Source organism: Ambystoma mexicanum, chromosome 6q, assembly GCF_040938575.1.
Source record: "Ambystoma mexicanum isolate Mex_15411 chromosome 6q, UKY_AmexF1_1, whole genome shotgun sequence".
Lineage (NCBI taxonomy): Eukaryota > Metazoa > Chordata > Amphibia > Caudata > Ambystomatidae > Ambystoma > Ambystoma mexicanum.
In genome coordinates, this window is record NC_090937.1 from 450,974,396 (window position 1) to 451,046,484 (window position 72,089).

The following is a 72,089-nucleotide window of genomic DNA, read 5'->3' on the forward strand; positions in this document are numbered from 1 at the left end:
TAAAAAGCGATTTAAAGCCAGAATGGCGCACAAATTCCTACTTTTGGACACACAAATTACCCAACTCAACCGCTAGAATTTTCATATTATAGAACAAACAACTGTTTTTATTGTATACATTAGATTTACTATTTGTACTTCTCCACTCACTAGCTTATTTTTTTCTGTCATCTGAACCTGAGTTTAGTAACATATTAATTGAAGAATACACATCCCTACTAGTTGTAGTTCCCAATGCACAATCAGACACGATTACATACATCATCTTACTCAAACACTCATGCACACAGCACACATACATTGCAGAAGACCCAACCCATACCTTCTTTATTTTTTCAACAGACCCTAAAGAATTCCTACCAAAAGTCAAGTCCGTAGAAAGCAACGCATAAGTAGAGCAAATGAAAATAAAAGTGTCCAACATAAGCATTCATCTCTAGCAGAATTTGTAAAAAAAAGTTGAAACAAAACAGCTAATACAGTCATTTAGTGAAACACAAGAAGTTTCAAGTACAAAAACTTTGCCTCCTCTATCAAAATGTAAAACAAACCAAAAAACAATTAACAGAAAATCAGCTGTCACTACAGATAAAACTACTTCTTTAAATTTTAATATAGTGCAAAGTAAGCATACCAAGAAAAGTATTTTAGCCAAAATGTTCCATCACAAAGTCTTTCAAAATCTTATAAAAACAGGAGAGAAATCAGGTTCAATACTTAAAACCTATCGTAGGAAATTCAAGCGTTGATAGATAGTGCGTTTCTTCTCAAAAGAAAGTTATTTATTTTAGTGTTAAACAAACTGAAACCACTAACAAAACTAATAACTAAATTACAAAAAAGACTTCTCAATAAACGAAATGTCAACAGAAAGAACTTCTTAAGTATCTGCGGAGGTGAATGGAGTCACACTACGAGCACAGAACCATATTTAATGAAGAAGCGTACAAACAAAAGCAAACAAATACAATTGCATACATAGCAGTGGTCGAGGTTATGAAAAAGTTAATAATACCATGATTGGAACAAGAAGTACTCCTTACAAAAATATGTCCTGAAAACTTAGAATTACCCCTCCATTCAACTGAATCAGAACGTCTAGTGTACAAATGGCCATGCACGTCAATATGTAACATTCCTAAACAATTTTTCAAGTCTTTACGCCAATTCCTCAATCAATATGTAAAAAGCAAAGACAAATCAAAATTAAACTACTGCAAAATATGGATACCTGTCCAGTGCGCAAATACACAGGACTACAAGGACATTCATTGGCCTGCATTACAGGACTTACTTCAAAAAACACCTTCCATGATATTAAAAGAATATTAACACATCATTCAACTATAAGAAATCTAGTGTATAAATGTACTATGCAAAAAGTCCTGCTTTAGCACTAGCAAATTTAAATAACATTCTTCTACATGGTACAGCGAAAGACCCACTTCAAGAAATTGACTATATCTAGAAAAAATATTTTGGAAGTGAAAGCCATTTACAGAATGAAATAGCTTTAAACCAAATTAGCAACAATTCTACACATGGCAACCTTTTGCTAAACACATACAAAAAAGAAATACTCAAATTTAAACGTACATCAGCTGAAGTACCAAACCATGTATGTGTATGTTGCCGCAGAACTTTTTATAAATGTAACACGAAAACTGTAGACCTATCATATAAAATAGAAGACAATGAAGATTCTAAATGGTTTGAATTAGCTCTCTACCTTGTAGCAGAAAACAAATACGAAATAAGTGACCCCTTAATACTTTGCAGTTACTGCACTATAAAACTTGACAACAACCAAATTCCTTCACGTGCTATCACACATAATTTGGAATTATAACCACTACCAAAACCCCTACAACAACTTAATTTATATGAGAGCATCATAATTCAAACAGTACACCCATTTCAAGCAATAATACGCCTTCAACCAAAAACAGTAAAATTACCTCCCTCTGAATTGGTAAAAGGCATTTGTGGAAAAGTAGTTTATTTATCATTAGATCTAAAAGAAAATGTGCATACTCTAGGAGTGCAACGTCCAATGCAGCAACCTTTAATTATCTTAGTAAATGGAGTACCTACAAAAGACAAAAAAATATGGCAACAGCTGGTAGATTTACATAAAGTTAGACAAGCCTTACAATATCTTAAAGAGAATAATGAATATTACAAAGAAATTAATATTGAAGAAAACTTGAAAGATACAACTGAAATAATTCAAGAAACACAAGAAGATGGTCAATTTGAGCTACTAGATCCTGCTACAATATCAAATACTTTAGACCATTATACAATTCATCCTTTGCACTCTAATGACACCATAGAAGATGCACTGGAAACATACCAAATGCGTCAAACAAAAGGATCACCAATCAGCATATGGGAAAAAAGTATAGAGGCACGTGCTTTTCCTCTACTCTTTCCTACTGGCAAAGGAGGAAGGTATGATGATAGACCTATTCAAATATCAGCGTCAGAATACCGCTCATTACGGATGTATTCTGAAGATCCCAGATTTAGACAAAATGTGGAATACATATTCACCTACTCTTTGAAAGTGAACTAGCAACTATATGTTACGGAGTTGCACACATATTAAAATCAGGATCCCACTTTCAAAATATGACAGCTACACAATTATTACAAAAAGTGCAACAAAAGGATGAGGTTTTACAATCAAATATTACAAATCTATTAGCAAATATGCGTGGTACTAAAGAGTACTCTTTTGGACGTCATGGAGATGTACGTTGTATGATCAGAAACCTTAGCCCACCCACTTGGTTTGTTATATTAAGTTGTGCAGAATATGCATGGCACGATTTACATGATTTCCTACGCATATCAAATAAAAACAAACCAAACATAGATAAACTAACACCAGGAGAACTTTGTTCTTTGGATCCTGTTAATGTTTCAAGATATTTTCACCATCGCTTCATTGCTATGCTACATTTTATTTGTAATAAAACTGTTCCTCCCCTTGGAGAAGTGCAACACTTCTTTTGGAGAAAAGAATACCAAGCCAGAGGAGCACCACATATCCACATGCTTTTATGGATTAAAGATGCTCCTAAATTTGATCAAGACAGTGATGCCACTGTTTTACAGTTTATTGAAAAATATGTCACTTGTGAAATTCCATCAGAATCCACAAATAGTGATCTTCATGCACAAATTGTACAATTTCAAAGACATAAATGTGGCAAATATTGTCGTCGCAAATACAAAACCAAAGGGAAATACGACACCCAATGCCGATTTGGTTTCCCTAGACCAGTTACAAATACAGGTCAAGTGAACAACCTCATGTCTTCAGTTAGACATAGTGTTAAAGGTAAGTCACCTAAAAATACATATTACATAAAAAGAAAAGAAGAAGAAAAATATATCAATGATTATAATGCAATCATTGCCCACTTATGGAATGCAAACATAGATGTGTAGTACATTGCAGACAATTCTACTGCAGTTGCACGATATGTCACAGCATACTTAACCAAAGCAGAAAAGACAGAGTTCCAAGTCCTCTCGAATGACCTGTCATCAGATAAAACAGTGTCTCAGAAATTATACAGCTTGGGCATAAAAATGCTCTCCCATAGAGAATGTGGATCATATGAAGCAGCTGATACTGCATTGTATGGTAAATCTGAAAATATAGTATGGCTAAGTCTTGGTCCAGCTAAATCTAGAAAAAGAGTTCTAAAAACATACAAAGATATAGAAACAATAGCCAAACATGATCCCAACAGCCAAGACATTTTAAAAAAGGATTTATTGGACACATACTACCCAAACAGAAGTAATACTTTGGAAACCATGTGTCTATACCACATAGCCCAAAACTACACATACAAAAATAATATAAAACCTGATGAAAAAAGGTAAATACAGAGTGACAAACTGTTAAGGCAGCTTAGTTAAGCTCACTAAACCAAATTTAATTAATCATATCAAATTGTCATTGAAGACTCCACAACATAAAGAAATATATTACATGTCCCTGCTACAACTCTTTAAACCATGGAGAAAAGAAGAAGAAATACTAGAAAACTATGACTCATATGAAGATGCTTTCAAAGCAAACGAAAGCACTATAACTGATGTAAACTTTACACAATACAAAACAATGTTGCACAATGAACAGCAACACGAAGAAGAACTCCAGGCCCAACTAGATAAAGACACTCCTGACAGTAGTCAACCTTCTGTAACAAGAAGCCAAGGACCACTGGGAGAACCACTAATAATAAATGAGGCAGAATTAGCTATGATAGAAGTAGAAAACACCATATGTCACTATGAAGATAAAGAACACTTAACTATGCTACAATCAAAACTAAACAACGAACAACGTAGCTTTTTTGGAGAAGTAACAAAACAAATTGCACATGGTGTACAACATGAAAATAAAGAATGTTCCTGCCATAATTATAAACCTATACTACTGTACGTCAGTGGTGAAGCTGGTTCTGGCAAAACATTCCTAATCAAAATCATCAGTAAATTCCTTCAACAATTGACAAACAACAAACTGTCACCTGTTGTCACTGCCCCCACAGGTTTAGCTGCCTACAACATAGGTGGTGTCACTTTACACCGATTACTACTATTGCCAGTAGAACACCAGCACAAATTAGACTATTACAAACTTTCTGCAGAAGCTGCAATGGAACTACGCAGAGTATTGAAACAAATGAAAATGCTACAAATAGATGAAGTGAGCATGGTCTCCAACCTAATGTTGGCTTTGATTCACCTCAGATTACAAGAAGTACTGAAAACAAACTATGAAGAGCTCTTTGCAGGAAAACACATTATTGTTTTCGGAGATCTTCTTCAATTGACACCAGTAAAAGGTGAGCCTATTTTTAAAACATTAGGACACAAACTCTGCCATAAAACTGTTGGCAGCATTGGAAATGTCAACCTTTGGCAACATTTCCAATACAGAGAATTAACAGAAAACCTGCAGCAATCTGCAGATCTCACTTATGCCAACATCTTAAAAAGTATCAGAGTTGGTATACTCTCTAAAGAAGCAGAAACAATATTGAAAACCCAGCAAATTAATGCACTTTATGGTGATAATGCATGTGCTACAGATGTTATGGAACAATTCGCCCACAAAAATGTCAATTGTATGGCCTTAATGCCAACTCTTGCAAGCTGTTTCAAATTCAATGAAATAATGTTAAGTAAAGAAATGCAACCAATAATGGAAATTAGCGCCACAGACAAACTAGATGTACATGGTATGACACTACCTATGTGTGACCAAGCCACAACAAGACTTAATAGTTTAGAAAAATCAATCTCAAACACAGCAGGCTTAGAAAAGATATTAAAATTATCCTTAAATTGCAGAGTAATGCTTAAACGTAACCTTGACGTGGACCAAGGACTAGTTAATGGAGCACTGGGTACAATTGTTGGCTTTCACACATACCCACATGACAACAAAATTCAGTTTGTCAATACACTCTTTGACAAACTTTCAGAAGTTAAAAGGATAGGACGCTCAACAGCTCGATTCCTTCTCTTCAAAGACATGTATGTACGCAGAGAACAATTTTCTCTAACTCTTGCATACGCAGTAACGATTCATAAATCACAAGGTCTTACCCTAGACAAAGCAATGATAGATATTGGTAACACAGTCTTTAAAGAAGGCATGAGCTACGTAGCACTATCACGCTTACGTACACTTGACGGTCTATTTCTAATCAACTTTGATGCAAGTAAAATAAACGCTGATATTCCTTGCATTTTAGAATACAATAGACTTCGCTCACTATACACTCCCCATCTAAACACCTATTCTGTTCCACAAAAAGTAAAACATTATAAAAGCAAAATAAATCAAACAGAAAAGCAACAGGATGTCACTGCAAATTCTCCAAAGAGAGTGCAAGAAAGTAATACTTCATCAAGTACCACAAGCAAAAAATAATCAATTAGGGAAAGTAAACCAGGTACTTCTTCAAAGAAGGAAGACAAACTCCAAAAAAGCAGTCAGATACAGAACTACCTGGTCCATTTAAACTCTCAAATATAGTTGGTCTAAGTTGCTACACAAATGTAGCAATGAATATTCTATTTCAATTACCACCAATTGTTGACAACATTTACTTACACAGTACAGACCCATTGTGTTTGCAAATGTTAGTACTTCACATAAATGCAGCAAACAATCCTGACAACACTTATAGTGTTTATGGAATAAGACAACAATTGGACTACTGTGCTGGAATGGTGAAATTCACTATAAACTCACAGGAAGATCCACAAGAATTTCTAACGACTTACGACAAGTACTGGAAAACAAAAACATACCTATAAATGAAATCTTCCAGATTTCCTACATGTGGAAACATACATGCACTCTCTGCAACAATGTGACACAAGAAGAAATCCCCAATGAACGCTTCATATATATATATCAATACCTAATTGTGAATCCATTCCATTTCAGCAACTTGTACAAAATGCAAACCATGGTAGATTATGTTCTACCTGCAATTCAGATAATCGCTCCACGTTAGTAATACAAACACATAGTAAATACGTAATACTAATGCTTCTACGTTACAATGCAGATGGTACCAAAAACAACTGCAAGCTGACTGGATTCACACATGGTCAAATATCACTTGGTAAGAAAACCTTCACAACAATAGGTATAATCTACCACGCAGGAGCCACAACCAATTCAGGGCACTACACTGCATATATAAAAAAGAAATGTGGATGGTTTCAATGTAATGATAGTACCATTACTCTAAAGCAGAGATTACCAGCAAATCTTACAAACGCTTATTTAATGTTCTTAAAACCAAAATTTGATAACTAAACTGTACTTAAACCTCAAGTAAACTTGTAGTAAAACATATAAACTGTTAGAATATTCCAAAAGCTATTTAACTGCCCAAAGATTCTACAACAATTAATCACATAAATGAATACCACTAAATTAGAGCAAAAAATAGACAGTTAGAATACGCCAATTGGTATCTAACTGTCCCAAAATGTGACAATATCCAAACAGATAAATCAATACCACTAAAATATATAAAACAAAATAGACAGAATACGCCAATTGGTATCTAACTGTCCCAAAATTTAACAATATCCAAACAGATAAATTAATACCACTAAAATATATAAAAAATAGACAGTTAGAATATGCCTACTGGTATCTAACTGCTCCAAAATTTCATAATATCCAAACAAATAAATAATATGTTATTGTTTCAACAAAGAAAATGCAACAACCCAATGTATAAAGCATTAGCCAGAAACAACAAATGAACACTGAAAACAAACAAACAAATAAACTGTAGCATAACAGAAAAAGGTTTTTTTTTAATCCAACATGGATTTTTTTTTCTCCCACAGACCCAATGATTTTAGCAACGGACACAGAAACTGAGCAAATTGCACAGTACTCTGGTTTGTAATCTACTAAATATGAGGGTCCAAAAAAAAATGTTGATTATACAATGTAAAAAGTCATTACAAAATACTAATACTAACATGCTATTTTCTTTCATCACAGAAATTAACAAGAAATACATGTACTCCAGTTACTAAACCAAACAGTAAGTATATTATACACTCTATGCCCTGGCCATAACCATCACAGCATATCACACCCATAGTATCTTATAACTTTGTTCCTTATAAATTTGTTTTTGACCCAAAGTTTTAAGCAACTATAAATGTGATATGCTGCGGTGGTTGTTTCCAGGGCATAGAGTGTTGGGTGCATGGCCAAATGGCTATGCACCCAAAACTCTATGCCCTGGCCACAACCACCGCAGCAAATCACACCCATAGAGTAAAACATTTCAACTATGGCCTATGGAAACTTTTAATGTCTGCGGACATTACCAGTGTTCTTAGAACACTTTCAATTTGCCAGCGAACAATACGGACAGCTTCTTCAGGACACCCCCTATGAACATTTCAGGACACCGCAAGAGTTCTTAGAACACTTTCAACTCGACAACGAACAATACGGACATCGTCCTGAGGACACCCCCTACAAACATTTCAGGACAACGCATGTGTTTTTAGAACACACCCCCATTTTGTTTATGTGCATGGCCAAATGGCTATGCACCCAAAACTCTATGCCCTGGCCACAACCACCGCAACAAATCACACCCATAGATAAAACATTTCAACTATGGCCTATGGAAATTTTTAATGTCCGCGGACATTACCAGTGTTCTTAGAACACTTTCAATTTGCCAGCGAACAATACGGACAGCTTCTTCAGGACACCCCCTACGAACATTTCAGGACAACGCGAGAGTTCTTAGAACACTTTCAACTTGACAACGAACAATACGGACAGTGTCCTCAGAACACCCCCATTTTGTTTATTTGCGAACATTTCAGAACACCACAAGTGTTCTTAGAACACTCTCAACTTGCCATCGAACAATACGGACAGCGTCTTCAGGACACCCCCTGCGAACATTTCAGGACACCGCGAGAGTTCTTAGAACACTTTCAACTCGACAACGAACAATACGGACAGCGTCCTCAGGACGCCCCCTACAAACATTTCAGGACAACGCGTGTGTTCTTAGAACACACCCCCATTTTGTTTATTTGCGAACATTTCAGGACACTGAGACAGTTCTTAGAACACTTTCAACTTGCCATCGAACAATACGGACAGTGTCTTCAGGGCAACCCTTACGAACATTTCAGAACACCGCGAGAGTTCTTAGAACACACCCCCATTTTGTTTATGTGCAAACATTTCAGGACAACGCGAGGGTTCTTAGAACACACTCAACTTGACAACGAACAATACGGACAGCGTCCTCAGAACACCCCCATTTTGTTTATTTGCGAACATTTCAGGACACCCCGAGTGTTCTTAGAACACTTTCAACTTGCCATCGAACAATACGGACAGCGTCTTCAGGACACCCCCTACGAACATTTCAGGACAGCGCGAGAGTTCTTAGAACACTTTCAACTTGACAACGAACAATATGGACAGCGTCATCAGAACACCCCCATTTTGTTTATTTGCGAACATTTCAGGAAACCCTGAGTGTTCTTAGAACACATTCAACTTGCCACCGAACAATACAGACAGCGTCCCTAGAACACCCCCATTTTGTTTATTTGCGAACATTTCAGGACACCGCAAGTGTTCTTAGAGCGTCTTCAGGACACCCCCTACGAACATTTCAGGACACCGCGAGAGTTCTTAGAACACTTCAGGACAACGCGTGTGTTCTTAGAACACACCCCCATTTTGTTTATGTACGAACATTTCAGGACAACGCGAGAGTTCCTAGAGCACTTTCAACTTGACAACGAACAATACGCACAGCATCATCAGAACAACCCCTGCGAACATTTCAGGACACCGAGACAGTTCTTAGAACACTTTCAACTTGCCATCGAACAATACGGACAGCGTCTTCAGGACACCCCCTACGAACATTTCAGGTCAACGTGAGAGTTCTTAGAACACTTTCAACTTGACAACGAACAATACGGACATCGTCATCAGAACACCCCCATTTTGTTTATTTGTGAACATTTCAGGACACCCCGAGTGTTCTTAGAACACATTCAACTTGCCACAGAACAATACGGATAGCGTCCCCAGAACACCCCCATTTTGTTTATTTGCAAACATTTCAGGACACCCCGAGTGTTCTTAGGACACATTCAACTTGCCACAGAACAATACGGACAGCGTCCCCAGAACACCCCCATTTTGTTTATTTGCGAACATTTCAGGACACCGCGAATGTTCTTAGAACACTTTAAGCTTTGCTTTTGAACAAAACGGACACATAGTGAGTCCTCAGAACACCCCCCATTCAGTTTATTTAGAACATTTCAGAACACCAGTGTTGTCTGCAGACAAATCGAACACAAAAAGAACGTCTACCTCATAAAAAAGCACAACATTTAATCTCATACCCTTCCATCCTCCTCAAACACTCCTACACACCAACACACTCTACTAAATACACATTTTTTACAAACTTTCACCATGCTGTCCGCGAATCCAAGATGGCGGGCGCTACCGAAAATCTTACGCGTTTCACGCTTAACACCGTCCAATCAGCAAACACGTTGCATGTCTGTGACATCACGCAAGCCGATTGGCCAATCAGGACACTGTCCGCAGAGCGAACAGGGAAGTGTGTCTGCGGACCGAACACAGATATCACTAATTTATTTTGATCTACTTTTTGGTCATTTTGAAAAAAACTACTGGATGGATTTTCACCAAATTTGCAAAAGCACGCTTTCGGGACCAAGCCACTGCTCCTGGTCCAAATTTGGTGAAAATCCGTCCAGCGGTTTGGGCTGTAGGCGCAAGCAAAATTTGTTTCCCATTCAGTCTATGGGAATAAGAAAAGTTTTGGGACCCCCCCTATAACTTTGCCCCCCCCTGGACGAATCCTCACCAAACTTTGGAAATAAATTCAGAGTGGGGCATATAGTTTGCAAAGTTTGGTGAGGATTCGTCCAGGGGGAGCGAAGTTATAAGCCGCCCAAAAAGTGCTCTTCCTATAGAAACAGCAACTTAAGCATAACTACATGGCCACTACCGTGGCCATGTAATATATATATATATATATATATATATATATATATATATATATATATATATATATATATATATATATATATATTGTGAAAAAGTTAAAGACATTTATTTTTAAATATAAGCACACCTGTACTTTGTTTTGTTAGATGCAGATCTTGTTGAATCTAGAAATAAAAATCTTGGACAGTTGCACAGTAGTTTTTGATGCAGATGTCTTTCATTAACATGAGATATGTACTCTTAGAGTTCAAGTGTACATCTGAAGAGTTGAAGAGAGATGACAGGGTTAGGTGTAAAGGTTTTGGATGTGATTGGTGGATGGATGTGTGACTCTTTGAAAGCAGCCAATGAGGGAGTGTTGAGAACATGAAAGTGGAAAAGGTAGAAGGGCTGCCCCCTTGCTACCATTCCGCATATACTGAGGTTGTCCGCAGATGGCATGTGCCACATCCAGTCTCTTTTAGGGATGCCTGGCATGGAAAGGGGACTGTGGGGATTAGCCACTTAGGTTTGCTGGGTGTGGTGTACAGGAAGAGAGGGTAGTAGGAGTTTTGTTTGCAGGAGATGTGAGAGCAGTGACAATGGCCATGGCTATGTGTTTGAGAAGGCCGACTGTGTGGATTCTGGGGACTTTTCAATTCAGTCATTGAAGGTGTATGCTGAAAATCATGTCATCCTTGGAAATATTGGATTGGTAGAAGTGGACGTTTTCTGGCATGCAGTTTGTAGCTTAAAGTGGGCAAACTTGCTTTCATTCTGTGAGAGTATGGCTCACTTTAAATGTCCAGACATTGTGATTGTACATTGTGGAGGGGACATTTTGGGGTTTGTTTTTTGGAAATAATTCTGAGGTGAACATGGAGATGTCCAACACATGTTTTCAGTCCACAAATTGAAGAATCAAGAAAGATGCATCTCCGTTTTTATATGCTGCAGGAATGTCATTTTTTAAAATGATAATATAAGTTCTTTTGGAGTGATTTTTTTGTCAAGATGGAGTTCACTTCACAGATGTCGAAAATGCAATTTTCCTTTACAATCTTAGTAATGCATTGAAGAAGTTCCTGTAAGTAAATTGTAAAGGAAGACAAAGAGTGTGCAGTGTTACTGTACATAAAAGAAAAACAAAGGGAACAAAAGGTGGCTGCGACATCTGCAGACTACCGCTGTGTCAGCAGACAGCAGGTGCCATATCCGGGACTTTCAAGGATGCCTAGCATGGAAAGAGGACTATGAGGATTAGCCAATGAGGTGTTCTGTTTGTGTTTTGATTGTTGTGTGTAGGGAAGATGGATGTGGCTAGTGCTCAAGAAAGATCCTTGTGTGGATGGTGGGAGATTGTTGGGTGAATAATTTGAAAAGGTACACTGAGTTGTGTCGCATCTCTGGTATTACTGGTTTGGAGGGAGTAGAGGTTTGCTGGTATACAGTGTCTGGGCTAATCTGGGTGAGTGCAATGTCATTTTGTAAGACTATGGCTCACTTTCAATTCCCACATATTGTTGTTGTTCATTGTGGAGGAAATAATTTGTGGTACGTTATTCCACTATATTTGTGGGTTGCATTAAAAGATATGTTCCGAGGCGTATTGGAACTATTTGCATGTGCGTAGGTTATTTTTTCCGAAAATCCACACAACTAGAATAAGGTTGGCACCTTGTAAATAAAGGTGTATGTGTTTTTTAGAATGGTGTGGGGGTGGCATCTTTTGAAAATGTAAACAACAAGGTGGATGGTGCAAACAATTTTAGGAGTGATGGAGTGAATTTTACTATTATGGGAATCAGATGTTTCTTGTAAATATTCAAAATGCACTGAAATAGTTTATGTGAGAAAGATGTACAGTGCATATGAAAACAAGTAGTTTTAGGAAATAAAAAACAGAAAAGCAAAAACAAATGAGAAAATGAAAAAAATAGAAAAGGCACTTTTGAGAGCCATCAATGTTTAATAAATTGTTTAAATTAAGTGTGAACCTCCCCAACCCATTCAATTGAACCATCTGTCCACGGACACTGTCGTAGTCTGTGGATGGCACGTGCCACATCTGGGTTTTTTAAGGTTGCCTGGCCTGCAATGGGGACTGCGGAGACTGCGGACAGTCTTGGGTGTCTTCGGACATCGGAGGATCAGCCAATCAGGTTTCCTAGGTGTGGTGCGCAGGAGGGAAGGGAGGGTAACAGGAGTTTTGTTAGCAGGAGTTGTGAGAGGATTGAAAACGGCCATGGCAATGTCTTTCAGAAGGTAGAGTGTTTGGATTTTGGGGGACTCTTGAGTCTACTGGTTGTATGTTGAGCATTGTGGAATATCCAACAATCTTCGATTCCCTTAATCGGAACTGTTCTGGTATGCAGTACAAGGGATGAAGTTGGTGGACTTGCTCCCATTTTATGCAAATATGGTTCAATTGAAACATCTGGACATTATTATCATTCGTTGTGGTGGGAATAGTTTGGGGAACGTGACTGGAATTTCATTCCAGTTTGCAATGAAGGACACATTGGGAAAGTTGAAGGAAATGGTCCCTGATTTAAACATATTTTTTTCACACATTGCGCAGAGACAGATATGGATGCTTTTCAGTTCATTTGGTCCGCAAATAGAAAAATCTAGGCACACCGTCAATAAAGCTTTGTGAGCTTTTGTGTGCGATGTTGGCATGACATTGTTTCATAATGAGAAGATTACATTTGATAGGGCCAGTATTCTTCAGTGAGATGGAGTTCATCTAACTGATGTGGGATTTCTGTGGAAAAAATTCAAAATTCTTTGAAGCAGTTTTTGTGAAAGTGAGAAGAAATAAAGACATTCAGAGAAATGTTTTCTTTGTTCAGTTTGTAAATCATACATTTTAAAAAAATATATAAAAGCCAAATAAACACAAAAAAACTTTCTCTTAAAAGTCACCCTTTTTGAAAGCAAAACAATTAAAACTATTTCAATTGTCTGACCCCTTGAAAAGTTTAGATGTCTGCAAACTACCCCGCTGTCCGCGGACTTTGCAGGCCACACAGGGGCCTGTGACTTTTGTTCGCACTTCTATTTATTAACTGTGAAAGGTGGCTCCTAAAGGAACATTTATTTTGTATTTTTTCAATTTTGTATTTTATTTGGCATTTTTTCTCAGGAGATGCAAGGTAGGGGAGGGAATGTAGGGAAGGCGCACCAACCACAGGGACAGAGGGGCAGGTGGAGAGATGAAGACGTTAGGTGGGCCTTAATTAGGTAGGTGGCAGTGTTTCTCATGCTCCTCGAAAGCACTCTGACACTGCTCCCCCCACAGATCGGTGCTTCACAGTACATACATAGCACTGTGACCCTCGAAAGGTGAGGTTCAACAACATTCTGTATGGCTTGTGAAGCTGTGGCTGTGATCCTCAGAATTTGCTGTGGGTGATTGCTGGGGACAAGAGGGAAGGGACAAGAAGGACAGTGCTAGGGAACATTTTTTATTACATGATTTTTCACATCCTCTGCAAGTTCTTTCAAATCATTACTAAGCCCATCTAATTTTTTTAACAAGTTCTTGATTTGATTATTTATAGTTGGGGATAGGGCTTCTGTTTGTGATTCTGGGGATTGGGTAGAATTCAACTGAAGTGTGGTTTCTTCATGAAAAATGTGAACTGTAAGAGAAATAGAAGTTATTATTTTAGTAAGGTGTGTACAAAACACATTTTTTGTTTACATTAAAATATCTATTGTATTCCATTGGCAATGTTATTGTCACTCATTTCTTATTTTGGGAAGTTCTCCTCTAACCATTCAAGTGTGCTTGCCATTTCTGTGAGAGAAAAAGGGGGCTACTGTTTTATAACCCATGTTTATGTAATGAAAGCTAATAAAAGAGAAATAAATACAATGCACTTACTATTTATGTGAGAATATGTTGTCCAATAAGTACCTGGTATTTCTTAATCTGTATCCAGAGTTGCAGTGAGGAGATTATATGAAGTGTACAGTTATGGTTTGTGATTGGTGCATTCAATTGTAATGTGTGTTACATAAAAACATTATTCATATTTTTTATCATGAGAGTTTGCAACTTAACCATAATGTCCCTTTAAAATGTGTTGTCAGTGAATATATATATATATATATTTCTTGTTAATTTCTGTGATAAAAGAAAATAGCATGTTAGTATTAGTATTTTGTAATGACTTTTTACATTGTATAATCAACATTTTATTCTTTTTTGGACCCTCATATTTAGTAGATTACAAACCAGAGTACTGTACAATTTGGTCAGTTTTTGTGTTCATTGCTAAAATCATTGGGTCTGTGGGAGAAGAAAAAATCCATGTTGGATTAAAAAAAAAACCTTTTTCTGTTATGCTACAGTTTATTTGTTTGTTTGTTTTCAGTGTTCATTTGTTGTTTCTGTCTAATGCTTTATACATTCGGTTGTTGCATTTTATTTGGAGCAGTAACATATTATTTATTTGTTTGGATATTATGAAATTTTGGAGCAGTTAGATACCAGTAGGCGTATTCTAACTGTCTATTTTTTGATATATTTTAGTGGTATTGATTTATCTGTTTGGATATTGTTAAATTTTGGGAAAGTTAGATACCAATTGGCGTATTCTAACTGTCTATTTTTTGATATATTTTAGTGGTATTGATTTATCTGTTTGGATATTGTTAAATTTTGGGACAGTTATATACCAATTGGCGTATTCTAATTGTCTTTTTTTTGCTCTAATTTAGTGGTATTCATTTATGTGATTAATTGTTGTAGAATCTTTGGGCAGTTAAATAGCTTTTGGAATATTCTAACTGTTTATATTTTTTACTCCAAGTTTACTTGAGGTTTAAGTACAGTTTACTTATCAAATTCTGGTTTTAAGAACATTAAATAAGCGTTTGTAAGATTTGCTGGTAATCTCTGCTTTAGAGTAATGGTACTATCATTACATTGAAACCATCCACATTTCTTTTTTATATATGCAGTGTAGTGCCCTGAATTGGTTGTGGCTCCTGCGTGGTAGATTATACCTATTGTTGTGAAGGTTTTCTTACCAAGTGATATTTGACCATGTGTGAATCCAGTCAGCTTGCAGTTGTTTTTGGTACCATCTGCATTGTAACGTAGAAGCATTAGTATTACGTATTTACTATGTGTTGGTATTACTAACGTGGAGCGATTATCTGAATTGCAGGTAGAACATAATCTACCATGGTTTGCATTTTCTACAAGTTGCTAAAATGGAATGGATTCACAATTAGGTATTGATATATATATGAAGCGTTCATTGGGGATATCTTCTTGTGTCACATTGTTGCAGAGAGTGCATGTATGTTTCCACACATATGAAATCTGGAAGATTTCATTTATAGGTATGTTTTTGTTTTCCAGTACTTGTAGTAAGTACATTAGAAATTATTGTGGATCTTCCTGTGAGTTTATAGTGAATTTCACCATTCCAGCACAGTAGTCCAATTGTTGTCTTATTCCATAAACACTATATGTGTTGTCAGGATTGTTTGCTGCATTTATGTGAAGTACTAACATTTGCAAACACAATGGGTCTGTACTGTGTAAGTAAATGTTGTCAACAATTGGTGGTAATTGAAATAGAATATTCATTGCTACATTTGTGTAGCAACTTAGACCAACTATATTTGAGAGTTTAAATGGACCAGGTAGTTCTGTATCTGACTGCTTTTTTGGAGTTTGTCTTCCTTCTTTGAAGAAGTACCTGGTTTACTTTCCCTAATTGATTCTTATTTGCTTGTGGTATGATATGATATGATATGATATGGCATTTGTAACGCGCCTATACACAAGTGTTTCAAGGCGCGATGAGGCAGGGAGGGGGGAAACAAGGGGAGGACAGACAACGATCCTACTAGGTCAGGTGTCATTCAGATCGCGCAAGTGCAGGGGTAGGGGGAAGGGAGAAGTGCAAGGGGAAGGGGAGGGGGGAAGTGCAGTACAAGAAAAGGGCCAGCTGGTGGCAAGTGCAGGGTAAGTGCAGAGAAGTGCTGGGAAGGGGGGGCTGTAGGGATACAGCGACAGTCCCGCAGTGCAGGGGTTGCCATGGAGGCAGTGCAAGTGGAGAGTGGCTGGGCCCAGGACCGAGGTCGGTGAGAGTGGCCGAGTTGCAGATTCAGTGCAGTTTCAGTGAAGAATTAGCAGGGGAGAGGGAGGGAGAAAGCAGAAGCAAAGAGGAAGGTTTTGAGGTGCTTCCGGAACCGGAGATGGTTCTCCTCAAATTTCAGGGAGGCAGGAAGGCTGTTCCAGAGAGAGGCCCCTGCTGCGGAGAGAGATCTACCACCAGCTCGTTGCTTCGAGAAGCGGCTGACCCTGAGGGAGTTGGAGACGGATGAGCGAAGGGCTCGGGAAGGAAGATATTTAGGAAGAGAGAGTTGAAGGTATTTAGGCCCCAGGCCCCAGAAGGCCTTGTGGACAATGCAGAGGGTTTTGAACTTTATCCTCGCAGCCACTAGGAGCCAGTGTAGAGATTTCAGTCCTGGAGATATACGGTCCCTGGGCTTGAGGCCAAGGACAAGTCCCGCAGTTCTGTTCTTCATGAAGTATTACTTTCTTTTAATCTCTTTGGAGGATTTGCAGTGACATCCTGTTGCTTTTCTGTTTGATTTATTTTTCTTTTATAACGTTTTACATTTGGTGGAACAGAATATGTGTTTAGATGGTGAGAGTATAGTGAACGAAGTCTATTGTATTCTAAAATGCAAAGAATATCATCATTTATTTTACTTGCATCAAAGTTGATTAGAAATAGACCGTCAAGTGTACGTAAGTGTGATAGTGCTACGTAGCTCATGCCTTCTTTAAAGACTGTGTTACTAATATCTATCATTGCTTTGTCTAGGGTAAGACCTTGTGATTTATGAATCGTGAATGCGTATGCAAGAGTTAGAGAAAATTGTTCTCTGCGTACATACATGTCTTTGAAGAGAAGGAATCGAGCTGTTGAGCGTCCTATCCTTTTAACTTCTGAAAGTTTGTCAAAGAGTATATTGACAAACTGAATTTTGTTGTCAGGTGGGTATGTTTCAAAGCATACAACTGTACCCAGTGCTCCATTAACTAGTCCTTGGTCCACGTCAAGGTTACGTTTAAGCATTATTCTGCAATTTAAGGATAATTTTAATATCTTTTTGTCATGAGCCCCGCTCCCGGGGAGCCTGTTCAAGCCCTGCGTCCCCGAAAGCGGACATCCAGTCCCCACGGAAGGACCCAGCAACCCCATATAGGGGCCCTTTGGACAGTGTCCTGCCGCTTACGGCGCCAGGCTCATAAAAGGCATCAGTCCTGGCGCCATAGGTGCCAGGCTCATTATGGGAGTGCTTGGGTGCACTTACCTGATGCAGACCATGCTGCAGGATCCCGGCCTCCTTGAGGCCTGAAAGGAACTACTTTACCTGTGGGACTAATTTACCATCCGGGCATGGTCGGGGAAGGATACATACCTGATTGGAGGAAGGATACATACCTGGAACTTCTTCAAAGGCTATTTAAACCCCACCCGAACAGCCACACGTGCTTCGCGTTGTTCTGCATCTAGCAGCTGGACGCTCACCGTGTCTGCTCCTGCATCCTGACTTCTGCCACGCCTGCCAGCATCCTGGATCACCTGCAAAGGAAGAGAAGAAGAGAACAGAAGAAGGAAAAGTCCTTACCTGCTAAACCCGCATCCCGGAGACATCTCGCCGACAATCTGAAAAGGAAGACTTTAATTTAAAAGCTCATCGCGTCGATCGCTGCAGCGCCACATTCCACTCACCTTTACAGGGCGCCTCCATGTTCAGCAGCGATCATCTGGATTCGCAGTCACGCCCCAGCGCCTAGGGAGAAAAAGACCAGAACAAAAGGTGAGAGAGAGAAGGGAATAAGGAAAGCTAAATCTCCATGTTAAGACTTACCTGTTGATTCATTCACTCTTCATTTCGGGTCCGCGCTGCATCCTGGCATTTCCGGACGCCGGCCCCTAAGGGGAAAAAAGACATCAGCGTTAATGAGCGAATGAAAAGACATTACCAAAAATGCTCATCAAAGACTTACCTGATTTCTACAATGATTTCACCTCTCATCTCGGGTCGGTGCCTGTTCCCCGGCATTCCGTACCCCGGCCCCTATGGGGAAAAAGACACTAGCATTAGTACATTAATGCATGGACACAAGGGGAACCTCTTATCAAAAAACTTACCTGGAAGCCAAGCAAGTTTGGTTCTCACCAATCCGAAAATCCAGTGAAGTAACTGGATACCAACGCGCCCCTGCATCAGAAGCAGGATGGAGAGCTCGTCCTTCCAGACCCTAAGGTGAGACGCTACGAGAAATCACAGAAGGGTTTCGAGGAGGGTGAGAGGGGAAAGTGGGAGGCCGATTGCATTACCCCGCAGACAGTTAATCCCCTATTTTCGCCCATAGAAGGATACTTCTGCGAGCCAGACAAGCCAGATTTGGGGTCCCGGTCCAGTCCGTCTTCCGAACACTGCGCATCACCTTAGAAGAGGTCACAGCAGCGCGAACCAGGCCAGCGCCTCCGTGGGAGTCAGGTGAGCGTAACACTTTTCTAAGCCTGCTGTGTTTGAGATTGATTTTTCTAAACTATTTAGTCTTGTTGTGGCTTGGTCACACATAGGTAGTGTTATACCATGTACATCTAGTTTGTCTGTGGCGCTAATTTCCATTATTGGTTGCATTTATTTACTTAACATTATTTCATTGAATTTGAAACAGCTTGCAAGAGTTGGCATTAAGGCCATACAATTGACATTTTTGTGGGCTAATTGTTCCATAACATCTGTAGCACATGCATTATCGCCATAAAGTGCATTCATTTGCCGGGTTTTCAATATTGTTTCTGCTTCTTTAGAGAGTATACCAACTCTGATACTTTTTAAGATGTTGGCAAAAGTGAGATCTGCAGATTGCCGCATGTTTTCTGTTAATTCTCTGTTTTGGAAATGTTGCCAAAGGTTGACATTTCCAATGCTGCCAACAGTTTTAGGGCAGAGTTTGTGTCCTAATGTTTTAAAAATAGACGCACCTTTTACTGGTGTCAATTGAAGAAGATCTCAAAAAACAATAATGTGCTTTCCTGCAAAGAGCTCTTCATAGTTTGTTTTGAGTGCTTCTTGTAATCTGAGGTGAATCAAAGCCAACATCAGGTTAGAGACCATGCTCACTTCATCTATTAGTAGCATTTTCATTTGTTTCATTAATAGTAATGGTCTAATTTGTTCTGGTGTTCTACTGGCAATAGTAGTAATCGGTGTAAAGTGACACCACCTATGTTGTAGGTAGCTAAACCTGTGGGGGCAGTGACAACAGCTGACAGTTTGTTGCTTGTCAATTGTTGAAGGAATTTACTGATGATTTTGATTAGGAATGTTTTGCCAGAACCAGCTTCACCACTGACGTACAGTAGTATAGGTTTATAATTATGGCAGGAACATTCTTTATTTTCATGTTGTACACCAGGTGCAATTTGTTTTGTTACTTCTTCAAAAATGCTACGTTGTTTGTTGTTTAGTTTTGATTGTAGTATATTTAAGTCTTCTTCATCTTCATACTGACACATGGTGTTTTCTACTTCTATCATAGCTAATTCTGCCTCATTTATTATTAGTTGTTCTCCAAGTGGTTCTTGGCTTCCTGTTACAGAAGGTTGACTACTGTCAGGAGTGTCTTTATCTATTTGGGCCTGGAGTTCTTCTTCATGTTGCTGTTCATTGTGCAACATTGTTTTGTATTGTGTAAAGTTTATATCAGTTATAGTGCTTTCATTTGCCTTGAAAGCATCTTCATATGAGTGATAGTTTTCTAGTATGTCTTCTTCTTTTCTCCATGGTTTAAAGAGTTGTAGCAGGGACATGTAATATATTTCTTTATGTTGAGGAGTCTTCAATGAAAATTTGATATGATTAATTAAATTTGGTTTAGTGAGTTTAACTAAGCTGCCTTCACAGTTTGTCACTCTGTATTTACCTTTTTTTTCACCAGGTTTTATATTATTTTTGTATGTGTAGTTTTGGGCTATGTGGTATAGACACATGGTTTCCAAAGTATTACTTCTGTTTGGGTAGTATGTGTCCAATCAATTGTTTTTCAAAATGTCTTGGCTGTTGGGATCATGTTTGGCTATTGTTTCTATATCTTCCTATGTTTTTAGAACTATTTTTCTAGATTTAGCTGGACCAAGACTTAGCCATACTATATTTTCAGATTTACCATACAATGCAGTACCAGGTAAACGATCAGCTGCTTCATATAATCCACATTCTCTATTGGAGAGCATTTTTATGCCCAAGCTGTATAATTTCTGAGACACTGTTTTATCTGATGACAGGTCATTCGAGAGGTCTTGGAGCTCTGTCTTTTCTGCTTTGGTTAAGTATGCTGTGACATATCGTGCAACTGCAGTAGAATTGTCTGCAATGTACTGCACATCTATGCTTGCATTCCATAAGTGGGCAATGATTGCATTATAATCATTAATATATTTTTCATCTTCTTTTCTTTTTATGTAATATGTATTTTTAGGTGACTTACCTTTAACACTATGTCTAACTGAAGACATGAGGTTGTTCACTTGAACTGTATTTGTAACTGGTCTAGGGAAACCAAATCGGCATTTGGTGTAGTATTTCCCTTTGTTTTTGTATTTGTGACGACAATATTTGTCACATTTATGTCTTTGAAATTGTGAAATTTGTGCATGAAGATCACTATTTGTGGATTCTGATGGAATTTCACAAGTGACATCTTTTTCAATAAACTGTAAAACAGTGGCATCACTGTCTTGACCAAATGTAGGAGCATCTTTAATCCATAAAAGCATGTGGATATGTGGTGCTCCTCTGGCTTGGTATTCTTTTCTCCAAAAGAAGTGTTCCACTTCTCCAAGGGGAGGAACAGTTTTATTACAAATAAAATGTAGCATAGCAATGAAGCAATGGTGAAAATATCTTGAAACATTAACAGGATCTAGAGAGCAAAGTTCTCCAGGTGTTAGTATATCTATGTTTGTTTTGTTTTTGTTTGATATGCCTAGGAAATCATGTAAATCTTCCCATGCATATTCTGCACAACTTAATGTAACAAACCAAGTGGGTGGGCCAAGGTTTCTTATCATACAACTTACATCTCCGTGATGTCGGAACCAGTACACTTTCGTACCACGCATGTTTGCTAAAATATTTGTAATGCTTGATTGTAAACCTCATCTTTTTCTTGCACTTTTTGTATTAATTGCATATCTGACATATTTTGAAAGTGGGTTCCTGATTTCAATATGTGTGCAACTCCGTAACATAGAGTTGCTAGTTCACTTTCAAAGAGTAGGTGGAATATGTATTACACATTTTGTCTAAATCTGGGATCTTCAGAATACATTCATAAAGAGCGGTATTCTGATGCTGTTATCTGAGTAGGTCTATCATCGTACCTTCCTCCTTTGCCAGTAGGAAAGAGTAGAGGAAAAGCATGTGCTTCTATACTTTTTTCCCATATGCTGATTGGTGATCCTTTGGTTTGCGCATTTGGTACGTTTCTAGTGCATCATCTATGGTGTCATTAGAGTGTAATGGATGAATTCTATAATGGTTTAAAATATTGGATACTGTAGCAGGATCTAGAAGTTCAAATTGACCAGTTTCTGGTGACTCTTGAATTATTTCAGTTGTTTCTCTTATGTTTTCTTCAATATTTATTTCTTTGTAGTATTCTTTATTGTCTTTTAGATATTGCAAGGCTTGTCTAACTTTATGTAAGTCTACGAGTTGTTGCCACATTATTTTGTCTATTGTTGGTACACCATTTACTAAGACAATTAAAGATTGCTCTATTGGACGGTGTACTCCCAGAGTGTGCCCATTTTCTTTCAGATCTAATGGTAAATAAACTACTTTACCACGAATGCCTTTCACCAATTCGGAGGGAAGTAATTTTGCTGTTTTTGCTTGAAGGCGTATTATTGCTTTAAATGGGTGCACTGTTTGAATTATGATACTCTCATATAAATTGAGTTGTTGCAGGGGTTTTGGTAATGGGAATAATTCCAAGTTATTTGTGATAGCACGTGAAGGAGTTTGGTTGTTGTCAAATTTTGTAGTGCAGTAACTGCAAAGTAATAAGGGGTCAGTTATTTTGTATTTGTATTCTGATATAAGGTAGAGAGCTAATTCAAACCATTTGGAATCTTCATTGTCTTCTATTTTGTATGTTACGTCTACAGATTTTGTGTTACTTTTATAAAATGTTCTGCTGCAACAAACACACACATCGTTTGGTACTTCAGCGGATGTACTTTTAAATGTTAGTATTTCTTTTTTGTATGTGTGTAGTAGAAGGTTGCCATGTGCAGAATTGTTGCTAGTCTTTTGTAAAGCTATTGAAGTTTGTAAGTGGCTTTCACTTCCAAAATATTTTCTCTGGATATGGTCGATTTCTTTGAGTAGGTCTTTGGGTGTACCATGTAGAAGAGTGTTATTTAAATTGGCTAGTGCTAAAGCAGGACTTTTAGCATAGTACAGTTTATAGACTAGATTTCTTATAGTTGAATGATGTGTTGATATCATTTTGATATGATGGAAGGTGATTTTGCAAATAGGTCTTGAAATGCAGGCAAATGAATGTCCTTGTAGTCCAGTGTATTTGCACACTGGAAAGGTGTTCATATTTTGTAGGACTTTCATTTTGATTTTGTCTTTGCCTTTCACATACTGAATGAGGAACTGGCATAAAGATTTGAAAGATTTTTTGGGAATGTTACACATTGACGTGTATGGCCATTTGAATACTGGACCTTCTGGTTCAGTCGAATGGAGAGGTAATTCTGAGTTTTCTAGGGATATTTTTGTAAGTAGTATTTCTTGTTCCATTATAGTATCATTAATTTTTTCATAACCTCGTCCACTGCTATGTGTGGCAATTGTGTTTGTTTGGTTTTGTTTGTATGCTTCTTCATTAAAATATGGTTATGTGCTCATGGTGTGACTCCATTCACCTCCACAGATATTTAAGAAGTTATTTTTGTTGACATTCCATTTATTGAGAAGTTTTTTGTGTAATTTAGTAGTTCGTTTTGTTAGTGCTTTCATTCTGTTTAACACTAAAATGAATAACTTTCTTTTGAGAAGGATTGCACTGTCTATGAAAGCTTCTAAGATTAATTTTCTATGGTAGGTTTGAAGGGTTGTGCATGATTTGTCTCCTGTTTTTATAAGATTCTGAAGGACTATGTGGCGGAACTTTTTTGCTAAAATACTTTTTTTGGTATGGTTACTTGCCAGTATATCAAGATTTATAGGAGCAGTTTTAGCAGTAGTGGTAGCCGAATTCTTGGTAATCATTTTCTGTTTCGTTGTACATTTTGATAGAGGAGCAAAGTTTCTGTACTGGAAGCTTGTTTTGCTTCGCTAAATGACTATATTAGCTGTTTTGTTTGAACTTTTTGTACAAACTCTGGTAGAGATGGATGCTTATTTTGGACACTTTTATTTTGATTTTCTCTATTTGTGCGTTGCTTTCTACGGACTTGCTTTTTGGTAGGCATTCTTTGGGGTCTGTTGAAAAAAAAAGAAGGTATGGGTTGGGTCGTTCTGCAATGTATGTGTGTTGTGTGCATGAGTTTCTGAGTATGATTTGAAAGATGTATGTGGTGGTGTGTGATTGTGCATTGGGCAGCTACAATTAGTTGGGAAGGCTATTCTTCTATTTGTGTGTTACTAAACTGCGGTTCAGATGAGAGTAGAAAGTGAGCTAGTGGTGAGGAGAAGCATTAATAGTAAACCTAATGGTATAAAATTAAAACAGTTCTTTGTTTTGTTATACTAACATTCATCGGGTTGAGTATGTTATTTGTGTTCCAAAAAAAGTGGAATTGTGTGCCATTCAGCCTGCTAATCCCTGTAAGAAATGGGGATTTGTGGGCAGAATGGTTCAGAAATCTCCATTTCTTTTTGGCTTGCAAATTACATGAATGAACCACACAGTGTGTTTGAGGAACAGTAAGAATATTAAGGTAGTATTGTACTTAATCTTTTTTTGTGGAATGAGCAGGTTTCTTCTGACATGTTGTTTGTAGTTCAGATGCTGCTGATTTTCATGAGAGTGGTCTTCACTGCAATTGTAAAAGAAAGAAGTTAGTCATTGTGTGTGTTTATAGCACTGATGTTAATGTAGACATTGATTTTTATGTTTTTGTAGTAGTGTTCTTGTTTGATATCTGAAGAAAGTGTATGCATGCATTTCATTTGACTATGTGCAGCCTTTATATTTTATTTACAATATGTTAGTTCAACATGCTTTGCAAATGAGTAGAATTTTAAGTGTACGAAATTCACTTGTTTTTTTAAAGCTGTGTTGTAGATGGCAGACAGGTTTGGAAGTGACAGTTGATTATAGAGATCGGAAAAATTTCAATAAGTTCATTTTATAGGCAGACATGCCAACAATCGGGAGCCCCTGAGAGGTAGATTTCTCCACAGCAATCGGGAACATTTATTTTTCCCATAGGATTGCATTGGGATTAGCATTAATTTAGGCACGATACAGTAAAAAAGAGTGTGATTTTTCAATGAAAAATCGTGAATCTCGCGCCTAAATCGGGAGGGTTGGCATGTATTTATAGGTTATGTGCGAGACAGTAAAAAATAGTGCGATTTTTCAATGAAAAATCGTGAGTCTGGTGCTTAAATCGGGAGGGTTGGCATGTATGTATAGGCCATGTAGGTTTAGTGACATTACTCTGTTTATATGGATTCATAAGAGTTGTACATGTACTGTGAATAAAATACGCATACCTGTAGTTTGTATTCATGCATGTGGATACGAATGCAGGTGTAAGTAGAAATCTTGGAGACTTGTAGAGTAGTTTTTGTAGTAGGTGCTTTCCAATGATATGAGAGTTGTACTCAGAGTGATCAACAGTACATTTGAAGTGCGGAAATCTGATGATGGAGTTAGATGTAGAGGTCTTGGATCTGATTGGTGGATGGTTGTGTGACTGCTTAGCTGTATCCAATGAGGGAACGGCACCGAAAGTGATGTCGAATGGGTAGAAGGGCTCGCTAAGAGTTACGCGCCCCGCGGACACCGCGGCAGTCTGCGGATAGGGCATGTCACATCCAGGTTTTTCCAGGAAATCCTGTATGGAAAGGGGACTGTAGGGATCAGACAATCATATGTTGACTTTGTGGATTTGTGTAGAAGGAGAATGTGTTTAGTGAATATGGCAGAGGTGGAGAAAGTCAGGGTGTTGGTGCTCGGAGATATGTTTGTGCATGCTTTACAGCAGTATGCTCAATGCAGGCATGTGGCAAACAATTTCGATGTTAAAGGGGTGGCGGTGGTGTGGAGCGCTGTGCCTGATTGCAATGCAGAGCAAATTCTACACGTTTGTGAAGATATGGGCAGGATGAACAGTCCCCATCTGGTAGTTTTGCACTATGGTGCTTTCCATTTGGGCTATGTTAGTGCCCCTACTTTGTTGGCAGATTTGGAACAGTTGGTTCAAGCAGTAATGAACATCCTTCCAAATGTGAAAGTCATTTTTTCTGGATTACTACCTAGGGCAATATGGGACAATAGTTCTGTTTTTTGTCCTCAGCAAAACATTGCTAGGTGTGCAATCAACCGAGGCATGTGTGCTTTCATGCTTAGAGCTGGTATGTTTTTCTGTAATAATGAGAATATTGATTCGAGTAATGCTGTTTATTTTGAAGAAGATGGCATTTCCTTATCTTTTTTTGGAAATGCCATGCTGTTTGGAATGTAAGGGTTGCTTTGGAGAAGGTTATGTGAAGATTATAGTAGTAAAGTAAGAAGAAAAAAAAAATACAAAATAACAGGTGTCTGTCAGGCATGTGCAAAAAAGCCAAATAAAACCTGCTCTTTTCAGAGCCAACCTCAAAGGGGAAATGGGGCACAATATTTAAATTTACATTCACCACGCTCATATTTTCGATATGTCCACGGTCATGGCGGTAGTCCGCCGGAAGAGCGTATTACATACAGGGATTCTGGGGTGAAGAGGCATGCAAATGAGAATGAGCAGAGCTAGGGATTGGTCAGTAAAGATTACTGGGTGTGTTGTGTAAGGAGAAATTTTGTCAGAACGTCTTTTTCCTGAGAGAAGAACAGATAGCTGTGGCTGTGCGTTTACGAAAACAGATTACTGGATTTTGGGAGACTCATGGATACATTGGTTGGAGGTGCTTGAAGAACGTTGTGGAGTAGCTGCAGATCTTGGATTCCCTCATGTGGAAGTGCACTGGCATGGAGTGCGTGGAATGAAGTGGCTGGACTTGGTACCTCTCTGTGCTACTTTAGAGAGAGAGCATCATCCAGACATAATTATAATTCATTGTGGAGGGAACAGGTTAGTACGCGTGTCTGGAATTTCTTTGAAATTTGCAATGAAAGAAGGACTGGGAAGGTCATGGACATGTTTCCAAATTCCCAAGTAATTTTTTCTCGTATTGCGCAAATACAAATGTGGCTGAGTTCTTCTTCATTTGGTCCACAAATGGAGAAAGCGAGGCACAATTTCAATAAGGCTGTTTGTGCTTTTCTAAGAGATGTTGGCATGTCCTCTTTTCACAATGAAAATATTATGTTTCGTAGCACATACATTTTTCACAGAGTCCATCTTACTTATGCTGGCAATCAGATTTTTCTGAGAAATGTACAAAATGCAATGCAACCTTTTTTGGAATTACAGTCATCTATTTTGCAGTAGATGTTGACGATTTCAAGTTTTTCAAACACACAAAAACACCACCAAAAGGCTCTTTTCAGAGCCGCCACTTCCTCCCAGAGAAAAGTGCATTGGTTTTGCTAGGGCAGCACCCTCAAACTTTATATGTCCTAGGACTGTCCGCGGACTTCCAAAAAATGCACAGGGACCTGCACTGTTTATTTGCCACTTCTATTTTTAAACTGTGAAAGGCGGCTCTGAAAAGAGCCTTTTTTGGAGGATTTTTGTTGTTTTCTATTTTTTTGGGTTTTTTACACACAACACACTAGGAGAGGAGGGGAAAGGAGGGTAAGGAAGGGATAGCAACCACGGGGATGAGAAAGGGCAGGTGGAGAGAGGAAGATGTAGGGTGGGCCTTACTTAGGCAGTCTTTTCCAATGTGTCTTTTGGTGTATTATTTTCAAAGTTTGTATGTTCTGTTAAAAATATATATATATATGTTAAGTACATATAAAGTAATGATTATTAATTTGCTTATATAGAGAAGTGTCTACCATTAGTATCACTGTATTCAGACATTTCCTCACGTGGAAAATGTTCCTCAAGCCATTCCAAAATACTGCACATTTCTGTGTGAAAAACAAAAATATATTAATTTTAGTGTACCTAATACAAAAAGTTTAGAAATATGTAAGAAAAATGAAGTTTACTTACTAGTTTCTGGTAAATTGTATTCGTACTGTTGTGTAGGTCTACTGTTGCTTCTAGCTCTGCAGTTTCTGTGAGGTAATTATGTTGGAGGCATATCTTTTTTGTTTTGGTATAATCCATTTTACTACATATGGTATTTAAATGGATGGTTGATGTGCTAGATATATAGGTTCCAATTCTTATTTATTATTACATATAATGTGTTTATGTGCTGCTTTTTGAACTTGTGCAGTGTTTATATGGCATGATAGAACAATTTAAGATACTCCCTGAGTGTTTGTGTAGTGTTGTTGTTATCCGCGTCCATTAGCGGACATACGCACAGTCCGCAGACATCAAAATCATTAGCAGGGGGTACAGTATGTTCTATGTTACATGTATATGAAGAAAGGGAATCCTAGTAAACATCTATCAAATTCACACTATGAAAATGTATATTCAGTAAAAAAAACTTTGATAAAGGGAGGTTATGGTTAAGCAGTGCTACTAAAAACCTATGAAATTCAGTAAAAAGACTTTGTTAAAGGGACGTTATGGTTAAGTTGTGCTACTAAAAACCTATGAAATTCAGTAAAAAAACATTGTTAAAGGGACGTTATGGTTCCAATTAAATCCGATAAAACCCCTGAAATTCGCCAGTTATGGTAAGCTAAGCAACCATAACTCGCGCCATCACTGTGCACTGCTAAGACTAACACCCAGGACATCAAAGATGACATCACAAATGTCATTGATGACATCACTGATAAAATCACATGTGCATTTACTTTTCATGAAAATTCTGTACAAGGGATTCTTATTATAATGTTGACAGAAAAAGTGTCAAGGATAATTGGAATAGATATCTTGAGCTATGTAGTGCATTAGGCAATGCATTGAAATAAATAGCATTCTATTATGAAGTTATTTACAGTATACTAAGCTACTCAAGTATAAATATAAGCATTGTGTGCAGCATACATGATGAAGGTGCAATATTCATAATATTACCATGTTGAATAGTGAAATGATAAATGCTTTCTTATTAGAGTTTTGTGTACTGTGCAACATGTAATAAGTAGCTAATAAAACCACTTACTACATAATTTCATTATTACATACAAAACACAAAGACACAACAAAACATACAAATATGAGTATATATAGAGAAAGTGAAGTATGCAAAAAGCAGCAGTAGATGCAGAAAGTGTTCACAACCTAACTGATTATCTGTATGCACAGAAAGGGTTGCTCTACTTCAAACCTACAACTTCCCTATGTACAAATATCACATGATGTGACTGTACCCTGAAGAAACTAATGCAAATACAAATATAAGCACATTTAGTGAAAGTACAGTGATAGAAGAACAGCAAAACAATAAGAAAGTGTTGATAACCTTACTGATTGTGTATTTTTCCTATGTATATGTTTCATATGCTGTGAGTGTACCCTAAACAAATTATTGTAAGAACATATTTAAAGTATAAGTCTACAAATATAGTACTTTTTGATTTTTTGTGTTCCTAACTATTACTGTCTAAGATATATCACTAAAGGAAAAAACAGCGAATCAGACATGTGATGTTATCAGTGATGTCATCAATGACATTTGTGATGTCATCTTTGATGTCCTGGGTGTTAGTCTTAGCAGTGCACGGTGGTGGCGCGAGTCATGGTTGCTTAGCTTACCATAACTGGTGAATTTCAGGGGTTTTTCGGTTTTGCTTGGAACCATAACGTTTCTTTAACAAAGTTTTTTTACTGAATATATATATATATATATTCACTAGAAAAAAAACTTTGTTGAGGGGACGTTATGGTTAAGTTGCCCTAACAAAAACCTGTTCACTTCACAAAAAAAAAAAAAACTTTCCACCTCCTCTTTATGGTTCAAATTAAAACCGAAAAACCCCTGAAATTCGACAGTTATGGTCAACTAAGCCCCCAACCCTGCCACCACCCCTGTGCACTGCTACCACTGACACCCACACCATGAAAGATGTCATCTCACATGTCAATGATGCCATTAATGACAACATCACTTGTTTAGCCCCTTTCGTTCCCTTCCCTGCCATACATATATATGTACATTCAGTAAAAAGATTTCACTAAAGGAATGTTACACTTCACAGTGCAACCAAACACCACTGCACATTTCCCCTTTATAGTAAGCTAAGCAACCATAACTCACACCATCTACGTGCATTGCTAAAACTAACACCCAGGACATCAAAGATGACATCACAAATAACATTGATGACATCACTGATGACATCACATGTTTGCCTGACTTATTTTGGTGCATTGAACAATGTAGGCTAGGTGGTTTTAATCACTGACCAGCACAATATGAAAATAGAAAAGGTGCTGTATAGCAAAACAATACCCTTGCCGTGTGTTTTTAAAGTACTTTCCTTAGGGTCTGGTGTCAGCTCATGATGCACATGCATTGGGCAATAGTAGTGAACAGGTTTTTGTTAGGGCAACTTAACCATAACGTCCCCTCAACAAAGTTTTTTTGTAGCGAATTTCACTGGTTTTTGGGAGGGCAATTTAACCATAACGTCCCCTTAGCAAAAGTTTTTTTTGTAGGGAATTGTACAGGTTTTTGGAAGGTGGAACCTAAGCATGAAATTGTGGCAATGAAGTTGTTGAGCAGAATATACACTGTAACCATGTGATTTTGAGAGATATCTAGTATAGTCTATGTACTTGACATACATTTAACACAGAACATACGGAACCCCCTTCCTATTGATTTTAGAAAGGGACGGACTGAGCGCCTGTTTGCGGACGGGGGCGGACAGGATCAACATTACCCAAAGAGGCGGATGGTATCTGAAAATGTACTATTGTCTTGCACAAAAAGTGTGAAACGTTGAAGAAGGGCATAAAGATATTTTAAGTAGTAATAAGTAAATATGGAAACCTGAAGGTGGGAAAAGAAAATGACACATTTAATAACCATGTAGAATGAAGTGGATGGTACCAAAAAAAAAAGAAAGGATGCCTCCAGTGTAATCACTTCACAGAAACTCGGCAGCCTGGAACGACAGTGGACGGACGCAGTAGGACGAAGGGAGATTACATCAAAAGAGTGAGTGCATGCCATTTTTTTATGTGGGTGTGTTTTTTATTTTTGGTATTTGGTGCAGAAATAATAATCTCTTTCTGTTGTTTTGACTCAGAAATGGCTAGTACTTTGGAGTGGCTGCAGGAGTATTTCCCGCATGGGGAAATGTCTGAAGATAGCGACAACAATGTTACACATTGGTCTGCATATGGAGAATAGTGACCAGTATTTTATAGGCATTTAACTTATGGTGTTTGTTTTTTTTTCAACAGACCAAGAAAAAAAAGAGGAAAGGGCAACAAACGAGATAGAAGAAGACAGGATAAAAAGGATACAGCAGAAAATTGACATTTTGAACAACAATATTCAAAGTTTATGGGAATTTGTAGAGGATGTTGTGAGAGGAAAAGTTTGGTACCATTGCCCCACCTGCGCCTGCTCTGCTTCTCCATTCCCTAGTGATCCATCCCCAAACCTGCAAGATGAAAATAGACGTTTCGATGAAGTATTCATCCCTTCTCCGCCTCACAAATCTTCCCCTCATAACCACCTCGTTTTAAATCCAAATTCCCCCATATTTGTTTCAGTGTCCGCTTCACCCACTGTTTCTTTAGATTTATGTGTGTGTGTGTGTAGTAAGTGGTTTTGTACAGTAGTTGTAGAGAAAGAGTTTGTGTGTACATTTTTTTTTTTTAAAAGACGTAAAATGTTTGCGAACAGCGTGCCTGTTCGACCTATCCGCAAGCAATGGAATGTGGGTGCTGTCTAATGCCAAGTAAGACGGATGTGATGTATGACTGCACCATCTTTTCAAAATGTGCGTACATAAACAGAAAGGGGTGTCCAAAGGATATACTACCTTGGCGTACCGCTTGGAAACGAGATAATACATGGTCGTAGAACACACAAGATGTCCGGAATGGGTGTAAATAAGTAAAAAGGGAGTGTGTGAAGGACAGTATAGCGGTCCATATTGGGCGCAGTCAAAATGGTGCCATCCGTAGAACAGGCACAGTGGCCGGCAAGTTCATAGGCAAACAAAATTGAGTTGTCCTAAGGACACTGGAACTGTCCGTACAGTGAACATAGCATGCGTGCACATGCGCAGTACAAACAAAAGGATTGCCAACATTGCACCAGTTCCTAACTGTCCGTCTCACTTGTGTCGCACTTTGAAGTAGTTTGAGAACCCGAACACTGTCCGTAGGACACTTGTGCGCATGCGCCTGTTTGATTCTTTGTATTTGCTATCCAGAGGACTTTCATTATTGGGGCGGATGTGTTGAGGACGTCATCTTGTGACCGCACCTACGCTGCACGTGAGGACTAGTTTCCACGGTTTGTGTGCTTCCGCAACACTAAAAATGAAAGTGTAGACACAAGGCAAAGTATTGAGGAGTGTAAAAATGTAATTTCACACATCCCAAACAATAGGCCACCTCAGGAGTTGCTGTGTAAAATGTGTGTACCGCTTTGTAGGGATGAAGACGGTCACGAGGCACACCCCTGCACCCCTTCAAAAGGCCACACCCCCGAGCGCATCTTCATTGTCCTTCTAGCTGTAGTAGATAGAGGTGCGTTGCCTTTACTGCTGTAGTGATGAAAAGGAAACTAATCGGTATGGCTTCCATGGCTGCTGTTGGGTTATTAGCCTCTGCACCAGCCCGAAACCCGCCACCATCACCACCTCACCAAGGGCCTGCAGAGAGATATATGTGTGAGGATGTAGAGATTGAGGAAGAAGAGGAAGAAGAGGAGGAAGAGAATGAAGTGGAGGAACTCTGCACTAGGAGCACTCGGCGGGAGTCGTGGGTGTGGCAGTTGTTTTCCGTTTATGGGAACGTACCAAAAGCATGTGCGAACCTGGTGAAGTATAACCAGTGCAATGTGGTGTTGAGTCGTGGGAGATATGGAGCGTACAGTTTTGGTACGACAACCATGAAGCGACACCCCACTTCATTCCACACTGCGTAGATTCGCAAGGTGGTGCCATGTGAAGAGCGTAGTCGTTTGAGTTCCTCCACAGCATCCTCGGAATCTGCTCCTCCCACCACAAGAGACACTCCTGTGGGGGAGTGCCTCCCTCCCGCTGCTTCACAAGCCATTTGCAATGCTGTGGATCCTTACCTTACAAAGGTGACAGTAGTGTGCACGTATTGTGACGAAGTACTCTGCAGAGGGGAGAGTTTTCAAAGTGCTTTTGAGGCTGCAGTCACCGAGCACCAGAAGATTTGCTCCTTACCTAAATAAACATCACCCGTAATAGTTGTCTGTTGAGTTGCCCTTTCTTATCCCCGAGGCTGGTGTCCCTTCCTTACCCTCCTTTCGCCTCTTATTCTAGTGTGTCGAGTGCTGTTCATTAATGAACGTAAAAACAACAAAAATGACAGAAAAGGCTCTTTTCAGAGCCGCCTTTCTCAGTGTAACAACAGAAATATGAAGTGAAGGCCGTAGACCCCTGCGGAGTTCAGCAAAAGTTTGCGGACAGTTGTAGAGGGGAAAAAGGGAGGGTGCAAGCAGTGCAAACGCAATAAAGTGTACGTTGGGAGTAAGTGGCGGCTCTGAAAAGAGCCTTTTGGTGGTGTGTTGTGTGGGTCAAAAACAGTGGATTGGGGAAAACGGATTGTCAGATAGGTTAGTGTGATTGCAAAAGAGGGCACAATGCATTTTGTAAATTGGTAAGAAACATCTGATTACCAACATATGTGAGGTGGACTCCATCTCTGCGGAAAATTAAACTCCTACGAAACAAAATGTTTTCATTGTGGAAAGTGGACATGCCAACATCTCTTAAAAAGGCACACACAGCCTTATTCACATTGCGTCTCGCTTTCTCCATTTGTGGACCAAATGCAGAAGAACGCAACCATTTTAGTCTTTGGGCAATACGGGAAAAAAGTATTTGACAATTTGGAAACATGTCCATGAGCTTCGCGAGTCCTTCCTTCATGGCAAATTGTAAAGAAATGCCAGATACATGGCCTAAACTGTTTCCTCCACAATGAATGATGAGTATATCTGGAGGATGCTCTGTCTGTAAAGTAGCACAAAGAGGTACCAAGTTCACCAATCTCATGCCACCCAAGCCATGTCAGTGCACTTCCGCATATGTAAATCCAAGATTTGTAGATAAACTGCAGCTTTCTGCATGCACCTTCAACCAATGTATCCATGAGTCTCCCACAATCCAGATAATCTGTTTTTGAGTATGGAAAGCCATGGCTGTGTGGTGTCCTGTGAGGGAGAAGACGGTCTTAATAAAGTACGTCGGTTAGAACACACCTACTGAACTTTATGGACCAATCCCTAGCTCCACTCATTCTCATTTACATGCGGCTCCACCCTTCAATCCCCGGTGGTGATATGTGCTGGCTGCTAACTACCGCCATGTTTGCGGACATGTACAGGATCAGAGCGTGACAACGGTACATTCAAGTACTATTCCCCTTTTTCCCCTTTAAGGTAGGCTCTGAAAAGAGCCGCTTATTTTTATTTTTGGCCACATATCGTACAGACGTGGTATTTTATGTATTTTTTTGTATTTTTTGTCCTTTCTTTACCCGTGCAAACATTACAGAACCTTCTCTAAAGCAAGTCTTATGTTCCAAATAAACATTGCATTTACCAAAGAGGATAGCTCAACACCATCTCCTTCAAAGTAATGTGCATTGCTTGGAGCAATGTTATCGTTGCTACAAAAAAACATACCAACTCGTAGCATGAATGCACGCATGCCGCGATTGATGATGCACCTCCCGATGCTTTGATCTGGAGAGAAAACAGAAGTGTTGTTCCATTGCACTCTCGGGAGTAAAGCAGAAAAAATAAATTTTGACGTAGGGAAGATGGTCATGAGTGCTTCAACCAACTGTGCCAAATCTGCCAACAAAGTACGTGAAGTCAGGTATCCCAAGTGGCAAGCACTGTAGTGCAAAATTACCACATGAGGAGTGGTCATTCGACACATGTCTCTGCAAACGTACAGAATTGCTGCAGCATTGGCATCAGTGTCAGCGCTCCACACCACCTCCACTCCCCGCACATCGAAATGGTGTCCCATATGCCTACTCTCGGCATAGTGTTGTAAGCCTTGCACAAAAATGTCTCCAAGCAGCAAAAACCTGACCCTCTGCACCTCTGCCATTTTCAGTGTGTGCACCGTCTTTCGACACAAAAGACTAATGGGAACATCTGATTGGCTGATGCCTACAGTCGTCTTTCCATGCAGGATTTGCTGTAGAAACCCGTATGTGACACGCCCTACCAGCAGACAAGCGTTGCCTACGTAAGGCACGTAACTCTTACCCAGTCCTTCCACCCTTTCTACAGCAGTACCAAAGCGAGTCCCTCATTGGACACAACTAAGCGGGCGCACAATCATCCACCAATCACATAGAACGTCGCTAATTTTAACTCCGTCATCAACATTGCGCACTTCAAAATTACTGTTGATGATTCTTCATGAAAATCGCATACCAGAGCAAAGCACCTACATCACAAGTGACTGTGCAAGGATTGCAAATTTCCACATACAGCTCCATGCATGTGCACATGCATCAGTATAGAGTACAGGTATGTACATTTTAACCAGAGTACATGTGGAACCCTTATGATTTAAAATAGACAAAATAATGGCGGTACATTTCCATAGGGAACACATAACAATGCTCCCACGCTCCCCTTTTAAAGTGCAACAATGCTGATTTGTCATTAACAAATTGCACGACCGCTTACTGTCCTCTGCATAACCTGTACATACATTGCAAGCATGCCTATTTAGGCATAGCTCTCAACCTTTTTTGTCTTAAAGGCGGGTGAAATCAGCCGATTTTGTTTTTGCCGGGTGAGACGCCCATTGGATTGAATGGCCATGCAGGAGGCTTGGCGGGTGAGTCTGCCCTTTACAATGCGGGTAACACCCGCCAAAAGCGTGTGAGTTGAGAAGTAGAATTTAGGGCAGACCTCAATTTTGTATGTGAAAATGTCGGAGTTCTGTACTAGTAATAGTTCTGTATTACTGAATAGTAATCGCTCCCGATTGTGGTGCTCACATGTCCTTCGGAGGGTCTCCCTATTTTTGGACATTGTGCTTTTCATTAACAAGTACAAAATATTTGCCATCTAGTACTTTGCCCTATCGCTTACAAACCTCTCTCCTAGGCATACTACACTTTGTAAAGAACAAGGCATTTCCAAACCCTTAAAAAATGTAGTTATTTTGAAGGACTTTCAAGTACCATATTGAAAGTTGTATGGAAAGACTGCACAGAGAGAAGTGAAATGTGCACGTGGACTGGGTTGAAATATGAAAGTTAAATCCTCTGACGAAAAAGTACAAGTAATGTCTGCAGTATCATGACCGCTGCAAACACACAAAGTAATTGATATTATTTTTTTAATTCACAGTGAAGACTACTGTCCTGAGAATCAACAGCATTTACACTGCAGACGACATATTTGAAGAAACCTGGTCATCTTGTACAAAAAAGTAAGTACAGTACAACCTTCATATTGTAACTACTCCTCAAAGAGGCTGCGTGGGTTATTTGTTTATTTTGGGCACCAAAGCAAGTATTCATTTGTAAACCATTCTACCTACAAATATCCATTTATTGAACAAAGAATAACAGGTGGAATGGCTGACTAATCCCTGTGTGTTTGGTACTGAAATAACATAGGAAATCCTTAGAAGGTTAGTTCGTGAAAGTAAGTTGTGGTAGCAAGTTTTTGGCACTTTGGTTATTAATAATGGTTCTCGTAACAAGTAGGGCACTTTGTACTCTCATCTAAAGCACATTGTACTAGTATACAAACAGTAAAGTAGCCTTACCAAATGATAGTTAGAGGTCATTGTGCATTGACACACCATGCCAAAGAGCTTCCCCATCACACTTATGCACATATGCACACAGCACACATACATTGGACAACAGACTAAAGTATACTTTTTTTTTCTCAACAGACACCAAAGAATGCCTACCAAAAAGCAGCTCCGTAGAAAGGAACGCAGAATTAGAGCAAATAAAAATAAAGGTACCCAATGTAAGCATCCACCTTTTGTAGAGTTAGTGAGAATCTTGTACAAACCACCTAATGAGGTTGGGTAACATAATAAAAGAAGTCTCAACTACCGAAACTGTACCTCCTCCATCAAAAAATGTCATAAAACACAGAAATGTTGTCAGAAAACGGCTGCCAGTACAGCTAACAATGTTCCTAATAATCCTGATAGTGTAAGAATAACCCATAGTAAAAAAAGTATTTTAGCAAAAATGTTTCATCACAGTGTCCTTCAGAATCTACTAAGAAGAGGACCAAAATCATCCTCGCCCCTTAAAACGTACTGTAGAAAGTTAATTCTACAAGCACTCGTGGACAGTGCCATCCTTCTCAAAAGGAAGTTGTTCATATTAGCGTTGAAAAGGATGAAAGCATTAACAAAACTAAGTTCCAACCTACAAATGAAACTGAGCAATAAATGGAATGTGAACAAAAATTATTTTTGCATGTTTGTGGTGGTGAATGGAGTCACACAACAACCACAGAGCCATATTTTAATGAAGAAGCATACAAACAAAATCAAACAAACACAATTGCCATCCATAGCAGTAGATGAGGGTATGAGAAAATCAATACTTCCATCATGGAACAAGAAACACTGCTTACAAAACTGTCTTCTGAAAACTCAGAATTTCCTCTTGATTCAGCAGAACCACACCGTCCAGTATACAAATGGCCGTGCACATCAATGTGTGCCATTCCAAACAAAGCTTTCAAATCGTTACGTCAGTTCCTCTATCAATATGTAAAAGGTAAAGACAAAAGTAAAATGAAAGTGCTGCAAAATATGGATATTTGTGTAGTGCGGAAAGTCACAGGACTAAAAGGACATTCATTAGCCTACATTTCTGGCCCTATTTGCAAAAGTACCTTCCATGATATCAAAAGAATAGCAGTACATCATTCCAAAGTAAGAAATTTAGTGTATAACATATACTGTGCAAATAGTCCAGCTTCAGAATTAGGCAATTTAAATACCACTCTTCTGCATGGTACACTCAAATACTTGCAAGAAGAAATGGACCGTATTCAGAAAAAGCATTTTGGAAGTGAAATCCACGTAGAAAATGCAACAGTTTTAGACCATAGTAGCGACAATTCTGCACATAGCAAGCTTCTATTACTCACATACAGAAAAGAAATTCTAAAATTTAAAAGGTCATCGGCTGAAGTACCAAACCATGTGTGTGTATGTTGCCGCAGAATGTTTTACAAAAGGAACACAAAAAATGTGGACATAGCATACAAAATAGAAAACAATGAAGACTCTAAATGGTTTGAATTAGCTTTGTACCTTTTAGCTGAAAGCAAATATGAAATAACTGAACGCCTAATATGTTGCAGTTACTGTACTGCAAAATTAGACAACACGTGCAATTACAAATAATTTGGAATTGTTTCCATTACCAAAAATCCTGCAACAGCTCAATTTGTATGAGAGCATAATAATTCAAACAGTTCACCCATTTCAAGCAATTATACGCCTTCACCCAAAAACAGCAAATTTACCTTCCTCTGAATTGGTGAAAGGAATTTGTGGCAAAGTAGTTTACTTGCCATTAGATCTAACGGAAAATGTGCACACTCTAGGAGTGGAACATTCAATAGACCATTCTTTAATAGTCTTGGTAAATGGAGTACCAACAAAGGATAAAAAAAATTGGCAACAATTAGTAGACTTTCACAAAGTTACACAAGCATTGCAATATCTAAAAGATAACAATGAGTACTACAAGGAAATAAATATTGATGAAAGCTTAAGGCAAAAAACTGAAATAATTCAAGAGCCATCAGAAACTGGGCAATTCGAACCTCTGGATCCAGCTACAGTATCCACTCTTTTGGAACATTACACAATTCATCCATTGCATTCCAATGAAAGCATAGATGATGCACTAGAAACTTACCAAATGCGACAAACCAAAGGGTCACCAAGGAGTATTTGGAAAAAAGTATAGAAGCACGTGCTTTTCCACTGCTATTTCCTACTGGCAAAGGTGGGAGATACGATGATAGACCCACTCAGATTGGGGCATCAGAATACCGCTCATTACGAATGTATTTGCAAGATCCCAGATTTAGGCAAAATGTGGGATACATATTCCACCTCCTCTATGAAAGTGAATTAGCAACACTATGTTATGGAGTTGCACACATTCCCAAATCTGGACCGCACTTTCAAAATATGTCAGCTATGCAGTTAATACAAAAAGTACAAGAAAAAGATGAGGTTTTACAATCAAGTATAACAAATTTGTTTGCAAACATGCGTGGTACAAAAGAAATACTGGTTCAGATGGCACAGAGACGTGCGTTGCATGATCAGAAACCTTGGACCACCAACTTGGTTTGTTACGCTAAGTTGTGCAGAATATGCATGGGTAGATTTACATGAGTTCCTACGCATAGCAAACAGCAACAAAAACAACATAGATATATTAACACCTGGAGAACTTTGCTCTCTAGATCCAGTTAATGTCTCAAGATATGTCCATCATCGTTTCATTGCAATGTTACACTTTATTTGCAATAAAACTGTTCCTCCCCTTGAAGAAGTACAACAGTTCTTTTGGAGAAAAAAATATCAAGCGAGAGGAGAACCACATATTCACATGCTGTTATGGATCAAAGGTGCTCTGAAATTTGGGCACAACAGTGATAGCACTGTTTTGCAGTTTATCCAAAAATATGTCACATGTGAAATCCCTTCACAAAAGACACATAGTGAGCTGCATGGGCAGATTTTACAATTTCAAAGACACAAATGTGGCAAATATTGTCACTGTAAATACAAAAACAAAGATAAATACTACACCAAATGCTGCTTTGGTTTCCCTAGACCAGTTACAGAAACAGGTGAAGTAAACAACTTCATGTCTTCAGTTCGACATAGTGTTAAAGGTAAATCACCTAAAAACACGTATTACATAAAAAGAAGGGAAGAATCAAAATATATCAATGATTACAATGCAATCATTGCCCTATTATGGAATGCAAACATAGATGTGCAGCACATTGCAGACAATGCAACTTCTGTTGCATGATATGTTACAGCCTACTTAACAAAAGCAGAAAAAACAGAGCTTCAAGACCTCTGGGATGACCTAGCATCAGACAAAACATTATCACAGAAATTGTACAGCCTAGGCATAAAAATGCTCTCTCCTAGAGAATGTGGGTCCTATGAAGCAGCAGATTGTGTAATCGACACTGCTTTGTATGGAAAATCAGACAACATAGTATGGCTCAGTCTTGGTCCTGCAAAATCTAGAAAAAGAGTGCTAAAATCATATGAGGACATAGAAACAATTGCCAGAAATGATGCCAACAGCCAAGACATTCTAAAAAACAATTTACTGGACACATACTATCCCAACAGGAGTACCACTCTGGAAAGCATGTTTCTATACCACATAGCTCAAACTTTGCATACAAAAATAATGTAAAACCTGATGAAAGCAAACGTCGATATAGAGTGACCGATTGTGAAGGGAGCTTAGTGCAACTTAAGAAACAAAACTTAATTAATCATGTGAAACTGTCATTAAAAACTCCTCAACAGAAAGAACTATATTACATGTCTCTGTTACAACTTTCAAACCATGGAGAAAAGAGGAAGACATACTAGATAATTATGAGTGCTATGAAGATGCTTTCAAAGCAAATGAAAGCACTATCACCGATGTTAACTTTACGCAGTACAAAACAATGTTACACAATGAGCAGCAACAGGAAGAAGAAATTCAGGCCCAACTAGATAAAAAACTCTTCCGACAGTAGTCAACTTTCTGTAACAGGAAGTCAAGAACCATTAGGACAACCACTAATAGCGAATGAGGCTGACGTTGCTATGGCAGAAGTAGAAAACACAATGTATCAGTATCAAGAAGATACAGGGGACTTAACTGTACAACAAGGAAAACTTAACAACGATCAGCGCACCATTTTTGAAGAGGTAACAAAACAAATTGTGCATGGCGTACAACACGAAATGAAGAATGTACCTGCCAAAATTACACCCCTATACTGCTGTACTTCAGTGGTGAAGCTGGATCAGGGAAAACATTCTTAATAAAAATGATCAGCAAGTTCCTTCAACAATTGACAAACAACAAACTGTCAGCTGTTGTAACAGCCCCCACAGGTTTAGCTGCCTACAACATAGGCGGTGTGACTTTGCACCGATTACTACTGCTTCCAGTAGAGCATCAAAATAAATTAGACTACAACAAACTTTCTGCAGAAGCTGCAATGGAATTACATAGAGTATTGAAACAAATGAAAATGCTACTAATAGATGAAGTGAGCATGGTCTCCAATCTAACGTTGGCTTTGATTCATCTCAGATTGCAAGAAGTACTTAAAAATAATAATGAAGAACTCTGCAGGGAAACACATTATTGTTTTCAGAGATCTTCTACAATTGACACCAGTGAAAGGTGAACCGATTTTTAAAACCTTAGGCCACAAACTCTGCCGGAAAACTGTTGGTAGCATAGGTAATGTTAACCTTTGGCAACATTTCCAATACAGAGAATTAACTGAGAACATGTGGCAATCTGCAGGTCTCACTTATGCCAACATCTTGAAAAGTATTAGAGTTGGTGTATTAACACAAGAAGCACAAGCTGTATTGAAAAAGCGGCATATACATGCACTTTATGGTGATAATGCATGTGCAACCGATGTTATGGAACAAATAGCGCACACAAATGTCAATTGTATGGCCGTAATGCCAACTCTTGCAAGCTGTTTCAAATTCAATGAAACAATGTTAAAGAAAGAAATGCAAGCAATAATAGAAATTAGTGCCACAGACAAACTAGACGTACATGGTTTGACAGTACCCATGTGTAAGCAAGCCACAACAAGACTAAATAGTTTAGAAAAATCAATCTCCAACACAGCTGGGTTGGAAAAAGTATTGAAATTATCATTAAATTGTAGAGTAATGCTTAAACGTAACCTTGACGTAGAACAAGGGATAGTTAATGGAGCACTGGGCACAGTTTTTGGCTTTCAATCATACCCACGTGATAGCAGCATTCAGTTTGTCAATATTCGCTTTGATAAAGTTTCAGAAGTAAAAAGGATAGGGCGTTCAATGGCTTGATTCCTTCTCTTCAAAGACATGTATGTATGTAGAGAACAATTTTCTCTAACTCTTGCATATGCAGTTACCATTCATAAATCCCAAGGTCTTACTCTAGAGAAAGCAATGATAGATATAGGAAAGACAGTCTCTAAGGAAGGCATGAGCTACGTAGCATTATCACACTTACGTACACTTGACGGTCTAATGCTAATAAACTTTGATTCAAGTAAAGTCAAAGCTGATATTCCTTGCATTCTAGAATACAATAGATTGCATTCATTGTACACCCCTCATCTGAAACAATACCCTGTTCCAGATAAAGTGAAACGTGGTAAAAGAAAAATAAATGAAACAGAAATGCAACAAAATGCAACAGGAAATTCCGCAAAAAAAAGAAAAGAAGCTAAAGTTTCATCAATTGCCGCAAACATAGAAGAACCTATTAGGGAATGTAAACCAGGCACATCGGCAAAGAAGCAACAGAAAAAACGAAAAATGCACTCAGATACAGAACTTGCTGGCCCATTCAAATTTACAAATGAAAGTGGGGTAAGTTGCTATGCAAATGTAGCAATGAATATTCTATTTCAATTGCCACCAATTGTTAACAATATTTACCTGCACAGCACAGACCAATTGTGTTGGCAAATCTTAGTGCTGCATAGAAACGAAACAAGCAATCCTGACAACACATATAGTGTTCATGGAGTAAGGCAACAATTGGATGACTGTGCTGAAATAGTGAGATTCACTATGAACTCACAAGAAGATCCACAAGAATTTCTAAGGTACATACTATTAGTATTGGAAAACAAAAGCATACCTGTAAATGAAATCTTCCAAATTTCGTACATGTGGAAACATACATGCACTCTCTGTAACAAAGTGATACAGGAAGAAATTCCAAATTAGCAATTTGTGTATATTTCCATACCAAATTGTCCAAGCATTCCATTTCAGCAACTTGTAGAAAATACAAACCATGGCATATTTTGTAGTATTTGCAATTCAGACAATCGCTCTACCTTACTGATACAATCACATAGTGCCTACATAATAGTTATGCGTCTACGTTATAATGCAGATGGCACCAAAAACCACTGCAAACTAACTGCATTTGCACATGGTCAAGTGTCACTTGGAAAGAAAACCTTTACAACAGTAGGAATAATCTACCATGCAGGTGCTAAAACCAATGCAGGTCACGACACTGCATACATTAAAAAGAATTCTGGATGGTTTGAATGTAATGATAGCATCATTACTCTAAAGCAGAGGTTGCCAGCTAACCTAACAAATGCGTATTTAATGTTCTTGAACCCAAAATTTACATAATAAGGTGTACTTCAAAATTGTCAACAAAGTATGTGAAAGACTACAAACAGTCAGAATATGCACACTGGTATCTAACTATCCAACAGGATGGAAGAATGACACAAATAAATGATAATCACAGATCGTTGGAAACAAATGCACAGGCAGAATACGCCTAAACGTATCTAACTGGTGTTAAAAATCGTCAGAAAGGCAACAAAGAAAACATTAATGGGCGAGATAAAGGAAACAGGATATGTCAACGACACAAATGAATGAGTATCACAAATCTGTAGGAACAAATGCACAGTTAGAATACGCCTACAGGTATCTAACTACGCAACAGGATGGAAGAATGACACAAATAAATGATAATCACAGATCGTTGGAAACAAATGCACAGGTAGAATATGCTTATAGGTATCTAAGTGTTGGTAAAAATCAGCAGGAAGGCAACAAAGAAAACATGAATGGGAAAGATGAAGGAAACAGGATGTAACAACGACACAAATGAATCAAAGTTAGAATATGCCCACTCGTATCTAACTACCCAACAGGATGGAAGAATGACACTTATAAATGATTATCACAGATCGTTGGAAACAAATGCACAGGCAGAATACGCCTAAACATATCTAACTGTTGTTAAAAATCGGCAGAAAGGCAACAAAGAAAATATTAATGGGAAAGATGAAGGAAACAGGATGTAACAACGACACAAATGAATGAGTATCAAAAATCTGTAGGAACAAATACTCAGTTAGAAAACGCCTACAGGTATCTTACTTTTGTTAAAAATGGGCAGGAAGGCAACAAACATAACATTGATTAGAAGAATGAGGAAAACACTGAAAGGAAAAAATGAAGTACTTAGTTGCATAAGAAATGAAGGTTTTTTTTAATCCGACAAGGATTTTTTTTCCCCAGACCCAAGGATTAGAAAAGCAAGCACAGAAACTGAGCGCAATGCACAGTACACTGGTTTTTAAACTAAATATGAGGGTCTAAAAAAAAGTTAACTGTCTATTATGCAATGTGTCAAATGTGGAAAAACTGCAAACATTAACACACCTTTATCTTTCATCACAGAAATGGAAAAAGTGATTCTTCCGCCAAGTACGATAACCAATATTAAAAACATTTATGGATTCTGAACAAAGTAAGGAGTAAGTATATTGGCAGGCATTTTCTACACATGGGAATCTACTCGTCTAATCTATGGTAGTAATATGCTGCAGTGCCTGTAGGCTGGCCTTTCGTCTGCGGTAAGTAACCTACCACCTACGCCTTACAGCAAAGTTTCAAGGAGTACAGTCCCTATCCACAACCATCGCTGCATGTGTAAAACATGGTCCTTGTAAATTAGCTGCTTATAAATGTATTTTGCGGACCATTGTCTGCAGCCATGAAGTGAAGAAAATAGGGCATCAACACAACGACCACAATCCACCACACCCATATTCACTTGTAACTCCACTGCTTATGACTTCAGTCTTGCGTGCATGGGCTTTAGCCATGCACCCAAGACTGCAGGGTCTCCCCACAACTACCTCGGTGATGTGTGGTAGTGGGGGTTATTCTATATGTGTGTTATCATTAAGTACCTCTGTCCAGAGGCTTCCCTCCTAGGTGTGTGTCTGTAGATCTTACATGGGATGGGTGTGCAGTGTCTTCCAACTCTAGTACTTACCACTTTGTTCTTGATTGCATGGTGGTGTACTAATGATTATAATTATAACCATTAGAAAAAATAGGTATAAGTGTATTATTGGGTGCACCCAAGAGTGCAGAATCTCCCCACAACCACCTCTTTGTTCTTGGGTGCATGGTCAAAGGCCATGCACACAACACTGCGCACACTCCCCACAACTAGCCAATGAAAATGCAACACAAGGGGTGTATGCATGGGTGTCACATGCGGCGGTGGTTGTGGCTAGGGCCTACAGTCTTGGAAGTAAGGCCATGCATCCAAGACTCTAGGCCCTGGCCACAACCACCATAGCATGTGCCAACCATGGGAGCGTACTAATGAATATAATAATAGCCATTGGAAACAGTAATGTATTCACAGCATGTAGGCACTTTCAATGTTCCCTAACACCACACGTGCCCTTACAAATTTAACAACTCCACCATGCAGTGCACGGGCTCAAATACTGCCTTTATTGGACCCCTCATTTCTGTTCGCAGGCCATAGAACATACGTCATTAAGTAAGAGTACTGTGCGTACAAGATGTCCATACACATTACATCATGACGTCCGACCCACAGAACAAGTGCATTAATTAGCCATATATTAAGACTGTAGCCCCTGGCCACTACCACCGTAGCATGTGCCACCCATGGCGGCGTGCTAATGAATATAAAAATAGCCATTGGGAGAAATAATACGTTCACAGCATGTTGTCAATTTCAATGTTGCCTACCTATACCTGTGTGCTTTCACGAGTTACAAATTTCCTGTCCACTACATGGACTAAAGTGTTACAAATTTCCTACCCACTACATGGACTTAAGTGCTATCGTTATTACCCCCCACATTTACTGTACGTACAAGGTGTCCATAGAAATTACATCATGACGGTCGAAGAACAAATGCATAGATCACCCATTTCTTACTGTCTGAACCTTTCCCAATGCTCTGTGACACAGCAAAATAGGTTAATGAAAAAAGCATGTGTACGCTGGTTGGTGCTCTGCTTTCCGCGGATCCAAGATGTCGGGCGCATCCAAACCATCTAATGCAGAACACGTCTCGCAGCAGCCAATGGGCAGAGACGTTGCATGTACGCGGTCATGACGGCAGCCCCTTAGCCAATCGGTTTCTTGTTCCTTGACCGAACAGGGAAGTGTGACCGCGGAGTGAACATAGATATCACTAATTATTTCAGACCTACTTTTTCATAATTATAAATAAAAGTACTGCACGTATGGTGACCAAGCCCCTGTACTTGCCGCAGATTTCGTCAAAATACATCCTGCGGTTTCACCTGTAGCCATGCGCAAAGTTTTTACCCCATTCAGTCTATGGGAAAAAAAGACTTTTTGGGACCCCCCTATAACTCTGCTCCCCCTGGACGAATTCTCACCAAAATGTCGAAAGACAAAAAAGTTGCATTTTTTATTTTTTTTATTTATATTTATTTTTTGGCTCTCGTGTGTAAAAAAAAGGTAAAAACAAAAAAACAAAAAAAGGGGGGTTGGAGAGGGAACCCCCCCCCCATTTCGAATAAAAAATATAATAAAAAAGAAATTCAACTTTTTTTTTCAACATTTTTTTTTTTGATATTTTGACTTTCAACTATTTTGTTTCCGGTATTTTGACTATAAACCGAGTGGCCCATATACTTTTTTTTGCAAAGTTTGGTGAGGATTCGTCCAGGCGGAGCGGAGTTATAAGCCGCCCAAAAAGTGCTCTTCCTATGGAAACAGCAACTTAACCATAACTACATGGCCACTACTGTGGCCATGTTATACACATTTATTGCCTGCATGACTTAAAATATTAGAATATAGAAAATGTCATTTAGTCAAGAGTTAGTTTCCAATCCTATAGATTACATTTGTGGAAACATTTCTTGAAAATGCTTAAATCATTTTGATATTTTCCCAAACTTTTGTTATTTTTTAATTTATGTAAAGCTATTTTTGGTTATGTACATGACATATTGCAATCTATCTTTGTTCTGCAACGAAGAAAGTTATAGTGAAAACAAAACATGGCCAGTGTTGTTCCAAGACAACATTCTATCATGCCAACATGATAATGGGCCTCATTACACGGTAGGCGGTGGACCAAGGTGCTATTAGCACCTTGGTCCATGCCGGTAAAATACTGGCACCGCCTTGGCGGAAAGGGGATTTACCGCCCCATTCCAAGGTTGGAGGGGCGGTAAATCCCCTTTCCGCCATTGCCCTTCCCCATTCCCATTTCTGCCCCATAGGGCTCTATGGAAATGGGGAAGGCGCTAATTACGGCACCGCAATTTTGCGGTGCCGTAATTAGCTCCGAGGTCCCTTAGCGGGTTGGATATTAACGCCTGCAAGAAGCAGGCGTTAAATCCTCCAACCCGCAAAGGGACCTCGTAGTACGGCGGTAAGGGTTAGCGGTCACCGTTGCCATTAACGGTGACCGTTAACCCTTACCGCCGTCCGTGTAGTGAGGCCCAATGTGTTTTACTGCGGTCAACACTGGTGTGGCATTTACTAAACTGACAGTGCTCAGTGGGATTATAGGAACATCTGCAATGGCTACAGAAACTGTGATGCCAGCCTCTGCAATGCCGTCGCAATTTTGATCCAATTAAGCACATTGTCAAGCTGCCATCTGTATTGGCAGCAGAACTTCCCTGTTGTTTTCTCATCTGAATTGCTTGATGATACTTACATTTCTGCTAGAACCGCCCCATGAAATACTGCGTTGTCCCATTTCATTCTCATGGCCCACACGACTGCCCCAAGCCCTATACCATTGTCTCTTGAATTGCGCAATGACACTCACATTGATCACTGGAGCATGAAGCCAATCATGACCCATCTGTGGGTGATCCTCATGGGCGTCTTACACTATTTATATTTGTATAGTTTGATAGGAGGGGGTTATAAGTTCTCCATGTAAAAAGTTGAAGCAGGTGATAAATGTTTAAATCAGATGTAGGGTTTCACCGGGCAGAGAAAGTTTAAGGTCTCTCTTGAATCATTTGTGTCCTGCTGCCGTTTTAGCTGTAGGAGCAGATTGTTCCAATTTTCTAGGGCTATTTTCCTCCAGTTCGTGACTTCTGGAGTCTCGCAGTACCGATGAGCCACCTATTTACTTATCTAAGTGATATTGGGGAAGAGAGGAAGTTAGGGAGGTTGCTGAGATACTCAGGGCCGGGTTTGTGTAAGGCCTTACGGGTCAGGCATAAGGTTTTGTATTTCAAAAAAGGTAGCAGGCGCTCCTCTCCAGAAAGAACATGGCATGATAACCTGTTCTGAGATGAGAGTTTGCAGCACACGCTTTTTGCTCACTGTACCTTTCACAGATGGGAAATATACATTTGCATATCAGTCTTAGTCCCGCCCACATGGGCAGTCCAGCACCTAAATGCTATGGCAATTCCTCTCAGAACAAGAGTACCAACAGCAACCCCATACACGTGTTTCAGCCTTGTTGGGCCTCATCAGTGAGATGAATCTGTTCCTCTCTGAGCACAGAGAGCAGGGAGTCCACGTCTGGTTGCCCCCAGGTAACTTAGGGTAACTAAACCCAAGTTCCTTGCAAATATTTCAAAAAAGGTAGCAGGCGCTCCTCTCCAGAAAGAACATGGCATGATAACCTGTTCTGAGATGAGAGTTTGCAGCACACGCTTTTTGCTCACTGTACCTTTCACAGATGGGATATATCCATATGCATATCAGTCTTAGTCCCGCCCACATGGGCAGTCCAGCACCGAAATGCTATGGCAACTCCTCTCAGAACATGAGTACCAACATCAACCCCATACACGTGTTTCAGCCTTGTTGGGCCTCATCAGTGAGGTGAAGCTGTGCCTCTCTGAGCACAGTGAGCAGGGTGCATGGAGTCCACGTCTGGTTGCCCCCAGGTAACTTAGGGTGACCAAACCCAAGGTTTTGTATGCGATTCTAAGTTCAACAGATAGCCAGTCTGGTATTCCAGGCTATGGCAATATAAATATTCTCTTATCTTCTCAACTTGAAATTAGACTAGTTTCTTGATTTAAAAAAAATCTTAGTTGCCTGATCTGATACTGAAGGGTGCCTAAGAGTGGAATGATCCAGTCATTAAGGTGTGGCTGGATTCAGCTTCTACCCAGGGCCGGTCTTCATGTCAGGCAGCTCAGGCGGCTGCCTGATGTCAGTCAGCCTCTAGGGGGCACCGCTCCAGCAGTCTGCTGCGGTGCTCCTGCAAGCCAGGCACATTCATTTTAATGATGTTACGAAACGTTCGGAACGTGTATTCTAGTAGCACTATTGCTGCAGGCTGCAGCCTCGGCCCTCAGGCAGCGCAGCAGGTCAATTGGCAAATAAAGTAGCAACATTTGCTGCTTTAGTCACTACCCCCAGCCCCGGGTGGCGCCTGGTGCCAGCCAGGCCCATGGGCGCACGTGGGGTATGCCCTCCTCCAGGCCATGCGCACTGACGTGAGGATTGATTGGGGCTAGCTGGCGTTGGCCACTACAGAGAAGAGGAGCGAGTGGGTGCACAGCTGGTAAGTGTTTGGGGGGCCTTTGTCGTGTTCCCCACTACTCTTGCTAGTTGGTGTCTGAGGCAGAGCCCATTTTCTGAGATAGTAAACCACTCTCATTTGCGTAGCAACATTTTAAAAACATTTTTTATGATGGCACACTCACAAATGGCATTCTATCACACGAGAAGTATAGTAGTGTTCATGCTTGGGGAGCCAGTGAGGGCTCGAGGCAACTCGAGCCAAGTGGCTGAGTCAAAACTAAAGCATTGGTCTCCGAAATGCAACTGCCCAATCTCATCTCACCCCATAGCATATTTAGAGGCTTGTTGCAGGGGATAGTTCACCCCCATGGAGGAGACATGCAGAGCAAGGGTGAAGGGTCCTGCAAGCATTCATCCCATTGTTGTCAGCTGGGCCTTTAAATGCAGCAGGAGTAATGCCCTTTATCACTCTGCGTCATCTTCCCAGGCAGCTGGTTCTCTTCAGATTTCCTACTCTTTTCGAAGTGTGAATGTTAAATGAATAAAATCAATAGGTGTATTTGTAACGGAAACCACCCCTCCCAACCTCGGATCCTGCAGGTTTCTAATGAATATGTGCTTTCCATGACAATTAAACAGAAATGTCAACAGTAGGTTACCATGTAAACGTTTTGTGTCTATCTGGAAATAACAGAAGGGTTTTTTCTAGACTTGAATTAATTTGTTTTCTCTATTGTGGATGGGAGAATAAGCACTGGAATGTAAAGCTGCAATTATACTTTTTTTCTTAATATAAGGATTTAAGAGTTCATCCAAATCGATACATTTCAAAATATTTTTATCTGGTAGGTCTGCGAAAATATATAGTCAAAAATGTCTAATGTGAAAATGTTAGTAAAATCCCAGTTCTAAATGTGTGATCCTCGGCAAATCAAGTGTTCACTGTGCTATAATTGGGTTTCCATGTATGGGTTGTGGGGGCGTAGGACAGCAGGAATGGCTTTGTTGTGAGGCGTGGGGAGGCAGAACAAAAATCTGGGACTGTGTGTTGTTGATGGGTGCAGCGCATCGGGTATGAGCTCTGTGTTGTCGGGCTGGAGGAGGGCAAGACAACAGGTTTGGATTTTGTGTTGTGGGGAAGCAGGGCCTCACGTAGGTGCCATGCGTCTCTTACTGTATCATATTTGGCTCCTTGAGCCAGAGCAAAACCAATGGCTCGACTCGATCTATGAATTTACGGGCTCCCCTGTCTGTAGTAGAAACTGCTCTGGGTCTGCATGTCACGTTTATACATTTTACCGGATATTTTAGGAGCTGTGAGGTCGATATAGCCCACATAGATGTGGGATTTGGGGGCATTAATGCAGTGAGTGGTGTAAAATTATCTGTAAATGCAGGAGTTGGGAGTTGTGTTGCTGGTGCACGTTCTCTGACAAAGCACAAAGTATGTCTGTCCACTATAGATGCAAGCAGTTTGAAGGTGAGCATTTCCATAAGAAGGCAGGTTTTGTTTGTTTTTTTGCAACATGCACACATCACGATTCTATTTGCATGTTGATAGATGATAGTATGATCGGAAAGCACATGATGACATGAACATAAACGTGAGTTTCAGCTGCCAGGCTCCCAGAACACAGTTCTCTTGTGAGCTGGAAAGAAGTTCTCAAATTAAAACGTCTGGACTGTGACAGGTTTTATGGTAGTTTTGAAAGCAGTGTGAATAGGTCTGACTGAGGATTGAGAGGTGGCCAGGGGAGGGGGAAGTGGGTAGCTTTTTGTTGAGCGCATGCACCTGATGCTTCATTTATGTTAAATAAAATCACGCTATAATCGAGTAGTGCTGGTTATCCCTGTACAAGTAGCACATATACCGGCAGCAGCACCCTGAAGCTCACAGATTGTATCAATAGAGAAAGTGGAAGGGATTGGGCGAGGGGGTGGGAGTATGGTGTAAGACCGGCCCTGTTCAATTCCCATTGCCGCACAAAACTAACCAACTCCCAAGACACAGTACGTTTGAGATCAAAAGTTAACACAGTCCTGACTCCCACTAGTAAATGAAGAGTCACGCTATGAAGCTTAAACGTGAGGAGCACCTATTAACGACTGGATCCCCCTCCTAATAAGAGAAGCAGTACCCAGTACCCCATTAGGCGGAAGGCACACAACAATGACCTCTCCATGCTGCAGCCTCCTGGCACATGAAGCCATCCTTATTAAGCTATAGGCATGAGGCAGCAGGCAGGCAGCCTCTTCCTTCTGCAATCAACTAGTATGTCCACCCTTTAAAGTGCAAGGCCAGCTGGGGTCAAAGTGTACACAAAAGAAATGGAACTGTGTTCTCCTCTAACTCGACTCTTCCAACTCACCCTCCCCGCAGATCCCTCCTCCTACCAAACCCATACCTAGGGGTGGGCAAAATCCCTGCTGGTGAAATGGAACTGGTGAAATTCGCCAACAATTATATTCCACCAGGTGTGCAATTTTTCAACTTTTGACCCACATTATTTGGTGATGCTTTTGTTTTTGAAGAAATTTCGTTTTCACCTGACATTTTGGGGGATTTGTGTGGGTCTGAAACACAAAATAAAATGAAATTTCTGTGAAAAAATGAATTTTAAGAGGGCAAAACACACGAAATGTACACAAGTACTCACTGTCTGTCCTGGACTAAGCACAGGCTGCAGAGGAAGAAGTGAGGGGCGCAACATATCCAGAAGAGGCACCCTTCAGCCGGCGACCATTCTCCTCACACAAAGTGATGGAAGTTCAAAGGGCTGTTAAATCACTGGTGGGGCGAGGACCCCTGCCCACTGCCAGGGAACTCCAGGGCAGCAGGGAGCAGCATTGGGCACGTAGACATGTTATCTGATGTGCCCAATGTCCATACCATAGCACACTGGAATGTTTTGTGTATGTGACTCTGAAGAGCATGCCATACTGTGCCCACACTTAAACACAAAGCAATCAAAGAAGTTGCCTCAAATTGTACATCTAGTAGGCCAAACATCCTTTCTACACTGCCACTCAATGATTTTCACTTGCTGCATGTCAGCACTAACAAGAGATGCTAATGCCAGCTCTGTTAGATCATAGGCCTGCTCTTTCTTTCTGAAATAACGCCTGAGGACTGCATAGTAGGGAGGAAGTAGTGGCTGAGGAACTGTGTGGACCCTTTTAGAAACCAGTTTCGTGTAAAATGCTTCTTCAGCTTATTACTGGTCAGGCTAAAGTTTGTAAGAGGTACAATCCTTTCTGTGTAGCCTTTCTGTGCATTATTTATGGGGTCCCTCTTGTGCGGTATCCTGCACTGTCTGTAGATATAATTCCCAAAAGATGTTTCTGTATTGGGTTGGACGTGCCCAAAGTGGGACCCTAGTGACTAGTGTATGCATTGTCTATTGCATTTGTATTTCTATCTGGTTCGTAATGAAGTGCCCTATTTACAACATTTGTAACACATTTTTTGGTTGTCATTTTTAGGGGTCAAGGGTGGGGGGTGCCAACAATGCTTCCCGCCTGGGGTGCAATGTGGTGTAAGACCGGCCCTGCTTCTACCAATTCTTTACTTGTGGCAAACTCCATAAAAATGGGTGATGGTTTTAAGAAGATGAAGTTGAAAATAGTTTTTTACTGATGGTAACATTGAGGTGGGCTGTGAAGGACTTGGAGACATTGAAGAGAACACCAAGGTGTTTTGTTTTGGTGGTACATGTCTGCGGTGGTTCCTAGGGAGACAGGTGGCCTTCAGAAAGCCAGCATGGTGTGAGTTTTTGGGCCAAATATGACAATTTCACTTTTCTCTCCATTCAGTCAGAGGCAGCTTTGGCATCCACTCAGAAGTTAAGTTGATACTATGAACAACGTAGTTAAGCAGGTTTATGTCAGAATTTCGGAGGAGTTTGGTGTCATTTGCTCAGCATTGGTAGAGACATTGTAAAGAATTGAGGAAGTGTTAGGGTGGTCTCCTAGGTACGGAGGGTGGGTTGTTAGGATTCCGTGGATGCCAAACTCATGGAAGGCCTTACTCCTTCCCATACCCAAAAGGAACACAAGTCCGGACAAGTAGCAAGTTCAACTGTGGTTTTTAGAGCCAACAAACCAACAGGGATCAAATGCACAGAGGTAATCAAGGCATCCCTGTGAAGAACTCTTGCTCGCAGGCCAGTTTTTATACATTATTGAGTCATGATTACGTCACACCCTGGGCCCTTTTCCAGAAACCTAACTTCACTCAGAATTGGGTGATGAGTGGTAGCTCCCTTATAGTATCCATTATAGAGATTAGTGGATTGGATGCAACTATGTCAGGTGTCAGGCCTGGACCAACCCCGAAAACTATTACTTACTAATTGTTACAGTAAGCAGACCTAATGATTGGTTAGTGGCCCCAGCTACCCACCCCTAGGGTCATGAGTTGTGATTGGCTGAGTTGACAGCCACCAGGCCTGGGACAGAATTAATTCCCAGCTTGGAGTGTACATGTTCAAGGTAGTACGTGCAATTATGTGTCTGTGCCATAACCCTGTGTGAATTACTTTTGCCATGGGAGTGCTCATTTCCCATCATACAACTCCGGCTTGGCTGTAACAACCTTTTTGCAAGTCACTGTCTTGGTCCATGAGACATCAGTGCTTCCCAGCCAGAGGTTCTTGGCTCACTCTCAGCTCGGCTGGATCACGTGTTCCAAGACCACATTTGTGAGCTCTGAAGCTCTGAATTAGTCTGTATTTCATGGAGATTTGTGCACCTCTGTCATCGGTGTTACTTCTTGGGTTCAGGGTAAGGAATGTCCCCTGGCAACATTGTGACCTTGGCCTGTGGCTTTGTTCCCCACACAGTATTCCTGCTTGCACAGCACTCTGAGGCCCCTATTTTCAACTTGGCACAGTGAAGGTGCTAAACAGCACGATTCACTGCACCAAAAGAGCACGCCAAGGCTCCACTAGTATTCTCAAGTGGGCCTGGGCGTCCTCGTAGAGCATAACAGTGCTCTGTGTGGATTGTGCCTATTTTTAGTTCTAACGGGCGCAATCCAATCTCGGCAGGATTTTTGTAAAATAACGACATATTTGTTATTTCACAAAAATGCTGCAGAGAACACAGTTGAACACGTTCCTATACACCAAAGTGAGCAGCTTGAACATTGCAGCATGCAACGTTGAACCTGCTCGCTTTGGTGTAAATGAAAGTGTTCATATACACCCGTGCGGTGTATATGAACACTTTCATTTACACCAAAGCGAGCAGCTTCAACGTTGCATCCTGCAACGTTGAAGCTGCTAGGTTTGGTGTAAATGAAAGTGTTCATATACACCCGTGTGTTGTATATGGACACTTTCATGTACACCAAAGCAAGCAGCTTCAACGTTACATTACGTTGAAGCTGCTTGCTTTGGTGGACATGAAGGTGTATAGATACAACACACAGGTGTATATGAAAACTTTAATTTACACCAAACAAGGCTTCTTGTGGCACTCCTCCAGTTTAACGGCAACAAAAGGGTACCGTATATGTGCGCACGTTTAGCGCACATATTAAACTGGCAGAGTGCCACAAGAATAGGCTTCCAAAAAGCCAGTTTACGAATGTGGCGGTTGCTAGGTTGGTTTCCAACCCTTACCAGCAACCGCCACATGTATTCCGAAAGTGGAGCATTCCTTCCGACTTCAGAGGAATGCGCCACCTTCAGAATAGGTCTTAAGGACCGAAAAGGTCGTTAAGCCTTTTAACGTCCTTTTCGGTACTTAACACCTGGATGAGAATATGGCCCTGAATGGCTTCAGGTTATCTGAGATGGTTGTGGCATACTATGATTTCCCAAACCATGGCCTGGTTTCTCCTGTATGTGCCTTCTGTATAGTATCAATAGATTAGTGCGTCATGGTTCTGTCAGGTCCCTTGGGTGCTCCTGCCATTCCATAGATTTAGTTGCATGTAAGCATCTGCAAGCATTTACACGTGATCTTCTTGTTTCATTGTGGTTTCTGCATCGCTGGGATAAGCTAATGGCTAAATAATAAATGTGAAGACAGTAGGTGCATGTCACTGTCCTCTAACTTATAGAACTGTACTCATGTGTTCTTTGTGTATTTGGGTGCGTGGGTGTCCCGAATGTGCGGATGGCACGTGTGCTTCATGTCTGACGCTGCCATGTCGTGTGGTCTCTAATGAATTGAGGCATGGCTTCTCAGCGCTTAGTCGATTCTGTCCTTAGAGCTGTCTTTGGTTCCGTCTTGTGCATCTTCATCCACCTTGGGTAACATTTGCACTGCTCCTGGGTTGTGGGGCCGACTGAGAGGGTATTTCTCATGGTATTTGTCCATTATGGGTGCAATGGGGATTGGTGTAGGCTTGTACAATCGGTGGCCTTATTGTCTTTCGTTCTTCTTCCGGTTGGAGAGTCTTCCTGGATTGGGGGCATAGTTTGACCTCCCCTCTTCAGTCCCCCATCTGGTCGACTTGTCGACCACACCACCACAATTTCCTCTATCGTCTACAAACCGCCACACTTTCGTTATCCCTGGGAGATGTCCTTACTAGTTGACATGATCTTCAACGACCAGTACATGTAGACACACCCACATTCAGGTTTGTACCAGACCCACTTTCCTACATACTTCTTTGGGTTACATGGGTTGTCTACCTTAATTCCGGGTGGAAATATGTCAAGCATTGCTTGTCCAGTCTCCATTTCCATTAGGACTTACATCCCTATTGCTTCTTCTGCCGTCTTCTTGCACCTGCCAATACATATCTTCATCCCACACAGGGACGCTGCTCCCAGTGCTAGGGCGCCAAATATCACCTTCAATCCACCAGCTAGCCAAAATGGCATCCATGACCAGAGATATGCCAGCCAGTCCTTCCAGGTTCCACTTACTTCTTCTTCCATTTTTGCTTGCATCTGGGCCAATTGTGTAACTGCGTCTGAGAGAGTTCCGTTATCTTCATCGTTGGCAGGTATGAAGGTGCAACAAGAACTTCCTGTCTTTGTGTAAACTCCTCCTTCCATAGCAGTAAGGAAATCCAGAAGGTATCTATTCTGGAGAGCCACCAACCTTATTGCTCTGAGATCTTCCTTTATTGCGTTGAACCCATTCACTGTTAAGTTTATAGTTACCATCAACTCCCAGCGAGTGATCTGTAACCATTTGCCATTTGTATATGTCTGAACTCAGGGAATTTGTGATTTAAAGAACATTTGTGTTCTGGTAAACAGTCTGTGTAATGCTGGTATTTTGTCCAATGCTGCTTCTGATTTCCCTGAGAAGTAATTCCCCCCTCTCTTCACCCTGCTCAGTCCTTTCTGCTGGAAGGTGGTGTCTTCTTGGATAGATGGTGCAGTATGCAGTGATCTCTTCTTTCTCTTGTTGTTTTCCATTTTCCGAAAGTCCTCAAGCTTCACATCCTTCTTTGCCACCACCAATGAGGGAATGTTGACGTGTGCTAGGGAGCATATTCCTCCCCGGTTTGGTGGCAGCTTGTCATATGCTTTGGAGCTGCAAGCCCAATAGTGGTCCATCAGTACTACCGTTTCTGCTCCCATTTCTGGTATTTTCTGTCCTTTGGCATCCTTCGTTTTCTCCTACTTCTTCATCGCTGTTGTGTTGACAACACAGAGCTGGTGTTTTCAGGGGAATTATAGGCAGTGGTCCAGCTTCATTATCTACCCATGTCATTAAATTTGCTCTTCAGTCCCACTCCTTGAGGCCCTGGTAATTTTCTTCTTGTACTTTATTTACTGCAGTTTTTGCTAGAGTTAGTGCCTTTCTTCCCACTACCCCGTCTTCCCATCCATCATTACTGTATACTCTTCCATAGATCATTATTTGTGGCCTTTCCCACCAACCAGGCCCTCCTCCCATCACCTTTACTCTTGAACATGGGCATGGCAAGTACTCCAGTGTGATAGTCTTTGTTTCTCCTTTCTCTGGGCCTTCGGTTATGTATTGCAACCCTCATTGAGCTGCCAGTAATTGTTCAACATGGGTAATGTCTTAATATAATTGTCTCGTATGCAAAAGTCTACTTTGAACATCCATCTTAATGTTGCTGTTTTCCCTTGAAATCTTCCTCACGTCTGGAACATTGAGAGATACATCAAGCTTTGTCCTCGTGCTGCAAGTATTCCTGTTGCTATGAAGGTTCTGGAGGCATTCATGGAATAGCGGATTAAAGAGCAGATATAACAGCTCTCCCTGGTTATGTCTTTACCAATTTTGGACATGTGCTTGTACCACATGTTATTTGTTATGTGTGCTGTGTCTTTGAGATACGTGTTAACACCCTTCATCTCTGTGCTAACACTGCGCTTACCTCTCCTTACCTTGTCAGCAGTGTCTACTCTTCCCCCTGTCATGGTCGCCTTGCTGCTTGGGTCCAGGGAGTGTTAGTAAGGGAAACAGCGGTGGCATGCATAGCAAGATATTTTTGCCAGAAAACAGTACCAAAGAGCACAGTGGATAGTAGGAACCACACAACAGTTATTGCAATTTTTATTTTATTCATCATAACCACTTACGCTGCTTTTCTGGAGCAGCTGAAGAGATGATAAAGTTGCTTGCTTGCAATTCGTAAGATAAAGCGTTATTTGGTTAATACTTGTGAGTATTGTTCAAACTCTGCGAACTAAGTAATCACTAAGTGCCCATGCAAAGATTTCCTCCAAAATATTTGTGCATGGACGGGTCTCGTAAAATGGGTAGGACGGGTATGCGCTGTATTCAAGTTGAGGGTATGTTTGTGTCAAATACTCTATAAATACCAGGAAGTACATCTCAGGGGAACGTGCTCTAAGGTGTCTGTGTCTTCTTATAGCGTGGACAAATTGGTAGGAAAATGCTTCGGGGTGATCAATGCGAGGTAACATCAAGATGTTGGTCTAACAATTATATCAACAGTCGCAGCACCCTGCCTGTGTGAGAGAGAAAAGAGTTCAATCCTGTTACAGCTGTAAATGTGCATAACCTGCATGTGCGAGAAAGAGAAAGTTAAATCTTGGTACTGATGTTGTGTGCACATGCAGCCAAGTTGTAGTTTTCACAATGGGCATATGCTTTGGACAGGCAACAGAACCGTGTTTCTTATTGGTCTATTTGCACCAACATTGCTGTGGGTATTAGGGCAGTTTGGGAACGCCGGACCATAGGGTGGCCAGTAGTCTCTAGTTCAGGGATATTGGTGATATTTGTGCTTTTTTATGGATAGTATTTGTAGCGTTGGCCCTGTTGATCTCTGTAGTTGTGTTTCTGGTCAAGGCCGATGCTTTGTAGGGCTTGGTGTCCTGCAAGTGGTTCCAGACAGTCTTTCCCTCCAACCGTATCCCTCATTCTGTTACTGCTTCAACAATTTGAGGGCCTGTAAAACGGGGCACATTCCAGTGCTGGCTGAAATTGTTTAATAGCACGAGGTTGCCTATTTGCACTTTAGGTTCTGTATGGGTTTTGTGTTCTGTGTCGTCAGCACTCTCCTGCACATTGTCTTCTGGCCTGCCCTGCGTCCCCTGTATCTGTTGAGAGATAAAAGAAGCGCTAGAAACCAGTGAAGTCTCATAATAGAACATTTCTTGACCCAAAATTTCAGCAACATTTTCACAGTCCATTAGTGCTGTAGTGGGAGGAGCCAGTGGAAGGTGCATGCACCATCCTGTCACCACCTTGTGGAGCATTAAATGGTGGTGAGACCCTGGCTTGTTGCGCAGTTCGAATGGTGCCAATGGCAAACAGTGAAGCCAATTCTTCATGGTGCTCTGCTGAGTTTTGGCAACATGCTCCTTCAGGAGACCATTAAGGCGTTGACACACCCCACTTGCTTGCGGGTGGTACGCACATGCAAATGTGTCTTTTATTCCTAGCAGGGTAGCGATGTGTTGGAACACTTCATTAGCGAAGTGAGGGCAATTGTCGGACCAGAGGATATCACAAACACCCCATCTTGGGAATACTTCCCGGACAAGGAATTAAGCAGTTCAGTGAACATCGGCATGGGAGCAGTGTCCAGCCTCTATCCATCTGGAAAATGAGCAGACAACCACTATCATGTAGCGGTATCCTTGACATACTAAGATAATGCCCACGTAGTCAACATGGAGATGCAGTAACGGGCCTTCGGGTCTAGGTATGGCTCCTCTCACAACTCTCAGGGTGTGCCCAGCAGTGACCTGCTGGCACGTCAAACAGTAACTGATAAAATTTGCCACATGCTCATTGAGGTTAGGGCAGAACCATGCTTCTTCAATGCGTGTTGTAATGACTTCTTTCCCTGTGTGCGTTGGGTGATGCAACTGCGTTAGGGCTGTTTTCAGTAGTGCAAGGGGCATGACCCCCTTGCTAGTGTTGTTTTATCACCATAGGTAATCTGTAGGGGACATTGAACACCCTTTCTTCACCCACAGTTCCTTTTCAACCTTGGGTGCAGCTCTCTGCAGTTCCATTATTTGAGTTTCTGGTAGGTAATTGTACCCTTCTTTCAACACCATTTGCCTCACTCCTCACGTGACCTGTGCCCTCTCCTTCAATTCCCACAATTCTTCAAAATATGATACACATTTTGCCTCATGGCCAGCTGCTTCATTCCCTCTTGATAATACATCTTCCCCTTTGGTGTGTGCTTGGCACTTTCCCAATGCTAGTTCCTGCGGGTATGTTATTACTTCAATTAGTTCTAATAGTAGGGCGTGTTGTACTGGAGTTCCATCAGCTCTCCTGTACCCTCTCCTGAGCTATATGGCCAATCCTGAATGTACTGTTGAGGTGACATAGGCACTGTCGGTTCATAATATCACTCTTTTCCCTATGCTGCTTTGTAGAGCCAATATGAGGGCCAATAGTTCCGCTGCTTGTGCTGAATAGTGAGGTGGTAACCTTTCACTCATTACTACCTCACTTGTCCAATCCTTCTTCAGCCTTACTAAAGCAGTCCCCATTCTCCTGGTCCCATCACTTTGATCATTAGTTGAAGACCCATCAATGTAGAGCACCTCTCCCCCCTCAAGTGCATACTCCTCCACCTTGCGTGTCTCAGTGAGTTGCTCTATGTTTTTGGTACAGTCATGAGCCCAATCTCAAGGTTGATAGACGTCTGCCATGAATAGCGCTGGATTTACAGTCCTTCATCTTACTATCCTCGATTCTGCATTTGATAGTATTATCTCGTAACCTGATGCTCTCTGTGTTGTCATTGTGCTCTTTGGTTTGTGCAGTGTCGCAAACAGGGTGTGTTCCACATAAAGGGTGGTTGTGCACCACATTGTTATTGCTGATGCCCGCCCCACTGCAAAAGCTGCTGCAGCCAATGATTGTGTGCTTTCATTACTCGGTCAAGCTACCCACTGTAGTAAGCAATTGGCTTATGGCCCATGCTTGTTTTCTGTGTCAGTGCTGCCTTCATAACCACACCATCGGTGTGTGAAAACAGGAAGAATTCCCTTTCATAGGGCCTCATCAATAGTTGGGCGGTAACGCCGGCGCTATTAGCGCCAATGCTAATAGCCCTACCGCCAAACCCCCCGGCGCTACTAGCGCCGGATAACACGTTTGGCGGAAGGGTTATTTCCCATTCCCCATTGGGCCCATTCGGGAATTCCTCATTCCCCATTGGGCCCAATGGGGGAAATTTGCGCTATTACCACCGGCGGATTTCCCGCCGGCGGTAATAGTGCTGAAAATCAGCAATTTCGCCACAGATTTCCCCCCAGCTCAGAGCTGGGGGGAAAGCCACCAAAGCCATTATCTGGCAGACCCTTAAATGCGGCGGTAATAGTGCTACTGCCGCATTCAAGGGTTACTGCCAGACTCGTGATGAGGCCCATAGTCGGGGGTCCCTAACACTGGAGCCATGCATATTTTTCCTTCAGCTCGTCAAATGCTTGAGTCATCTCTTGTGTCCAAACCAGTGTATTGCCTCCTATCTGAGCTTCTTTTAAGGCAGCTAAAAGTGGTCTGGTGAATGTGCTGTAATTAAAAACCCATGCTCTGCAATAGTTGCTCAACCCGAGGAATTGTTGCATTTCCCTCACTGTTTTAGGCTGTAGGGTGTGCTGTATTGTCTGTGCGCTCTTTGGGGCAATGTGCCTGCTGTCCTTGGATATCAGCTGTCCAATGTACAGTTCTTCCTTTTGACAGTAGTGGAGTTTGTCTTTGTCCATCGTATACCCCTTGTCTGCTAGTACTGTCAACATGTGTACTGAGTCTGTTTTGCACTCTTCTTCTGTTTTGCTGCAAATCAAGATATCATCTACGTACTGCAAGAACATGTTCTCAGTTTGGATGTTCCCCACATCCATCTGTATTACTCTGTTAAAGATAGATGGCGACTCACAGTACCCTTGAGGCAGCCTAGTGTGTTTCCAATTCTGGTTGTGATACATAAAGCTAGTCAAGTCTTGTCAGTCTGGGTGAAGTGGTACTGAGAATAAGGCGTTCTTGAGATCAATCACGGTGAAACAGGTGGCTTCCGCTAGAATAACACACAGGATTGTTGCTAGGTTTGCTGCTTCAGGGTACTCTGCCTCTACAATGTGGTTAAGTGGGTATAAATCTTGTACAAAACACCATGACCCCCATTTGCTTTGCATATGCGGTACACTGCAGTGTTGCATGGAGATTCTGATGGTACCAAAATGCCTCTTTCGATGAGGGCGTTGATTGTTTCATAAATGCCCTCATCTGCTTCCTTGGTCAGGGGATATTGTTTGACTCGTGGCAGTATTGCTCCAGGTTTCAGTTTAATCTTCACCCCACCTTTGCTTTTTATGCACCTGCATATCATAAGGACTTGTGGTCCATAAACTGTCGGGTACCTTGACGAAATCCTCCACCCAGAATGGCGGCTGCGCTTCCAGGGCCATTCCCATTTTCTGTGCAACCTCTCTGTATGTAATCTGTAACCAGAACCTCACAATCATTTCCAACGTGATCTCTGTCTCCACTCTTTCTTCCGAAAACAATTCCTCAACTGTTACTTGTGTCAGCATGCATCCCTCTGCCACTGCAATTATTGCCCTCCATGCTCTCCCTTGGTCATATGCTGCATGCACTGTGACCCAATCCTCTCCTTGTCACAACTGCCTCGATGTCTATAGACACAATTGTTTCCTCTTTCTCATCCAATGGTGTCTCTGGTCTGAACAGGTATTCACCTGGCATCCACCACACTTTCTCTGCTATTCCTGGCATCCATGTGAGTGCCACATCTGTCCCATACTGGAACATCTCTGGGTCTGATGGCACCCTCCTCTGTACCGTGTTCCCACAATATGCTTGGACAATCTGCCTTGCAGTTAGCATTTGTATGTGTATTCCTGGTGTAGAACATACTATGCCCTTGTCTGTGAATGAGAGGGTCATGTTTCGTCTGCTCATGATGTCGCGTCCCAGTATGTTTACAGGTGCTTGTTGGGAATAGAGCAAGGCTAAAGATAAGTTCTGATCTCCTGTAGATAAGGAGATGTTATTAATAAAAGGAATCACTTCTCGAGCCCCAGAGAATCCTTGAGTGTTCATGGCATTGCCTGACAACACAAATGTCCCTTCCCGAATACATAACCTAGTCACCGCAATGTCAACAATAAAGGAAAAAGTTTTGTCACCTATCGTCACCCTTATGTGAGCTTCCTCCGCAGGATTGGGTGTGATGGACAGGATGGGACACAACAAGTTTGTCTGTGGGTTGTGCTATTGAGTGTACATAGATAGTCTGTTCCCAGTGATGGGGTTGTTCCCAACCATGGTGACCCTTCCCAACCTCCTTACTGGTACCGTTGCTGCTGTGTCCATGAGTTCTGGGGAGTGACGATCCTGTATTTGTGCTAACTGTTGTGCTGCTTGCAAATATTGGGGTATTGGTGCTGTCATTTGTGGTGCTGTCGTTTGGGATGTTGTCATGGGTGATGTTATGGGTACAGCCTGAGGCTGTGTCTGTACTTGATGTGGTACCTGTGGTTGGGTGTTCTGCACCTGACCTTGTTGCTGTACATCTTGGGCATAATAATCATCCAGTCCACCTTGGTAGCCCTGCTGCCGCTGATCTCCCCACCCTTGTTTCACCCCTCTAGTTCTGGATGCTCTTGAAGTGTGCCCTAGCTGCTCACAGGTCCAGCACTGTGGTGGTTCCCTACCCTCGCCTGGGAACCCTCCTCCAAAGTCCCTGGGACCCTGTGGCATTTGTTGATTATTATTATTAAATTAATTAAATTATATCCCTGAAATCACCCTGGGTGTGACTGTTGTCTGAAACCATGCCCCCCCGGAAACCTCCCCTCCCTTTGTAATTCTGCTGATACCCACCCCTTCCCATGTACCCTCCTCCCATGGGTGGTGCATATTGTTGCATGAGGTGGTACAGTATCTGTGGTTGGTATTGAGGCTGTGTTGTCGGTGCTTGTGTCTGTGGTGTGCAGCTTGTTATTAATGCCCCTTCCAGTGCATATTTTGATCATTTCTTTTGAACTAACTTCACCTCATCTGCCTTCCTCTCTTCTGCCTTATGTTTGGCCTTCTCCTGCCATAGATTGCAATGATGCACTATGGTAAGCTGTATTTCTGGCCAACCCTTTGCTTCCATTCCCACCAGTTTCTTCAAACTTTTCTGCACATGTTCTGGTAACCCCTGCACCAAGAAGTGATAAAAGATTTCTATCATCTTGTCCCACTACTCTCGAGTTTCAAGGCGCCAAAGCTCTTGAATCTCTTGAATGTAATTAACGGGATATTTGTTGTCACGCATCTTGCGTGACGTAATAGCCCCTACGTCTGACATCTTGGGATATTGTGTCCTTAATGCTTGCCATAGTGCGGCTCTACAATTGGTAAATGGTGACCCGTCATGGGCTGTATTTTGTAGGGTCACCCCTGGGAACCCTGCCCTCTTCCAGATGTCGTCAGCTCCGCCACCCAATATGGAGACGAGCAGTCCCTTGACATCACCCACTGCTAGTCTGTGCCCTGCTGTCAGCTTCTCCATTTCATATATCTATTTACCAGCCCCCACACTTAGTGAGAGTAGTCAGTATTTAACGTTTTCCTTGTCTGTGTGCTTCCAAGGTACATACTGTGGCCTTGTCCCGCCCCTTTCTAGCAGGGACATCTGAAAGTATGCTGCTGTTTCTTCCGGTGTCTGTTTATATTGTCTAATCTGGATAGGCCCTCTTTCTTCCTCAATGTCTGTGCATATATCTATCGGTTCTAGTGTAGGTGTCCGCTGTAGTTGGGTGTGTGCTCTAGACAGTCATCCTCTGGATTGCCCTAACCTGGCCTCATCCCTCCCTCGCCCTGGATGGTCCCTTAGAATTTCAATGTATTGTTTGGTGTACCCACCCCTGTTCGTAGTGTGTTGCGTTTGCTCTTCTCAATCCTGTCCTCCCTCCCTTTGGTTCTGTAACCTGCACTCCCATGATGTTCCTTCGCCCGTCATTGTGAGATGAAGTTTGCTCTGCCCCCCTCTCTCGTCATCACTGTGTTTGTCGTTATTGTCAGACACTTCGTCCATGTGGCTACAGAACCCTTCTGAGAAATTCAATTTTCACATGGTTGGGCTAGAGTTATGCTCTACATTAAGGTCTCTGTCTGTCAATTCACATTTGCTATACCCTTCTCGTACCCCTAGGCGTGCAACGCGATGTCTTGCTGAACTTTCCCTAGGCATATTTGTGCTGCCTGTTTTGATTCTCGTCTCCTCATCCCGTCTTTTCCTGTTCAACTCCAGTGCAATCTGTTCAATTACCCGCTTTATTGCTCACGCATACTCATCCTCCCGTTCCGGTTCCTTTAGCAGCCTCTCTAACTGTAACTTCCTCAGCCTTCTCTCCTCACACCTACGTGTTTCCTACTCCACAATACGAACTCTGCCTATTTCAACTTCTTGCCCCTTTCTCTCCCACTCTTCCCTCTCCTTTTCCTTCCTCTCCTTTTCCATTATCTCCACCTCCTTCTCCCTTCTACGCTCCCGCTCTTCCTGTCCCAATTTCTCTTCCCTTCTCCATTCCCTACCCTCACATTCTAGGCTTGCTTCTTTGTCCCATTGTTGCTGCTCCTCCTCCTCCTGCTGAACTGCCCAGACACAACATCCTTGACCCAATTCCAAGCTCTCTATTGCTTTTGTTGCCCCCTTCTTCTGCCCCCGTTGTCGTTCTCTTTAGTTTCAGGAGTATCTGTGTTGCTATCCATTCCTCATCCCTAATCCCTCGAATTCTGATTTTGCGTGCCGTAGCCCCTCCTCTTTTTGGTCAGTGCTTCTGGTGGCTTGCCCCACACCTCGCTGTTTTTCGTCTTTGGAATAGTGGTGGTGTATACGTTGGGTTTGAATACCCCTCTGCTGCTCTTAGTTACCTCAATGGATATATTCCCTGATCATCATCTGCATCATCGAATATTATACTAGGTGGGCCTGGAGGAGGTACGGAAGGGTCGGATCCCTCCTCCTTTATTTCCTGTTGGATCATCATCCATGGCCTTTCTCCCGCCCCCTCCTGAATCATGCACCAAAGTTCGAATATGCACATGTGCTTTTCTAGTTTCTTCCCCTTGTATGTGCTCTGTAAGTGTGTCAGTAGTGATTGCAGCCCGTCCTTGGACAAAGTGCTGTTAGGCAGCCATGGCCTTTCTATTTTCCCTTCAGTACCTTTGGACCACTGTATACTATATTTTACAATGTTATCTTTGTATGGTGGCAGGGTCTTGCACAGATGTTGTATTGGCATTACTCCCCCCACCTTCCCGCTATACATTGGATACATCATTGATTTTTTTACCTAACCTCTAATCGAGGGTTTCGATATTCTGCTGTCAATGGAGAAAAGTTACAATGCAATGTTTATCGCCTTAAATTGCTATGAGCCCCAGTGGCTCTGCACCTTACACGGCGTACTCCGCGTACAGCCCCTCCTTCACCAGGGCTGCCATTCTCCGGCACACCACCTCAATCCTGTGCATGCGCCTTACGCACACTGCCAATTGTTCGCCTCTCTACCAATCCCCGATGCTAGCTCCTCACCGTCACAACACTCCGTCCTATGTATCGACATATGGCTATCACCAAGCTAAAGTTCGAACAAGTAGATAGACAAATTGTGCACACATAGAACAATGACCAGTTGCTTCAAACCCACACAAACCCCACAATAACCCCACAAAACCTTACAGCTGTCTTCCTGCCTCTCCAGGGCAGAGGATACTTGTATTTCCTGTGACTAACTGCACCCGCTGGATCGCCTAACGTGTGAAACGCCTCTCTCCAGGAGACTTAACCAGCTAGTTCACCTTCCTCAATCTAGGATAGCTCTGGCTAACCCTTACAGGGATACCGTCATCAATGCTCCAAACTAAAATGCCCAATTCATAGGAATTCTTTATTTATATACTTCTATTGTCCAAGCCTATCAAGTCTATAGTCCTGGTTTACCACCGGAACCTTTTACCTCGAAGACTGAATGCTCCCTAGATATAGAAAAGGGACTTCTACCTCTGCTCCGGTCCCTACTTAACACGCACCTGCTACCTATACTCTTTAAATACTACACAATACTATATATTACAATCAACACCTCCTGCATCCCACACACATAATGCCCACCCTCACACCTTTCTTAGCTGGTTGTCTGGAGTAATACTTATGTTCCATGTTCGTGATCCCTGCTCGGCTGCTGGCTCCCTGTGAGCCGCTCGCCTCGCCATTCCAGTCTGCTTTTGGACCCTATGCCGATCGTGGGCAGGATAATTTCCGCACGGCACCCGACGACCTTTCTCCGGTTGTGCTTTTCCGTTTTTTTCTCGCAATACCTGCAAGGGTCCCACAGCCATTCAGGTCCGGCAGCCAAGGAGGCAGCTTCTTGCCGGGCTGGTTCTACGAACCATCACTTCTGCTGCCAACTTGTTAGGGTGGTATCCTAGGCAAGTAGGGTGGGTTGCTAGGAGTCCACAGATGCTGAATTCATCGAAGGCCTAACTCCTTCCCATACCCAAAAGGAACGCAAGTCCAGACAAGTAGCAAGTTCAACTGCGGGTTATTACTGCCAACAAACCAACAGAGATGAAATGCACAGAGGCAATCCAGGCATCTCCGGAAGTATTCTGGCTCGCAGGCCCATTTTGATAGATTATTGTGTCATGAATACGTCACACCCTGGCCCCTTCTCCAGAAACCGTTAACTTCACTCTGGATTGGGTGATGAGGGGTAGCTCCCCTATAGTAGCCCATTTAGAGGTTAGTGGATTGGATGCGACTATGTCAGGTGTCAGGCCGGGACTATCCCCCAAAACTGTTACTTACAAATTGTTACAGTAAGCGGGCCTACTGATTGGTTAGTGGCCCCAGCTACCCACCCCTAGGGTCATGATGTGATTGGCTGAGTTGAGAGCCCCCAGGCCTAGGACAGAATCAATTCTCAGCTCAGAGTGTACCTGCTCAAGGTAGTACGTGCAACGATGTGTCTGCGCCATAACCGTGTGTGAATTACTTTCACCATGGGAGTGCTCCTTTCCCATCGTACAACTCCGGCTTTCCTGTAATTACTTTGTTGCAAGTCACTGTCTTGGTCCATGAGACGGTGGCGCTTCCCAGCCACCAAGTGCTTGGCTCACTCTCCTCACTCTCAGCTCAGCTGGATCACGTGTTCCAAGACCATGTTTGTGAGCTCTGAAGCTCTGAATTTGTCTGTATTTTATGGATAATTGTGCACCTCTTTCGTCAGTGTTACTCGGGTTCAGGGGAAGGAATGTCCCTTGGCAACAGTGCAACCTTGGCAGTGGCTTTATTCCCCACGCGGTAGTCCTGCTTGCCCAGCACTCATGGCTTCAGCTTATTTTAGATGGTTGTTGCCTACTATGATTCCCCAATCCATGGGCCTCATTACGACCCAGGCGGTAAGTTACCACCTGGGTCGTACCCTTACCACCATGGTGTAAACTACGTGGGGCGGTAAATCCCCATTTCCCATTTTTCCCATCCCAATTCGCATTTTTGCCCCATAGGGCATAATGGGAGTGGGGAAGGCGCTAATTACGCCACCGTAAATTACGGTGGCGTAATTAGCACCATGGTCCCTTAGCGCCATGGATTTTAACGCCTGCAAAAAGCAGGCATTAAAATCACCATGGCGCTAAGGGACCTTGTAATCAGGCGTTAAGGGTCGGCGCCGTTTACGGCGCCGTTAACCCCTTAACGCCTGACTCGTAATGAGGCCCCATGACCTGTTTTCTCCTGTATGTGCCTTTTGTATAGTATCCATAGGTTAGTGCGTTATGGGTCTGTCAGGTCCCGTGGGTGTTCCTGCCATTCCATAGGGTTAGTTGCATGTATGCGTCTGCAAGCATTTACATGCGATCTTGTTTCTTTGCGGTTTCTGTGTTGCTTTGATAAGCTAATGGCAAAATAATAAACATGCAGACAGTATGTGCATGTCACTATCCTTTAACTCATAGAACTGTACATATGTGTTCTTCATGTATTTGGGTGTGTGGGTGTCCTGAATATGCGGAAGGCACGTGTGCTTCATGTCTGACGCTGCTATGTTGTGTGGTATCTAACTACTTGAGGCATGGCTTCTCAGTGCTTTAGTCGATTCTGTCCATATAGCTGTCTCTGGTTCCATCTTGTGCATCTTCATCCACCTTGGGTATTATTTGCAATTCTCCCAAGTTGTAGGGCCGATTGAGAGGGTATTTCCCATGGTATTTGTCCATCGTGGGTGAGTGGGGAATGGTGCGAGCTCGTACAATTGTTGGCCATATTGTCTTTTGTTCTTCTTCCGTTCGACCTATCCTCTTCAGAAGTCTATTAGGAGTCTCATGTATACATTCCTATGCTTCCTTGATTTCCCTGCTGGAACGCTTTTTTCCCCATGATCAATCCATCTATCACATACATCATTCTACTGTCTGATTAATTGACCTATGGCATTCTTATTGCCCCCAAAACTCCTCCATGCAATGTTCCATTGCCCCATGAATTTCCAAAGGGCACTACCATTGCCCCAGAAATACCCTAAGCCAAGTACATTTCCCTCTGAATTGTGACATGTCATTCTCTTTGCCCAGTTTCACGTTCCTTTGCCACCTCTTTCATCAACTAGCTCACCCATTGCCTTTTTTTAAAAATGGATAATTGATTGATGTTTTTTATTGTGTTTTTTTATGGTGTTTACCCCGGCAAAATAAATCTTGATGATGATGATGATGCCTCCTAGAATCTACATCTCACCTACACAGACACACAGCAAAGGCACACACACACACACCACATGGTATTTGGTATGTGGCTGAGAGTCCATTCTCACACACATAGGACATGTGCACTTCCTGAGCCGGCTCAAGAGGTGATCAAGTGTTGCGTTAGCACATGGGTGCTGCAGAAAAAGGGTGCCGCCAGCTCACACAATGTAAAGTGTCATGTTACATTGTGTGAGCTGGTGGCACGCTTTACCTACAGCACCCAGATGTAAAGTGTCAGTCAATTACTTTCTACTAGTGAGTCACTCATTAATCGAAAGTCATTTACTGATACTTTACATGATAGTGAGTGACAGAGGCGCAGCACGAGCGGCTGTTCAAGAATCACACACCGCCTCTGCATTCTGGTATTTGTTTGTAGTCTACAGAATGCTGGTGGTGGTGTGCCCAAAAATCACACACAGGGCGCTGGTAGACCTGGGGCCGGCACTGTGCACATCTATACCCACTGTTTTTATTTTTTGAAACATACTCTCCACTGCACCACAGAGCCTCTCAGCTTTGATGTGTCTACTTGGGCTTGGCTCCACTGGTGAATGGAAAAGGAACCACAGAGGGAGTTGTTAATCACCTCGCTTCCTGAGCCAAGCCTCCTGTGCACCACAGGAGACCTCCGGAGAGCTGCGTCGCAACCCCAAGCACACACTATAGTACGCACGCTCTCACCACACTCGGTGTGAAAGACGGTTTCTCTAAATGGGCTTCGACTGTTACCATTGGTGTCCTTTCATGGAGCAGGGATTGATTTGGAAAGCCTGTGAAATTACCCTTTAAAGATGTTTCTTCGTTATTAGAAGTGCCTATTCTTACCTGTAAATATTTAAGTAATTATTGGAGTTCTGAAAGTTTTCGACTGAAAAACTCGCACAGAGGTCTCTACCGCATTTCTTATTATGCAATGAAAGCGAGCAATAATACCACTCCATTTCTCAAGCTTAGTTTACAGCCATCATATCTGCTAGTTGTATAAACAAAAAGAAAGTCTCATTTAATATAGATATTCAAAGTTTCTTAACACAATGCATAACAACAAACTGGAAGTTTGTGTTAAAGGATCTCAGAAACACTGTTTTACCCAAGTGTCTGCTCCTTGGCACATACATTAATCTCACTGGGCATTGCCTGAAAACAGGGTGTGCCTAAAAGGCACCTATGCCCAACTGCCGCGCGAAACGCGCGAAATGGCCGACACCTAAGCACAGCACCAGAATGTCCGGCTTCCTAGCTAAGTGAGTACCTGCGCTTCTTTTTTTCCGTTTAAAGCAGTGTGTAGCACACTCCATTCAGCTCGACAACTGCGCAATTGAGCAGCTGCAGCCGTTGTGATACTGAGTAGGGAGCATCCTGTCTGCTCTTTTCCCTACACTTTTTGGGACATGCGCCATATTTTTCTTGAGGGAGCTTAATGACAAATATGATCATATCGTGAAAGAAACTACGTCACACATCTTAATTGTTAATTTTTGGGATTAACGCACAGCAAATGCCATATACTACAAAGTCAAATCACGGAATAATATCAACGTATATGGGCTAGCAGTTGTGAGTACATGTTGCAATCACTGCGAGGTGGAGGCGAATACTGGCAGCATTAACTTGATCAAGATGTCTATGATGTCAAGTCTATAATGCTTGCTTTGTCTATTTAGGTCATTTCCAGTATATATCCAGAAAAGTTGTTTACAGAAAATGCAGACTTTCATAATCAGAGTTATATGGGGAAATAAAAAACAGTGTGGGTGTAGGAAAGGCTTCGTCGTCTGCTGCTGGTTATAGCACTTATCAAGTGTTACATCTGAGTCCTTCAGTCTATCCGTGAACAACTCCCATTACCACTATGTTTCTTCACGTCATAATGGGAATGAAGTACTGGGAGCACCCTTAGAAGAGCCCTCAAATCTATGGTTCCGCGGTTTTTCCCTGGGACAGTACGCACTTTTTATTCACGCTTCACACCATCAGGGCTAGGCTCTCTTCGTTTGCTAATTGAGTACGTTGTGTTTTCAACGAGGCCGTTGTCTAAATGCCTTGAACTAAATGTAACACTTAAACATTAGCATTAGTTGGTTTTGGCAAATGTTTGTAGCAACAGGTAAATGCCATGCCATGACAAGAAACTGCCAAATCACTAAAATCTCGTTTGTTCCGTCCTGCTACCCAAAGAG